General features: G+C 33.7%; 7 protein-coding genes and 1 non-coding gene across 8 annotated transcripts; 4 read left to right on the forward strand and 4 right to left on the reverse strand.

Moving 5' to 3' along the window:
• The first annotated feature begins 5,844 nt into the window (after nucleotides 1–5,844).
• Nucleotides 5,845–7,195, forward strand: LOC130945543 (uncharacterized). The gene is made up of 2 exons (XM_057874250.1): nucleotides 5,845–6,157; nucleotides 6,240–7,195. The coding sequence occupies exons 1-2, from the start codon at nucleotides 5,845–5,847 to the stop codon at nucleotides 7,193–7,195; spliced, it is 1,269 nt and encodes a 422-aa protein (XP_057730233.1).
• A 50-nt stretch (nucleotides 7,196–7,245) lies between these two features.
• On the forward strand, nucleotides 7,246–10,540 carry LOC130945544 (uncharacterized). Its single transcript, XM_057874252.1, has 2 exons — nucleotides 7,246–8,027; nucleotides 10,435–10,540. The coding sequence occupies exons 1-2, from the start codon at nucleotides 7,246–7,248 to the stop codon at nucleotides 10,538–10,540; spliced, it is 888 nt and encodes a 295-aa protein (XP_057730235.1).
• A 2,530-nt stretch (nucleotides 10,541–13,070) lies between these two features.
• On the reverse strand, nucleotides 13,071–14,393 carry LOC130945545 (uncharacterized). Its single transcript, XM_057874253.1, has one exon. The coding sequence runs from the start codon at nucleotides 14,391–14,393 to the stop codon at nucleotides 13,071–13,073; it is 1,323 nt and encodes a 440-aa protein (XP_057730236.1).
• A 6-nt stretch (nucleotides 14,394–14,399) lies between these two features.
• LOC130945546 (uncharacterized) lies at nucleotides 14,400–15,695 on the reverse strand. Its single transcript, XM_057874254.1, has one exon. It carries the CDS (start codon nucleotides 15,693–15,695, stop codon nucleotides 14,400–14,402), a length of 1,296 nt encoding a protein of 431 aa, XP_057730237.1.
• A 19,981-nt stretch (nucleotides 15,696–35,676) lies between these two features.
• On the forward strand, nucleotides 35,677–38,286 carry LOC130945067 (RNA-binding protein 1-like). Its single transcript, XM_057873728.1, has 6 exons — nucleotides 35,677–35,903; nucleotides 35,976–36,094; nucleotides 36,158–36,431; nucleotides 36,638–36,699; nucleotides 37,108–37,189; nucleotides 37,488–38,286. Exons 1-6 carry the CDS (start codon nucleotides 35,867–35,869, stop codon nucleotides 37,580–37,582), a joined length of 669 nt encoding a protein of 222 aa, XP_057729711.1. The 5' UTR covers nucleotides 35,677–35,866; the 3' UTR covers nucleotides 37,583–38,286.
• A 3,283-nt stretch (nucleotides 38,287–41,569) lies between these two features.
• Nucleotides 41,570–43,085, reverse strand: LOC130946505 (protein ALP1-like). Its single transcript, XM_057875269.1, has one exon. It carries the CDS (start codon nucleotides 43,060–43,062, stop codon nucleotides 41,845–41,847), a length of 1,218 nt encoding a protein of 405 aa, XP_057731252.1. The 5' UTR covers nucleotides 43,063–43,085; the 3' UTR covers nucleotides 41,570–41,844.
• A 16,818-nt stretch (nucleotides 43,086–59,903) lies between these two features.
• Nucleotides 59,904–63,637, forward strand: LOC130945547 (U-box domain-containing protein 52-like). The gene is made up of 9 exons (XM_057874255.1): nucleotides 59,904–60,072; nucleotides 60,164–60,255; nucleotides 60,642–60,766; nucleotides 60,858–61,127; nucleotides 61,452–61,644; nucleotides 61,732–61,833; nucleotides 61,914–62,342; nucleotides 62,437–63,130; nucleotides 63,289–63,637. The coding sequence occupies exons 1-8, from the start codon at nucleotides 59,904–59,906 to the stop codon at nucleotides 63,121–63,123; spliced, it is 2,067 nt and encodes a 688-aa protein (XP_057730238.1). The 3' UTR covers nucleotides 63,124–63,130; nucleotides 63,289–63,637.
• Nucleotides 63,638–69,315: 5,678 nt separating this feature from the next.
• LOC130947099 (small nucleolar RNA R71) lies at nucleotides 69,316–69,423 on the reverse strand. The gene has a single exon (XR_009072510.1). It is a non-coding gene; the product is annotated as a small nucleolar RNA R71 (small nucleolar RNA).
• Nucleotides 69,424–72,089: the final 2,666 nt, after the last annotated feature.

Below are 72,089 nucleotides of genomic sequence, written 5' to 3' on the forward strand. Positions count from 1 at the left end.
TTTTTTTTATCTTATTTGTAGTTATTTGTTTTTGTTCTTGATTATTAAATCCTTTGAAACTTTGATTCTTAAATTTTTATGGTTTCTTATGCCTTTGGCTTTTATTTTCTATGATTTGTAGGATGGAACCTTTGTCATTTTAGGTACTTGGTGCGCGAAATTGTGAACAATACTTTTTCACAACTCTCATAATCCCCGGTAATGGCTCCAAAAACTTGGTAGCTCAATACCATGGCATTACACAACTTCGCACAACTAACCAGCAAGTGCACTGGGTCGTCCAAGTAATACCTTACGTGAGTAAGGGTCGATCCCACGGAGATTGTTAGTATTGAAGCAAGCTATGGTCATCTTGTAAATCTTAGTCAGGTAAACTCAGATGTATATGATGATGAACGAAAATAACATAAAAGATAAAGATAGTGATACTTATGTAATTCATTGGTAGGAACTTCAGATAAGCGCATGAAGATGCCTTCCCTTCCGTCTCTCTGCTTTCCTACTGCCTTCATCCAATCCTTCTTACTCCTTTCCATGGCAAGCTTAAGCAAGGGTTTCACCATTGTCAGTGGCTACCTCCCATCCTCTCAGTGAAAGCGATTGCATATGCTCTGTCACAGCATAGCGGAATTCATCTGTCGGTTCTCAATCAGGCCGGAATAGAATCCAGTGATTCTTTTGCGTCTGTCACTAACGCCCCGCCCTCAGGAGTTTGAAGCACGTCACAGTCATTCAGTCATTGAATCCTACTCAGAATACCACAGACAAGGTTAGACCTTCCGGATTCTCTTGAATGCTGCCATCAGTTCTCGCCTACACCACGAAGACTCTGATCTCACGGAATGGTTGGCTCGTTTGTCAGGCGAGCACTCGGTTGTCAGGCGATCAACCATGCATCGTGCAATCAGGAATCCAAGAGATATTCACTAAGCCTCAGATGCTTGTAGAACAAGAATGGTTGTCAGTCACCTTGTTCATAAGTGAGAATGGTGATGGGCGTCAATCATCACCTTCATCAAGTTGAAGAACAAGTGATATCTTGGACAAAGAACAAGCGGATTTGAATAGAAGAACAATAGTAATTGCATTAATACTCGAGGTACAGCAGAGCTCCACACCTTAATCTATGGTGTGTAGAAACTCCACCGTTGAAAATACATAAGCATAAGGTCTAGGCATGGCCGAATGGCCAGCCTCCCAATGATCTAAGATAGCATAAAACGAAGATAGCTACCAAAAGTCCTTAGATACAATAGTAAAAGGTCCTACTTATAGATAACTAGTAGCCTAAGGTGTACAAAGATGAGTAAATGACATAAAAATCCACTTCCGGGCCCACTTGGTGTGTGCTTGGGCTGAGCAATGAAGCATTTTCGTGTAGAGACTCTCCTTGGAGTTAAACGCCAGCTTTAGTGCCAGTTTGGGCGTTTAACTCCCAATTAGGTGCCAGTTCCGGCGTTTAACGCTGGAATTTCTTGAGGTGACTTTGAACGCCGGTTTGGGCCATCAAATCTTGGGCAAAGTATGGACTATCATATATTGCTGGAAAGCCCAGGATGTCTACTTTCCAACGCCGTTGAGAGCGCGCCAATTGGGCTTCTGTAGCTCTAGAAAATCCACTTCGAGTGCAGGGAGGTCAGAATCCAACAGCATCTGCAGTCCTTTTGAGTCTCTGGATCAGATTTTTGCTCGGATCCCTCAATTTCAGCCAGAAAATACCTGAAATCACAGAAAAACACACAAACTCATAGTAAAGTCCAGAAAAGTGAATTTTAATTAAAAACTAATAAAAATATACTAAAAACTAACTAAAAGATACTAAAAACATACTAAAAACAATGCCAAAAAGTGTACAAATTATCCGCTCATCAGTACTATCACTGATGTTGTAGAAGAGGGGTGCTGGTGGTATTCTACCCGTGTTTGTGGGAAGACAGTACATTCTGAATCTGGTGTTTACTTTTGTGATATGTGCATGCATCATGTGACAAATGTGATCCCAAAGTTCTGTCATGTTACATTCTTGTTTTTTTTCATTTACTCTGTGATTTTTATTTATGAGTAATCTGGTCTTTTAATGTGTTGAATAGACCTTTTTCATTTACTGCTATTTTTATGATCGTAGTTCATTCTTTTGTAGGTATAGGCTCAAGGTAGTTGTATCAGATGAAACTGGACAGGGTATATTTGTCCTCTTTGATCGTGAAACAACTTACTTGGTTAAAAAAACATGTGCTGACCTATTTAATGAGGTACAGAAAGATTCAAAGGTGTGTCAGATTTGTTTTTTTCTGTTTCAATGAAAGAAAAATAGAAAGTGGTTTATTGGTTTTGTTCAAAATGGTTTTTTTATTGATGGTAGCATTTATTTCTTTCTTTGTAGGTCCTCTGTGGGGATGACTACCCTATCATTTTTAGAAATTTGGAGGGTAAAAAAGTTTTGCTGAAAGTGGATACTAAGTCTCTTGGTGTTGATATATATTTTGGAACTTTTCATGTGAAGAGGATTTGTGATGATGTTGCAATTATTTCAATGTTTGAACTTGCTCAGACTGAGATAACACCTTTGAAGGTACTTAATTTATTTATAGGTGCCATGTTTCATTTTTTTTGTCGCAGTCCTTTGATATCTATCTTTCCTCTTTTGTGTCTTTTGTCTTATTATTTAAAGGATGCACCTGTTCCTGTGTTTGGCCCTGAGTTGGGTGAAAATTCTAATACAAAATGTGTAGAGAATACTGTCATGTCATCTTTTCTTCAAAAAGAAGCAAATGTTGCTGGACTTGATGATATACACTTAGATATGGAAGGTGTTAAGGAGGTTGATATTCAGGATCATTCTGTTGATAGTGATGAGAATGCAGTGCTGTCGGATGATATTGGCTCACTTATTCGGTCTGATGTTGATGAAACTCAGGTGATACTCGATTTATTGCTTGATTTTTAATAATTCTTATTCATCATTATAATTAGTTTTCTGTGGAGTTTCAATAGGTTTTCATCTAATTGGGTGATCCTCTTTTTTTGGGTGCTTTCCTTTTTTTGTTTTGTTTTCTTATGTAGGATTTGCTCTCACACCTTTTAAATGACTCAAGAAAAGTTAATGTGCCTAATGTTGTTCCCAAAGATGCAGTATTTTTAAAGGTGAAGAGGAATCTTGAGGCTGATTTTGATAAGGAACTTGAGGATACTGTTGCTCATTGCTCTAAAATAATCAAGATTGAAGATAGTTAAGATGGGTGTTTATGGATGAAAGCTAGCTGCTGTCTTAGGTCTATGAAGTTAGATTTATGTAATAGGTTTTATCTTTGTTATGGTGAATTACATATGAAGTTTATTAATCTTCCTCTTTTTTTGAGGTGTGTCCAACTGCTAGGAGAGTCATCTTTGTTCCTCTTTCTTTTTTGGAAGAACTTTTGCATTTTGAAGTTCTACAATGTTCAAGCAGATTAGTGATTCTTTTGTCCTAGGTGTTATATTTATCTTTTTTGTTTCAAAGAGAATATGTGCTACAGTAAAATCTGCTTTGCTAGATATTGGACACAGTGTCATATAGTTGGAGGAGTGTAGATATAAGTCATAGTGTGGATGTATATGTCCACTGTTGTGAATTTCAGTAATGAATGTAGTTCTTATGATATTAATTATAATATGCAGCAGCTTTATTAATTTGCATTGTATGATGATGATTATTTATTTTTAAAATTCAATTTACTGATAATTGACATTAAATATCAAATATGATAATTACTTTAGAGTTCGCCAATGTTTAACTATACAATGATTTTCAATTAAATATTTTTTGCCAAATACAAATAGCAATGTGGCAATTATTTTAAACAATTAATTTTTTTTTAAATAAGATAAAAGGATATGAAATAATATTGTTATTTTCATAGAGAGAGTTATTTTCATTGTTCATGAGTGCTTTTTAAGTAGATTAGATTGCTGCTGCTAAATAGTTATATCATTCTTTGGAACTTACTTTTTTCGTGGAGGTCAGTATTGTATTTTTCCTATTCATCATGCCTACTGATTTTGCTTTGGCAAGGTTGAACAGGATAAATATTTTGAAGAGAAAAAAAGCATTCAAGTTACAACAAAGAAGAGGTGTGTTATTGCAAGTTTTTTCTTTTTGATTTTTTATGTAGTCTTATTAGTAATAAAAATTTTATATTAGTTAATGTTGTGGTTCATAAATTTTTTCATCCAATTTATTGTTGGTTTCTTATACAGTTACTAAGACAAGAGTTGTAACTCAAGCAACTCAATTTAATTATTGTAAGTGTTTGTAATTTGATTAAATATATTGTTTTAAATTTGCATGATCCAACATTTTTTTGTTTTTGTTAATTTATTATAATCTTTTTCAATATTTCTAGCTAGTTGTCTTCCAACAAGTTCATCTATTACTATGTTAGGTAGTATTATAGCAAAATTTAAAAAATTACATATATTATATTTATTTATTTTCATTAAATATAGTAATTTATAATTTTCTTTCTGATTAGGATTTTTTTTAATTGTCATTTTATTAACAGATGTAATTGATCCTTCCATAAGTATTAGACATATAGAAGATGATATTGCTGATCATCCGTTATTTGCACAAAGTGAAATGCAAGGTTATATTAATTCTTTATTTATTTATTAAATTGAAGTTTTAAAATAATTTATTTCATATTTTTTTCTTTTAGAATGTCTTGATATTGGTGATCCTGATTGTGCATGTGTTTGGTGTGGAGCTATTTTTTGGTATTTAGAACGTGTTGAAAAAGATTCAAGACAAAATCAACCTATATTTTCTGTGTGCTGTGCTAAAGGGAAGGTTCAATTACCGTTCTTACAGAGAGCACCAGATTTATTGGTTAATTTAATTAATGGTACCGATTCAAAAAGCCAATATTTTCAAAAGAATATACGATCATACAATAGTATGTTTGCATTCACATCATTTGGAGGTAAAGTTGTTAGTTCTATTAACAATGGTCAGGGTCCACCCCAATTTATTGTTAGTGGACAAAACTATTATAGAATTGGTAGTTTATTACCCTCAGATGGTGAAAGACCTAAGTTTGCACAACTCTACATTTATGACACAGTGCATGAAGTTAATAATCGACAAAGTATTTTTAGGTATGTTTTTGTTTAAATATTAGCGCAATGAATATTATAAGATTGTTATTATTATTATTCATTTATTCTATAAATTTCTATAATTTTGTTTATTTTTTCAACCATGGATCAGATGTGGATACAGAATTGATTGTTAGTCTAATACATATGATTGATGAACATAATGTGGTAGCAAAGTCATTTCGAAGAGTTAAAGGATTCTATGAGGATCATCGATCAGAAATTTTTAGTCTTAGATTGTTCTCTCATAGATATTTTGATCAAAGAACATATAATTCTCCCTCTTGTGATGAGATTGCTGCTTTGATTGTTGGTGATTTTGATAGTTCAGCTCAAGGGCGAGATATTGTTCTTCGATCTATAGATGGCCAATTGAAGCGAATTTATGAAACTCATCCTTTATACTGGCCATTACAATATCCTTTGCTTTTTCCCTATGGTGAAGATGGTTTTGAGAATAATATACCTTATAGAGGTGTTTGAACTATAAATGTGCGTGGAAGAAGAACTAAAGTTTCTTTGCGGGAGTTCATATGTTTTTGGTTACAAATTAGAGAGACAGAAGAAAGCATTATTCATAAAGCTAGAAGATTGTTTCAACAGTTTGTTGTTGATAGTTTTTCGATGGTCGAGTCACAATGACTTTATGAGATACGGAAGAAACAAAGTACTATATGTGGAGAATTTTTGAGTGGAATTGAAGAAGCTATGCAGCATGGAGATACAGAAGCTTCCTCAATTGGTACACGTGTTATTTTACCTTCTTCTTTCACTGGTGGTAGAAGATATATGTTTAACAATTGTCAAGATGCTATGGCAATTTGTAAGCATTTTGGTTATTCGGATCTATTTATGACAATGACGTGCAATCCAAATTGGTCTGAATTTCAAAGATATACGAGTGTTGATGGTATTCCAATTGTTGAGCGTCCAGATATTTCATGTCAAGTTTTTCATGCGAAAGTGAAGTGTTTATTAGAAGATTTGAAAAGTGGTGTTTTCTTTGGGCCACTTAATGCAGGTATGTGCACCTGTCTCATTTTTTCATTGATTCTTTTTTTTTCTAAAACTAATGTTTTTTCTTGTCTAATCTCTTTTTTCAGGAATGTATACAATTGAATTTCAAAAGAGAGGATTGCCGCATGCACATATTTTGCTTTGGCTTGATGGGAGGAGTAGATTGCAATCAAGTGAAATAATAGATGAATTGATATGTGCGGAACTACCTAATCCTGCAAAATATCCTCTGCTTTATGATGTGGTAACAAAATTTATGATTCATGGTCCGTGTGGTCAACTTCGGTTTAATTTTCCTTGCATGCAAGATGGTAGATGTTCTAAGTTTTATCCTAAGCAGTTTGTTAATGAAACTTACTTTGATCAAGAAGGATATCCCATATATAAACGGTGTGATCTTGGTGTGACCTATAAAACATATGGTGTTGAAGTTGATAATAGATTTGTTGTGCCATATAATCCGCTACTTTTGATGAAGTATCGTGCTCATATTAATTTGGAGTTTTGTAACAAATCGAATGTTATTAAATATTTATTCAAATATGTTAATAAAGGTCCTGATCGCATAACAGCAACATTGAGTAATAGTAATATTGGGAATCAACACTCTCACGCAATTGATGAGATTAGAGAATACTTTGATTGTCGGTACTTATCTCCATGTGAGTCTATTTGGAGGCTTTTTGTTTATGATATTCATCATCGGTGGCCATCTGTTCAAAGGTTAAGTTTTCATTTACCGAAAAAGCAACATGTTATTTTTGATGATCGTGACTCAATAAGCTCAGTTTTAGTCAGGAATAGAGATTTGGTTACTATGTTTATTGCTTGGATGTTAGCTAACAGGACCTATTCGGAGGGAAGACATTTAACATATGTTGAGTTCCCACAACATTTTGTTTACATTGTTGACAATAGAGAATGGAGACCACGACAAAGGGGATTTTCAGTAGACAGGTTAAGTTTTGTTCCACCATCAACTGGTGAATTGTTTTATATGCGCCTATTACTAAACGTGCTGAAATTGTCATGGCTTCAATAAATTCTTCTTATCTATGGAAGCATTGTGAAGTGTTTAATTTGAGTAGGAATATGCGATTGGAGAGTGGTATTGAAAATTCAGATGTCGACGAGTTAAAATTATTCTCAGAGTGGATTCTTCAAGTTGGAGAAGCTCAATGTGGTATAATAATTAATGATAGACATTTTGTTCGTATTCCTTCAGATCTATCAATTCCTATTACTGATGATCCAATTCATGATATTGTTTCTGCAATATATCCAAATATCTCAGAGAATTCAGCTGATTCTAGATATTTTCAAGATAGAGCTATTCTTGCTGCGACTATTGAGATTGTTGAGGAAGTCAATGATCATATTGTTAATTTACTACCGGGGGAGGTGACAGAATATCTGAGCTCAGATAGCATATGTGGCAGTGATGCAAATGTTGACATTGACATTGATTGGATCAATGTTGAATTTTTAAATCAGATCAGATGCTCTGGATTACCAAATCATTCTTTGAAGTTGAAAAAAGGTGTTCCTGTTATTTTATTGAGAAATATTGACCCTGCTGGTGGATTATGCAATGGTACCAGACTTATTGTTCACAGCCTTGGAAGAAATGTTATTACTGCAGATATTGTTTCTGGTAGTAATGTTGGGGATAGAGTGTTCATTTCCCGAGTAAATTTGATTCCAAGTGATTCTGGTTTACCTTTCAAATTTCAACGTAGGCAGTTTCCATTGGCATTGTGCTTCGCAATGACAATTAACAAAAGTCAAGGTCAAACCTTATCAACTGTGGGATTATTTTTATGTCGTCCAGTTTTTTCACATGGGCAACTTTATGTGGCTATATCACGTGTGAGGTACAAAAAGGGATTGAAAATTTTATTATGCGATAAGAATAGACCAGAGGACGACTTGACAGAAAATATAGTATTCACAGAAGTTTTCAATAAAATTTTCGGTAAGTTCTTTTATTTTCTCATTTGAATTTAATCATTAGTTTTCTATATTTTATCTTATTTCATTGAATTTGTTGTTAAATCCTACTAAATTGTCAAATGGTATAATTGAATTTATATTTTCATATTGTAATTATAATGTTATTATAAAATAAATAATTGTAAAAAATCTTTAAATAAAGGTTACTATATATTTTATTTTACTTTTGTAACATTACGAGTGTATTTGGTTTAGTGTTTTGAGTTTTAAATTCAACTTTAATTTTGTTGAAAGCTTCTTTTTTTATTTTTAAATACAAACATGCCTTTAGTCTAACTTATGTTTACCTGAAAATAAAAATTCTAAGTTTTGTATTCACTTTTTATTATTAAACTATTAATTAAAGAAATTTATTTTATATTTATCACTTTTCTCATCATGGTTTATACAATGAATTTTGTTGTTTTTTCTTTTTATAACTATGTCTCTAATACTCCCTCATACAGAATTATTATTTTTTTGTTATGTGAGTTTCCTTTCTTTATTGTTCTTTTTATTTATTTTTGTGTGGAGGTCTTTTTTTAAACTTTGTAATGTAATTCTATTAATTTCATTAGACAAACCAAATTAAATAAAATAATTTTTTTAGAAGTAATATTAGAATCATAAGTACTGAAAAATTATAGCTAAAAAAGTACTAAAGAGAATATTAGAAAAAGAATATTAGAATTTATTTAAATATGTAAAATAAAATGATAACATTGTATAAAATAATTATTTAAATTTATGTCTTTTTCAATAATTTTTTTATCTAAAATAACATTTATTTGACCAAGGACACATTCAAAAATTTTTTGAACAGGGAGTCAAAAATTAAATATTTAATAATATTTATATAATTAATATTGTATTATATAATTGATGATATTATTTTTTTATTTTTTAAAAAAATTATTAATAAATGCTATATTGAAATAGAAATTTTTACTTAAAAACTAATTTTTATATTTGATATCATTCATAATAACAAAAATTTTAATTTTTATCCTTTATTATTATAAATAATGTAACATGAATGATATAGATCAGTTATTCTAATATTTTTAGTAGGGCAAAAAACCCTAATAAGCCAATGCAAGTTACAAATTACGTAAATAAGCCAAGATGAAAATCGTTTCAGCAATGAGCCAATGCCTATCTTTATGTAATTCGAACCACACTGGTTCGAAATAGGTTCCTTAATAAATCGAACCGGTTTAGTTCGAATTAGGGTTGGAAAACGTTGCACTTAATTCGAACCAATGGTGTTCGAATTCAATTTCCACATAATTCGAACAAGGCTAGTTCGAATTATGCCTACGCTACCAAACCATGTAATTCGAACCAACCTAGTTCGAATTACCCTTCTCGTGGCTCCTTAATAATTCGAACCTACCTGGTTCAAATTACTAGCTATATAAGGAGTTCGAATCAGCCTCATTCGAACCATTCTTCCTTTCCCCTACCCCACCAAATCCCAGAGAAAATGACCCAGATTCTCTCCGACGAAGACCTGAACGGAATACTCTGCTGATGGGGAACGATCCGGCACATTTATATCGCTTGGACGGAGTTGCTCATATAGCCGGGGTCATCAACGACGAGGTTAGTACAGAAATAACTTCGTGCTAGCGGTATATGTGACTTAGTGGTTTTGCATGCGGTTTTAGTGGCGGTTTATGTTAGCGGTAAATCGAAGTTGTATTGCTGGTGGTTTAGTTTAGAGGTTTTGCATGCGGGTTAGATGGTGGTTTAGTTGGTGGTTTATCTAGGTGGTTTCTGTTGGTGGTTTATGTTAGTGGTTTATGTTAGTGGTTTATGTTAGTGGTTTGTTTTAGTTATTTTATGTTGGTTTTTTATGTTGGTGCTTTATCTTAGTTGTTTTATGTTAGTGGTTTTTGTTAGTTGTTTTATGTTAGTGGTTTGTTTTAGTTGTTTTATGTTAGTGGTTTATGTTGGTTTTTTTATGTTGGTGGTTTATGTTAGTTGTTTTAAGTTAGTGGTTTCTGTTAGTTATTTTATGTTAGTGGTTTGTGTTAGTTGTTTTATGTTAGCTGTTTTATGTTAATGGTTTTAGTTAAGCTGTTTTATGTTAGTGGTTCTACTTAAGCTGTTTTATGTTAGTGGTTTAGTTGTGTGGTCTATGGGTTTGTTTTGCATGTGGTTCTCGTTCATGTATTTTTATGCGGTTTTATTTAGTATGATGTTTTGTAGAAGATTTATCGTGTTGGTTATGTTTATCATTGGTTATTAAGCTGGTTTTAACAATGCGGTGCATTTCATGCGCAGCCTTAGCGATGCATCAGGAGCATGCAGCGGCAGCAAGGCATGTGACTCGATGACAGATACGTTCCGTACTTGCAGATGGCCGGTCTATACCATCTTGCAAGGCTGAACAATAGATGGTTCCGGTTAGACGAGGCCCTTGTCAGTGCATTCGTCGAGCGATGGAGTCCGGAGACGCACACGTTTCACATGCCATTCGGAGAGTGCACGATCACACTTCAGGACGTGGCATACAGTTGGGTTTGCCAGTGGATGGGCATTACGTGAGCGGCTGCCTATCAGAATTCCAGGTTTACATCCAGGGTGGCCGTCCAGCCTGGGTGTGGTTCCAGGAGTTGCTTGGAGTGGTTCCTCCTCCCAGCCAGGTTCAGAAGTATGCAGTGAACTGCAGCTGGTTTCAGGAGACTTTTGGTGAGTGCCCCGAGGGAGCCGATGATGAGACTGTGCGGCGATATGCCCGTGCGTACATCATGATATTGTTGGGTACGCAGCTGTTTGCGGACAAGTCCGGCAACCGCATTCACATCAGATGGCTTTCCTACGTAGCTAGGCTAGAGGAGATGGGCACCTACAGCTAGGGTTCTACAGCACTGGCATGGTTGTACAGGTGCATGTGCCGATTGGCGAACAGACATGTGGTTAAGTTAGCGGGCCCACTTCAGCTATTTCAGTCTTGGATCTTCTGGCGATTTCTTCGGTTTAGGCCTTCTCTATTTCAATTTAATATAAATAACTCCATGTTCATTAATAATGTATTACAAACCCTAAACACAAATTTAAGTAGCCATAAGAAACATGTATGATGCAGGTGGTCAGGATACAACACTTCCGGTAGCGAGAAGGGTCTTAGAGTGCAGATGTGGAGGCTGAGGATAGACCGGTTACAGGACAGAGAGGTGAGTACGCTACTTAATAAGTTTCTTTATTTAACCACACTTTATGAGTTGGGTCCATGAGTTGCCCTGACAATTGATGTTGATCTCCGTGCAGTTTATCTAGATGCCGTACAGCAGTCCCGACATACTTCAGGTTGTGCATCCAGAGGTTTTGGAGCCTCGGCATATGGCGTTGTGGCGGTCTGTGACGTCGCTGATCTACTTTGCCGTCATAGAGTGGCATCAGATAGATAGGGTTCTTCCGCAGTTTGGAGGGGTGCAGTCGCGTCCGAATCTCGCCCTGAACATCGACTTTCTGATGTCGAAGGACGGCAGAGGCGGCGATCGATGGTTCCCATACCATTTGCAGAAGTGGCATCTCTATTGGGACTGCTGTGCGGAGACCGTGCTGAGGTTCGATGTTGTTGCCGACCTTGGACCGTCGCATGAGTTCCTCGAGTGGTGGAGTCAGCATGGAAAGAGGTTCTTGTCTCCGGAGATGCACCTGGGGGATCCGAGAGCCGTTCCTATTCCAGTTGAGGCCTCACAGCGGGGTGCTGGGCGAGTTCCTGACATGGATCGTCCTGAGGACATGCCGGACATGCGGTGGCTTGAAAGGAGAGCTCGTGTGGGGACACAACAAAGCCAGCGTGAGTGGAGGTGGCTTGATGCGGCTATAGACGATGATGACGATGCCGGTCCCGCTAGAGGCGGACGGCGAGGCCAGGGAGGGAGACGGAGAGGGCGTGGTGCGGCGGACCACCGTGGTCATGACCATGACAACGATGACGACGATCAGCATGGTCCCGTGGGCGGGGATGGTGCAGGGGCTGTTGTAGTCGGTGGTGTTAGTACCCACGATGGCGGACATGGAGGTGAGTGGTATGGGTCAGGTATGGGTGACGGGGCTGACCATGGTGACGCTGGACTTGGGTCGGGGCCTCTTGGAGATTACTTCGTTGGTGTACCCGCCCATGACCAGCCTCAGCAGGAGGGTACCCCATGGGTTATTTCGGGATCACAGTGGTCAGACTTCCTTGCCTCAGATACGCTTGATGCGGACTTCGGGGGTGCACAGTTTCTAGAGGACATTACCGCCATCATGCAGGAGGACGTGCCGGCCCGGAGGCGTGGTCAGACCTCTGGCACGCAGGCACCTTTAGACGTTGATCTGAACGAGCCTCCTACGGCATCTGTTGGTGACCATTTTGGTTTGGGAGGTACCCCACCATCCGCCTACGCTGCGGCATTAGAGTCTGTTGCCGGGCCGTCTGCGGTACCCGTCCATTTTACGCCACCTGCACAGCCTGGCCCGGATGAGGACGCGAATGAGATCGAGGATGAGGAGCTGTTTATCCGCAGAGGTCAGAGGGCACGGGTACCCCGTCGTTGCTTTACGGGCTCGCATCTGTTTAGATGAGTCATGTTTCATGTATTTTGTTCCTTAGGGTTCATTCATGTATCACAGCCATGTGTACTTTTGTTGTTATTTTAGAGTTGTTTTCCTTTGTTGTTTGTTCATCGAATTGTACTTTGAAAACGGGTGTTTACCGGATTTATCAGTGACTATTTATAATCATTGCATCATATAATAGTCTAATATGTACATTTATTTATTAAATTTTGCATTTAGGATACTTGTAGCAAGACTCAAAGTGAAACATAACATATTCATTACTTAACGCAGCATGCTGAATACATGAAAGTAAAAAAATCAACAATAAAACTTAACTAAAATAAGTACTAACGCTAAGAACATGGCTACTAATGGCCCCCACTGTGAGACGATCCACCCAGTTGTGGGCAACTCCGACGTGTGTGTCCGGGTTGGAGACATAGGCCACATCTCTTTGGATGGTTTAGATCTGCCTCGTCCATATTTGTTCGTATCCTGGTGGACCTCGGACAACCCTCTCTCGCACGCCTCTTGTCAGGGTCCGGTATCACAGTGGGCCCGTCGTATGGTGGCCAGAAACCCTCTGGAATCGGAGGGGTGAATCCCATCCGATACACACTGAATACCGAACTAATCCGATACACGCTGTGAGCATAAGTGGTCCAGTTTACCCGTGAGTAGGCACAACATGCAAGTGCGTGCTGACACGGGAAATGAAGTGCCTGGAAGTACCTGCAGTAACATGTCCGAGAGGCAAGCGATACTCTGTAGCTACCCAATGAGAAGGAACCAGTCGGAGTGGTTTCTGCTACGGTGAACTCGGAATTATCCCTGTCATACAAAGTCACCGTGAAGCACCTCGCCGTCTTCAAGTTGGCCTCAATACACTTGGCCAAGTGCTGAGTAAATTGTTGTCCAGTACCCATTTGGGCCTCAGCCTCTCTCCCCTTGCGAACAAAAAGTTCCGCAAGCCTTCCATATGTTGCCTTCACCAGCGAGGATACAGGTAGGTTTCTGACACCCTTGAGGATTGAGTTCACACACTCGGAGATATTCGTCGTCATGTGACCGAATCTCCGCCCTTCGTCACGATGCTGAGTCCACAAGGAATAATCAATCCGGTTCGCCCACTCACACATCACCGGATCTTCAGACCGCAGAATATCAAACCAGTAATCAAACTCAACCTCGGTCTTGGCATACGCCGCATTCACAAAAAGCCTTCGTGCGTCTTTGCCCTTGAAGGTAAGGGCAAAATTAGCAGCTACGTGTCGAATGCAGAATGCACGGTATGCAAATGGAGGTAACCAACCTCCGTCAGGAGCCTCAAGCGCAGCCTTGATGCCGTTATGCCTGTCCGATATAACCAGCAGACCCGGCTGCAGCGTCACGTGCTGACGAAGGTGGGAGAGAAAGAATGTCCAAGACTCAGCATTCTCACCCTCGACTAGTGCGAATGCAATAGGTAGAATGTTGGAGTTCCCGTCCTGTGCAATTGCGATGAGCAACGTTCCCCCGTACTTGCCATACAGATGGGTGCCGTCAATGCTGACTAACAGCTTGCAATGACGGAATGCCTCGATGCACGGTGGAAACGTCCAGAAAAGTCTGTGAAAATAAGCTTGAGACTTATCTACCTGTCCTCCAACTCGAACGGGGCTAGTCCTTAGGACTGCAACAGTACCAGGCATCGTCAACTAGACTCCCAACACCCACCTGGGCAGCTCGTTGTATGACTCATCCCAGTTACCGTAGATGAGGGCAACAGCCTTCTGCTTCGCCATCCAGACCCTCCTGTAAGTCGGTCTAAACCCAAAGTGTGTTGCCGTGGCATTCAGAAGCACCTTGATGCTGATGGATGCATCAGCCCTAACCATCGGCATAATAAACGCCGATATCACATGATAATCCAAACTCTTGTGGTCACTCGAGATGGAGGTGGCAAGACAAGTGTGAGGTCCATTGTATCGTTTGACCTCCCAAATGCCCTTGCACTGCTGGAGACTCAGTCGAATCAACCATGTGCACCCATTCCCAAACTCAGAACACTTGCCCACATACCGGCGATATTCAGACTCGACTACCTTGTACTGTACCCCTCGTCGGATGCTGTAAGTCTTCACACTTAACAAGGCCTCATCTTTATCCTGAAATTGCTGACCAACCTGGAACTCTGTTAGACCAGCAGTCCCTTCCACATCTCTAGCTCCGAATCCAACAGAGTGCCCAGAAATTCCCTCTTGCCTCATGGCATCCAAGTCCAAAGAGGAAAAATGTGGTGGATACTGCTGTGTGCCAGAGCTAGAACCACCTACCGCCAATGTAGGCTCACTCGCTCCAATATCATCGCTGCTGTCATCGTCAATCATATCCGGCTCGACGTCATCCTCCTCTGCATCACCCAACAATCCGTCTCCAACGCCAAGCGGTGCAACGCCTAGTAAAGCGTTTGGCAGATTTTCCCTTGAACCTACCTCGTCGCCTACGCTGCCATTAAGATCAACAGCAAAAGACGGGGAGGCGACAGCTTGGACCACTGGCTCGTACACAGGGACAGAGGAAGCACCAATGGCAGGCCTGGAACTAGAACCGGCTGCCGTGGCTAAAGTGGTGGTATTCCGGTTCGAACCCCCTGAGCTGGATACCACATCAACCAGCTTTGCCAACAATTCTGGTGTCCTCACCTCGGGAAACTGCCGCCGACAAAGAAACATGACTTGCAAGTCCTCATCACTACCAATCGTGAAACAATCATACTTCACGGTATCCTGGAGGACCGTGATTGGAATGCGATAGAAAAACTTCTTAACCCGCTTCGCACCTTCCAGACCAAGTTTCATCAGTACAGATCTAACAAGGTCATCATAGCTCGTCGTAGGAGTCATGACAATACAGAGAGGATCCTTATTTGTGAACTTCACGCCGGAACGAGTTTTTCTCTTAATGGATCCTCTATGGTGAACCAAAACAACAAAACTCTCCTCACTAGCCATCTTACACCCTCTAATGAGAGCAACTCACGTTTACAATCATATATATACAGCTCCGTCTCCCACTAATTTGAACCATCCTAGTTCGAACTAGGCTTTGTGTAATTCGAACCAGCCTGGTTCGAATTACTTTAATCAGCGTCTCTCTCTATAATTCGAACTGCCTCGGTTCGATTTACTTGCTTTTCAAGTTCGATCCATGTTGGTTCGATTTATTAACTTCTCTCTACTAGTAATTCGAACTGCCTTGGTTCGAATTACTTGCTTATGCAGTTCGAACCACTCTGGTTCAATTTATATTAATATAGACTTTGGCTCATTCCTGAAACCACTTTGAGTTTGGCTGATATCCGTAATTTCGAGTGAGGCTTGGCTTATTATGGTTTTTTGCCCTTAAATTTAAATGTATCATCATATAATATATAGAAGTTTTAAAATTTTTTGACGGCCATGACCCATGACCCCACTAGCCCCTTCTAAATCGGAGTCTGTATTTGACTGCTATCTATTTTATACTAAAATTGCTAAACATAAACCAAATTATGAAATTAACACTAACTCACTCTTAATAAAAAATAATTTTGTAAAGTCTATTTTATGCAACCTCTTATTTACAAATTTCAATCGAAATACACACTATATTTTTGTCTACAATTATCATAAAAGCTTATTATTTATAAAAGAAAATATTAATTATTTAAAAAAATTAAACATCCTTTTATGTATGTGTTCACGAGAAGATGTATGTAATTAATTTATTTCTTTTTTAATAGATCAATAGAAATGGTACTATCTAACCAATTTGTTCTTTCCCAATATTTGATGGAGTGCCTCAGATGGCAGAGAAGGTATGTGTAGTGATATTAACTGTTACAGTGGCTAAACCAATGTGAGTTGGTGTAAACGTGTAGAGAAGGTTTTTTAGAAGAGCTGTTGATATATCAAATCAAAAAAATTGAACTCAAGTGTTTGACTAAATTAAATTTATTTATTTATTTATATGGACTCAGATTTCAAAGATTGGAGACAAAAACTATTAGGAAAAACTTCGTTCTTTGTTTCTCTTGCAAAGAGTCTTTCATAGTTCATACCTTTACAATCAAAATGCAACTTCAGAACAATATGGAAGACAAGGTTGATTCGATCAAGTGTATTACAGCATGGAAGAAATCGTGGAGGTTAAGAGTGAAAATTATTAGGCTGTGGTTTTATACAGATCCATTAGCAGAAGATAATGAAAAATTGCTTCATATGATACTAATGGATCAAAATGTGAGTAGTTTTATTTTCATTTATATTCATATTGATATCAAAATCTTTTGTTTTCATGTTTTTTGTAATATGAAATAATAACTTTTTCTTTCTTTCTTTTTTCTTGAGTTTAGCTGGATAAAATACAGGCTACCGTCAAAGAACCTTACATATCAATGTTTGTTGATGATTTATATGTTGGTGGTGCTTTTTGTATGACAAGTTTCTCTGTTGTGCCCAATATTGGGATCATGAAGATGACTCATCATCGTTTTAAGCTACTTTTTCAAAAAGAAACCGCTGTTACACCAGAACCAAGTCTCCAAATTCGTGATTCTGGGTTCAGTTTTTGTTCAATGTTCGAAATACTTGAAAAAAAATCGGATTACCATTATCTAATAGGTATGTTATTATAATACTACTAATTTTATTTGTAAATTTTTTATTTTAATCATGTCGATATAAATGAGTATGGTATATGTTCCATCTTTTATTTATCTAATTTAAAGTTATACTATTATTTTTTTTTACTATTCAGATTTTATAGGAGTTATCACTTCGGTTCGTCACCAAACGGAAGTTGACTACTATGGAAAGAAACTTAAGCTAATGATTTTGGAAATCTATGCTGATGGGTATTATATTTTGGAAAAATCATATTCAAATTTAATTATTTTTTCTATTATATACCTTTTAGTTTGATGTTTCTGAATCCAAATTTTATAGGAAAAAGGTCCAATGCAACGTGTTCGGAAAATGCTGTGATTCTTTGGATAATTCCATTCTGATGAAATTCGAAAGACTGCCTGTTATTGTGCTCCAATCTTTTAAAATCAAAGTATATGGAGGTTTGTGTTATAATTAACAAATGATTTCTCGAATAATTTTGTCTTAGGATGTCTAATCTTTGAATTATTCTGTAAAAGAAGTTATTGTACTTATATCTTTATTTTATCTTTGGGTTTCTTATTCAGATGAAGTATGTCTATAAAATGTGTTGAATGTCTCCGATATTCTTATTAATCCAGATTTAAAAGAAACTGTTAGATTTTTTGAGAGGTTAGTTATTTGATTTAAATTTTTTCTCTGTTTTAATTCTATCTTTGAAGTTTTTTCTATTAGTACTATAAATTAATGATTTATTGTTGTTATCTGTAGGCTTGATGTTGCTTCTTATCATTTCTTTAACTTTAAGAAGAATATTCATGGTTCATTAGTTTCCTATATTAACCATGATTCATTCGATTGGAGGCGCATCCGTACAATTCAACTAATTCAACAAAAGATGGAGGTAATTTTTCGCTTGTGTGGTTCATACCATCGTATTTTTAACTTGAATTTATTTTTTAAACCAGTCTTGTTTGCCAAACTTTTATAATTTCATTTTATGTGCTCAATTCTTTCCATAATGGATTCTTCTTTGTTGCGGGTAAAATTAAACAAGTTGTTGGTGATGGTCATTGGTGGTCTTTCTCGTGTGTTTGTGGACACAACATTCAGAAGCATTCACATGACAATTTCTATTGTCAAGTTTGTGACAAAAATATTGATAATGTCATTGCTAGGTATTTGTTTTAAATATGTATAATATAACTCTGCATTGGCAAAATCTGTTCTTGCTTTTAGCTTTTTTTTTATACGTTTAAAATATAATACATAACTATTTTTTATGCATTTCTTTAGCTATAGAGTAAAAATAATTGTGGAAGATAGTACTTCAAGTGGAATCTTTGTTCTCCTTAATGCTGCTGCAACTAAATTATTTGGAAAATCTTGCTCTGTCGCTTTGGATCAGTTTCAGAAAGAGTTGAATGTGAGTTATGTTTATTTTTTAAAACAAACATCTATTTGTCAGTTTCAAGTCTTTATATTTAGTTCATTATGTGGTTTATATCTTCTTATTTGTGTATGTCAGGATTTTAATCATCCATTGCATCCTGCTTTTTTGAGCTTGTTGTTGGAAAAGAATTAATTCTCAAAATTGAGTTCACAGAGTTGATTAAGGAAGAATTTGGTGGAATGTTCAAACTTATTACAATACTGGATGACAGACAGACAAGTTTAGGGTTGAGTGTTGATTCACATATACTTTTATATAATGCTTCCTTAGCTTCATAAATATAAATTTGTCAATTTTTGTTTGCAATGTATTTTTTATTTATTTTTTATGTAAATGTACTCATTTGGTATTTTTTCTTTATACTGTAGGATACTTTTCAAGCACCTGCGTACACTCCAATATGTGAAGCTGATTTTCATTATTCTGAAATAGAAAAATATACAAGTAGAATTCCATTTGATGCTTCTATTGATGCTAACAATATTGATGAGATGTTGCTGGATTCTATTTCAACTGGTTTCAATTGTGCAACCCCCGATCCAGTATATTCTAATATTTATTACGTGAATTTTTTTATTTATTAAAGAATTAATAATGTTAATTGTTTTTTATTGCTGCCATAAAAAATGAAATATTCTTTGCAAAAATTATCTATTGAGCAATTTTGTCATATTTATTGTTATTAATCATATGTTTATTTTTTCTAAAAATGGCCTCTGCATAGGATGTATATGGTTTGTTGTTTGGATCTATAGTCTCTGTCATAAAGGAACAAAAATGGTGGTACTCATCTTGTCTTTGTCGTGGAGTTACTCGTGCTGTTAAAGGATCATTTTTTTGTGACATGTGTGAACTTGAATGTGTTGATGTTATACCCAGGTTTGCACAAAGAGTTGATTTTATCCGTTTTTTTTTTAATTCCAATGATTTTTCAAAATCAAGTAATTCCTTATTTTGTTCACTTACATACTTTTTAGATAAATGTTAAGCCATAAAAATGATCTTTATATATTTCTTTTGTGTTATTATTATACAGTTACCGAATTAAGGTGATTATTTCTCATGCAAATGGTAGCAATGTATTTCTGCTTCATAATCGTGAGATTACTCAAATAATTAAGAAAAGATGCTCTGCTTTGCTAAATGAAAATTCTCATTTGAAACAGGTTCATTTATGTTTCTTATGATTTTTTTCTGATTTTTTAAATTTTTAACGTAGGCTGATATTGATTATAGAATATTTTTTCTCATTAGACTCATTGTAATTCCATTCCTTCTTATGATTTGTTTCATTTCTTATTTAATTTTTTTTAATTTAGACTAATACTGAACGTAAAGTTCCTCCCAAACTGGGTAACTATTTGATTCAAAGGAAGATGGTTTTCATGATTGAGCCTCGACCTCTGGGATATCAGTATAACACAAGTGTGTATATGGTTCATCGGATTTGTGATGATATGTCATTGGTTAATCTTTTTGAAGCTGCTGCTTCCATGCATGATACAAAGGTGATCGATGTAATATTTTCGAATCTAAATCTTTGTATTATGTATGCTTTAGTTATGTTACTATTTTTATTTATATTTAATTTGGTTAAATATTTGGTTTATTTTAAAATTTTAAAATTTTCAAATGTGTCCATTTTCAGAGAGGTTTGATTCAGTATAAGTTCCCTGATAGTATTACTAAAAATGAAAAAGCTGAGAGCTCATCCTCACGTTTGCTGACAATGAATGATTTTCAAAAATTATATCAAGTGGTGGATACCAAAGTATGATAAGTTTAAATTATTGATTCCTTTTAGAAGTTAATTTTTTTTATTACTTTCATCTTCTAATTAGTAATTATAAGTTTCAAAATTCTTTATTTTATGGTTGTAGGAATACTTTATGGATATTGGCTGTCTATTAGAAGCAACTGTTAACATGGAAAAAAAGTGTCTTAATTGTAATTCTTTTCTTACGATGTACAACTATTTTCCATAATTTTATTTTAAGAATTGGGATTGGATTTTAAAAAATGATTACTATTAGTTTAACTTTATTATATATTTGTACTTATTAGCATTTGATATTTATTTTTGTATAGATGGATGATTCTTTGTTGGATGAGAAAGTAGATTGTGCTAGCAGCATGGCTTTACCAGATTCGTCTTCTTATGGTGTAGCTGAACATGAACTTTAAAATACATTTAAAATATGCATGCAGCATCAATCTGATCCAACCTCAATGCGTTAAAATGGAAATATGTTCCTAGTTGTATTTTGTTCTTTTTGGATTTTGTCTTGATTTTGTGAATTTAGAGCAAAATTTTCCAAGAATGAATTAATATGTATTTTCGTTATCTCTCATGTAATCGAGACTATTATACTTGTATTAAGATGTCGGTGAACTTTGTACGAAATATTTTGTTGATTAATATGTATTTTAGTTGATTATATTTTAAACAAGTTATTATATAAATATATTTAGAAATTGATTGTGTTAATACCAAAATTTTAAACTAAATTGTTGAATGTATTTAAAATTTTAATGTTATTATCTCTGTAATTTAAATATTTTCATTACACTAAATTAAATGTTTTTATATATTTTATATACATAATCATTTAGAGTTATACATATATAATTAAATTTAATAAAAAAATTATATTTAAGACCGTGCGAATGCACGGGTATACTACTAGTACTTTAATATAATAGGTACTTTTATTTGTTATTGGAGACTCTTGTCATGACCACTACCAGCTCCAAAAAAGAGATAAAATCGTCTACGGAGATGCTCTTGCCGAAGGCATTACGTATGAAATCTGGTTGTGAGAAAAAAATCCATACAACAAAAAATACAGAAAAGTATTTATTTGTATCAATTGACATCCTTGCCAAAGGAACAGAGACCGACATCTACATTCCCCTGGTGAGTGCCTTAGACATTTAGCAATATATACAAATGAATTATATGTTGTTATTTCGGTCAAGATTGTATTATTAAACATTTAGTTACAATTTTTTATTTTAACCTCTTGTAAATGCAGGGGCTACCTATTTTGTTTAGACCCCTCCATGGATGACATTAACACATACAGAAACACTAGTTGCAACATATGTTTACGGCATAGCCAATGATACCAAAATTCATAGGTTTGTATAAATTTATCTCTATTTTTCACACTTAAAATTTTTGTTTAAATTGGTGTTAACATTTATTTGAGCAGAGATGAAATATTAGCAAAATCAAGTCAATTTAGTACCAAAATATCATCATTTAAGACTCTGTGTCCAGGAAATCGTATAGATGAAAATGTAAGGTCTCCTATCATTTATAAACCATGTGTACACTCTACCATATTAAGTAAAAACTAAAATTTATAATTTACTAAACAGGTACTTAATGTGTTGGTTTCAATGTTGACATATGATGAAAGATTAGTGTCAGAATTACATATGAATTGGTACATGCCATCAACCTTCGCAGTGAGTATATAAAAATATTTTAAGAAAATAATTTTTAAATATAGGTCATTCTTAAATTATTATTTTACTTGTCCTCTACAACAATACATACTAGATGAAGAGGTATCGTCAAAGAATATGCGAAGAAAATATCAAGAAGATTTTATGGGAAATGTAGATTACCTTAGAAAGGTAATTGAATTATTTACAATTTAATTTTTATAAAAATTTATTTAATTGTGTATTTTTCATTTTTTGTTTACTCACAGTTAAAAAATTATTAGATGTTTGTTAGTGTTAAGGAAGACAACAATCATTGGTACTTAGTGGTATTTGATTTTCGAAAGCAAGAAGTTATTTTATTAGATCCAACACCTTATCTATCTAAAGAGGACTCAAAGGATTTGACCATTAAAAGACTGGTAATTGTACTTGTTTGATAATCTTAGTTGTCTAATTTCTATTATATTTGTAAATAATGTTAAATGGTTAAAATGGATGCAGGCTTTGTATACCGAAATTATGTTACAGGATCCCACATTTTATGACTCCAAACGTACTGTAATGCCAAAAGCTGTCGTCATGTCGGATAAAATCGGAAGATGTGAAAAGTATTTGTTTTATTTATAGTTTACTCAAAAGATTATATTACAATCCAACTGAACATTTTTATTGACTATAACTTACTTTATAGAAATGATGGAGGTGTTTGGTGGCTCAATGAATGAGAGAATGTGGTAGATCAATATTCTTCTATTGATGTAAGTAGTTATAGCATAACATAAAAAATTAAGTATTTATTTCAAATTGCATGAATATCTTTTTTTTTTTTACAAGTTCACGATGAAATTCGAATGAGACTTGCTTTGGATCTTATATTGCATCAGTGCAATGTGAAAAGGGATGTTGTCATCAAAGCTGCCGAAAAAAATTACAAGAAAATTGAAGCCAAATATAGGACTTTAGTTAAAAAGTAGGATGCATTAGTATTAGATCTCCAAATTATTTATTTGTCTACTATTAGTATGATGTTTTTTCTTTATTATTTCTGCTCATATTATTCATCTTTTTTAATTGTTATTTTATTTTATTTAAAATTTATTAATCTTTATGTAATTTGATATATGTTAAATATATAATTTATGATCGTATATGTTGCTGATTATTAGAGTTGGATATTTAAAAGTATATTTTAATATAAAATAGTTTATATCTATCCTATTATATAAAAATCGGATGTCTGCACTTAATGATGGAGCTGACGTGGCATGCTCTGGAGAGTGTTTTCCGATTTAATTATTTTAACTCATTCAATATAATTTATTACTATGACTTAATTATATCAGCTAATATATTTGATTAGATATTTAAATATTAATATAATTTATTATAATATATATTACTTAATTAATTTTACTACATTAATTGTAATTTATTATATTAGTTAATTAATTTATTCATTTATAAAGTCTGAAATAAAATAAATAATTTGTTGTTTATTCTAATTGAATTTATTAAATTTAATTATACATTATATACGAATTTATAATAATTTATAAATTATTTTAATTTATAATATTCAATAAAATAATTTGTAAATCACTTTATGTTATATATCTTTTAATGTGTTAATTAAATATTATATAGGTACAGAAAAATAAATACAAAGATGATTTATATATTATTAATAATATTATATTAGCACGGTATTTTTTTTTTTGTTTTGATATCATATAATATTGATAATGATAATATTATTATATATTATTATATAAACTTTCTAATATTAGTATAAAAAATTGACAAATTATTCCTTATGGCAATCATTCTTAGTGGAATAGTGTGTCCCTTATATAGTATTGATAATTATTGCTTAATTTAAAGTAATTATATGTTGGTATCTTAAATTTATTTTTCAATAATGACCTAAATAGATAAATATAATTGAATTGAATGATTATATAAAATATTTTATATTATTAATATACTAAAATTAAAATCATTTTTCGGTACAGAATTTTATAGGTAAATTTTATACAAAATTTAGTTATTTTTTATTTTTTTATTTATTTTATCTGTATTACTTTATTTAATTTTAAATATCGTCATATTTATAATTACCGCCAGTATGATATTTTATAAAATATAAAAATCAATTTTTTTATAATTTAAATATCAATGTTTGAGTTAATTTTAATTTAACTTTTTTAAATTAATGTTATCTTTCATTTAGATCTTAATTAATTTAAAATACAAAAATACTAATGTATTTACTGTCTCTTTAAATAATAATAACTTTAATTTATTTACTGTCTTTTTTTTATATTTTGTTTAACAAAGATAATATATGGATTAGAATGGAGTTAAAAAATTACTCTATGTGATGCATGTTTGGCACTGATAAATTCATATGAAATAGAAAAGAAGAAAACAGAAAGCTAAAGAACACTGAGTTGAATGGTGTAAACATATTCATTGAAGCCAAGTGTCTGTGAGTTCTCATGTCTCATCTCATTTTTCAAAGTTCAAACACATTTTAAATGTATGAATTTTAATTATATTTGTTTTTTCCCTCTTCAATAAATACTACAATCTCTTCCTATTTTTGCTATAGGCTTGTCTTTTATTTGAAAAAACACACAAAAAATATAAAAAGAAAAATAAAAGAAATTAAAACTGTTATTATATTTTAAAAAATTAAATGTTCTTTTAATTAAATATCTATGTAATTCTTATCTAGATATATAAATTGTATTTTAATATATTGAGTGGTAAATATAAAAAAATATATAAAAATTGAATTCTTGCACTTAATGATAAAGTTGACATGACATGTTTCTTATAATGTTTTCTGATTTATTTCTTTTAACTCATTAAATATAATTCATTATGGTGGATTAATTATATCAACTAATTGAAATATTTAAGTATCACACAATTTAATATTATGTATATCAATTAATTGAATGTATTTGTTAGAGTATAATTAGGATCAATTAGATCAATTAGTATTATTTAACATATCTAAATATTTATTATAGGATATTACGTATTTATTATTTCAATTCTCTTAGCACCTATAAATACCCTTCTATATTCTATTATTTTACACAACTTGAATACACACAAATATTTTCTCTACTGCTCTCTCTTACCCTTTTTAATAATAATAAGTACAATTTAATTTAGTTAGAAGTTTATTATTTTATAGTCTTCTATAAAATAATCTTTTTATCACTTTGGATATTTTAACTCTTTTTTCTTTTTTTTTTCTTTACATGTAATTTTGTTGTGCATTAACTTTGTTTATTTAATGATGAAATATACTCATGTTAATTCTATCATATAATAGTTTATTTTTCTCCTATATATTTTGAGTTGTATAGTTACTATTGATCTTACTATTTTTTATCTTGCTGCTTTTGTTTTCTTGAATTGTTCTTTATTTTTTATGACTTGATAATTAAAAAAAAAGGCAAAGAACAGAAAAAAAGATGTCCAAAGACGAAGGTTAGAAACCTAAAACAGCAACATCATTCCTCAACATTATTATTAATATGAACTTTATTATTTCTTTTCTAACATTCTTTAATACAAGCTTCGTTTCTTTTTCTTAATTATTATTAATACTTTTATTCTTTTCTTCTCTAATTATAAATCTCCTTATAATAATTTTTTGATCGGATTATTTTTTGGTCTAATAAATTTTTTTCTCTATTTTTTGTCAAAAATAAATTATATTAGAAAAAAAGATAAAAGTAAATTTTTAAGATTCAAATTTAAATAAGATGTACAAAGAATAACTATTGAATTCATTTGGTCGATTTAAACACTTTGTAATATCGTCATTGAAAATTTCAAATACTATTATAAATTAAAATTCTAAATCTTTTTATTTTATTGTTCTTAAATTATATATTATACCGTATATTTGAAGAGTTTTATCTTTTTAAAAATAAAGTATGACATTATATACTTTTTTAGATACAATAAATGAATAATATGGTTAAAGTGAGTAACAAAATTGATTATATAATAAGATACAGATTTTTAGAATTTCTAACACAATTAACAAATTTTTAGTTTCAAAATAAATGTTTACTCTATTTTTTATCTTTGATTTGATTTTTTTATATATTTTTTATTTTTTTAATTTATTATGATTGTAATAACTCATCATAAATTTGTGTTTTGTAAAAAATATTTATCAATCATAAAACACAGAAGATTTAACCAAAAAATTTAAAAAATATTTATTAATCACAAAATAAAAAATTATGAATTGTGCTTTAATTATGTTGTAAAATACAAATATAGGATTATTTAAAATTAGTTTTTTACCATTAATGTTAACTTCAATCATAATAAGGTAAAAAATAAAAATTGTATATAATAATTTATTTTATTATTTATACTACTAAAATTATTCTTTAATATATTATATCCTATTTATTTTTATTCATTGATAATCTTTAGTTCTCTATTCTTAATAAAAAATTGAATTAATTAAATAGATTATTTTTTAATTAGTAATATAATTATTATGATATTTACTTTATTGAGTAATATTTTTTTAATTTATTTAATTTGATTAATCATCTCTTTTTTATTTTATGCTAATTTAACTAATTAAAGTTAATAAATTTCAGTTATTTTAATTCTTGCAACTTTTTATTATAATAATGTATTTCTATTAATGTATTAATATAATTTTAATATGTATATGTCATTAATAATAATAATCTCATTTTAAAGTGATGTTTTATTCCCTATATATATATATATATATATATATATATATATATATATATATATATATATATATATGTCTAATTGTAAAAAATTTACTATTTTTATATGATTATATTAGACATATTTATATTCAATTTATTTTATTATTTAATTAAAATTAATTATATTAAAAGATTATATTAAGATTATGGTAGATTAATTATATTATTATTCATTAATTATATTAAAAGATTAAGATTATGATAGATTATCATTATTTATTATTTTTATTTTTTGATATTAATTTAGATGTTTAGCTTCTTTTTATTATCATTTTTTATTCTCTTATTCTATCTTCTTTAAATAAAGTACTGTATAAATATTATTAAATTATTTCTCTTCTATCTAATAATTTTGTTTCTCTTCTATTTATATTCTTTCCTTCAATATTTATTGGTTCTTATTTTTCTAAATTTTATTTTAATTTATGTATTTGTTCTTACTATACCTAATTTTTTTATTTATGTGTAATATACATTCTTATATATGTTATAGAAATATGATTTGATTCCATTAACTTGCCAAATTTTTTTGAAAAATCTAAAGCTAAAGTACAAAAATATATTTATACATATTTTACTTTAATTTTTTAATAACTAAAAAATATAATATTTTTTGTCATATTTGTTGGAATTCTAAGTTAAATATGAATATTAATTTTTGAAATAGAATAAATATATTTTAAATTTTTTGCATCTAAAAATAATATTCTATCAATATTAGAATTATTTAGATCGATAAGTAAGAGTGAATATAAAATTATTTAGGATGGATAGAACTAAGTACATCTTTTTATTGAAAATATGAATTTAAAAATATTATATTCAATTCTCAATAGTCAACCTCTTATTAAGCCATTGTATTTTCAAAAGATTTTTGAAAAAATAAAATAGTTTTAGGTGTATAATTTTTATAAAAATTTAATTAATTTAAGATATTTATTATCATTGATTAAAAAAGTAAATTGAAATGACAATTTAATATTTTTATACTCTTAAAATATTATTTATTTATTTTTCTAGCATTCTTTATCATCTAATGATCACATTAATATAATTTAATTCAATAAAATTATTTATTATCATTTGATTGAATAAAATTTTTATTTTAACTAAAAATTTTAGGATTTCTCGGTGTCAAGATCATCCATGTTAAATCATTAAAAAATATAACTAAGAGCGCAGAAGCGTTTATTCATTCGAGAGTATGATTGAGATCAGAGAGCTTGGCTCTTGTGGTTCTTTGATCTTCGTCAACCAAAATCTTCTGTATTTTTTATAGGGCTGAATCACAATTTTACTGTGGGAAAAGAATTACAAATGCGAGTTTGATGTGTTGGAGACCAAAATTCTAAAGTCATTATTTATATTTGAGTGTGACACTTATTAAACCCTAAAACTCAAATAAAATAGTATCTATGATTTTAATCTCATTTATCCAAATCAAAAGTAATAATGACTTATTTAATTTAACATTTGTGACAATAAATGACATCACCGTCATATAAGTCATTTAATGTAAAATTACTTAATTTATGATTATAATTAATATACGTATTATCCATAAATATATTAAGAAATAATAATTTCCTAACAATCTTCTACTTGGGTTATAAATATATATTTTCCTGAGATAACCTCTTATAAATTTTATGCGTAAATCTGAATGTTATTTCTCTTATTACTTTAATAATTTGGTCTATTTCATATATTAGTTATGAAATTACCGAAACTTTTATCACATTAGTGTCACAACAAAACTACGATGATCCCATACTAAAATATTCAACCACATAGATCAAATTTGGATGAGAAAATTTAGAAATTACATACAAAAATGATCTCATGCATGTCTATTTTTAACTTGAATAAAAATTCTATTTTATTCGATGACAGACTCAGATGAAACTGCAACGGCAACGTCCGGGCTCATAGCGAAGGCGACTAAGTGATGCGTCTGTGAAAGAAGAATAGAAGAACTTAACAGACTCACTAGGAGAGAGAGAAAGAGAGAGAGAGAGAGAGAGAGAGAGGAAAATTTATTTAGAGAAAAGAAACTCGGCAGGAGAATGGTGGCGACGGGCTCAACAACGACGGTAATGGGAAGTAACGATGATGACATAAGGTGTGAACAATGACGGACCCAGAAAAATTTAGTAATGGAGATAAAAATATAATAAAATTTAGGTATAGATATTTTTTTGCTTCCCACAATATTCAACAAGTTAAGGACTAATCCGTCGTAAATTTGAATTCCATTTAAGAATCTACAATTGGTCAGCAACGAGTTGCTATACATACGAGACAGAATTTGAACCCTCAATACTTACTTAAGCGGACGACTAAGTTGATCACTTGATCAATCTAAATTGGTTTAGATACATTCAAAATTTAAAATTAGAACTATCTAATACATATTGATAAGAACTAGAAATATACACACAATCAGTATTATAATATTTAAAATAATAAAATATAATTTTATACACATAGTATAATATTTAAAATAATAAAAAAAATATTTATAAGGACTTTTTTATTTTTAACATGATTAAATATTATTTTTTATATATATTTTTAAACAATTATTTTACTTAATTGTCAAATCTACTTATTATAATTTTTATAGTATAAATAAATTTTTTAACCAAAATAATTATAGTATATTAATACATAGTTAATATATTTTTTATCTTAAATAATTTTTAAAAAATCACTAATAATTTAAATTGTATTTAATTAGAAAACTAAGTTTTAATTTAATTATTAATTAATTAACTAATATAATATAATTAATTATCACTAATTTTTTAGTATATTTATTTATTTTTCATACTAAATCAAATTTAACAATATAATTATTATTATATGTTAAGTTTAACAAAATATTTTTTAACATAAAATACAAAAGAACTATTTATATTTTATTTTGAGACAAATATAATATAATAAGTGGTATATATGTATATAAGTATTATTTTTTTAAAAAAAATTTGTGGGGGCAAATGCCCCCTCTATATTAAACATGGGTCTGTCTCTGGCTGTGAAGGAAGATGGGAGTTATGAATAGGTAAGCGGCGATGGACTCAGTAACAACATGACGAGAGCTATGCGATTTTTTTGTGAAGAAGTCGAGAAGAAGAAGATTTTAGGTGAGGGTGACTGAGTTTATCTTGCATGGCTATAGAGTATAGACTGAAGCTATGAATCATGTGTGATGTGAGGCAAATCCTAATTCCTAAAAAGTGTTTATATGTATATATTTGGGGCGGGTACACCCTAAACCCGACCATACCATGTCTTGAACAAAATCTGCCCCGACTTGGGTCAAGTTATTACCCTTTTCATCCGGGTATGGACAGGTCGGGTATCCGCGTATTCGAAAACTCCTGCCAAGTCTAACCATGTATTGATACTCCATTTATTAAGGGCTTATCGCTAGCCAATGAATTGCTATATACACAAGGCGAGATTCTAACTCCTAATAGTTGTTTAAGCGGACGAGTGAGATAATCACTTAACAAACTCAAATTGATTAAGACAAATACTAATTATTTTTAATATTTTAATATTAAAATTTTGAGAGTTAAATTTTAATTATAACTTTATAAAATATTTATAATAATTATTATATATTATTTAATTATTTAATATAATTTTTAATATAATTTTATGTATTATCCCGTACAAGGTACGAGAATATACACTAATTTAAATAGAAAATGATCTATACTCAAATGAAAAATGATCTATACTCAAAAGTTCCTAAAATACATTTTTTTTATTTAACATAACTATACAATGAATAATAATAATAATAATAATAATAATAATAATAATAATAATAATAATAATAATAATAATAATAATAATAATAAGGATAAGTTTAGATAGATACATAACATTCTTAGAATTTATTCTTTTAAATTATGATTATTATAAGATAGCTGTCAAAATAATTTTTTAATACTTATAGTATAGGTAATTTTTTATCATTTGTTAACTCTTCTTAATATTTACTTTTGAACTTCTTAAAGTACTTAACTTTAGGTTTCTACCTTTTGCTTACCTTTAGCTTCTTCATTCATAATTATAGTATTACTTTAGAATAAACAAAGGTGGAAATATATTAATATTGACAAAGATGATATTAAACAAAAATATTATATTTTGCAATTAAAAGTACATAGCTAGAGTACAAAATTAGAGTATAAGAATAGAATTACTCATAAAAATTAAGTGATTACACGCTTAACAATAAAAAAAAGTTAAATATAGTAGTATAATAAGAAAGATAATAAATTTGATGACTATGACCTCTGAGAAAAATCTATACAAATAAGTTTTTATTAAACTTTTGTTAAGCGACTATTTTTAAGATTTTTTGCTTATTGTCCTTAATAATGAAAAATATACTATTTCATTGATAAAAAATTAAAAATATGTACAATATATTAGCTCATACATAACATCGACATCAAGATAAAAATTATTTAAATTAATGAAACACGTATATCTTTATAAAAAAACATACTTAACCTATTGAAAAATTGAAAAAACAAAAAATTAATAATTTCTTATAATGTTGGAACAATACAACATAACCACTTATACATTTTTTACAACGACATTTATAGGTTGTTTCCTATTTTTTTTTCAATAATAAATGGCTTATATTAATCTCTATTTAGACCTAGAAGATATGAGTATATTGAGGGATAAGTTTTTTTTTATAAATTCAGCAAACTTGCTTACATTTTAATATAATTTAAATTGTATTGGTATATTTTTATTTTTCAATTAATTTAATTTTATTTAAATAATTTTAATTTTAAATTGTAAAATTCATATTATTTAAAATTTAAATAGATATAATTTAAATTAATAATTAAATTTAAATTTATAAAATTATATGTATTTGTATTATTGTACTCATATAATTAATTATATTTTTTAATTTAAAAAAAATAACAATTTGAAACCATTAATTCTTAACTAAAAAATAAATACACTTGTATTATTTTTAAATTAAAATTTATTAAATAAATGTAATTTTATTATTTTAATATTTTATTTAAATAAACATATTGGTATTATTTTAAATAAAATTTAAATAAACATACTCATAGTATTTTAAATCATTTTAAAATTAATACCACTAGATTGATACAAAATTTTAGAATTTTAAATAAATATATTTTTATTATTTTAAATAAATATATTCTTTTAATTTAAAAATAATATGAATGTATTTAAATAAATGTAGGCATGTTTTTTTAATCGTGTGTTAGGATAGTGTGGGATAGGTTGTTGCACGTTAATCGTACTAGAGAGTGTGGGATAGCTCGTTGCACCTTGCACGTAAATCGTGCTATCCCATAGTGGTTTAGGTGAAAAAAAAACTATCTTAGGATGAATTATATATATAATTTGGGATGTTTGGTGTCGTGTAACGATTTATGAGCATTTTTTGAAGAGTTTGATGTATAAATAATCTTAGATTGTAGTGTTTAATATAATATTTAATACACATTATTCTAGCACGATTGATGTATTAATAGATTTAGAAGATTCACGTTTTTTAATTTAATCTAAGAGAATCAAATAAAATTAATCCTTTTTTATTTTATTTAAATAAAAAAGTCTAAAAGATATGTGTAGAATGTATTTATCTTTTTTTATTTTTTTAAAGAAATAATTGTACTAGCAAATGGAATACGTAGAAAATATTAGTTTTGAAATTTGGTGTCAATGATTTTGTAGGAATCGTGTTTAACATAGTTGGTTAATATGAAGACAAAAAAATAAAAATAGAGATTCTTTACAAGTCTAAGGAAGATATCATAAAAGCCAAGATAATTCATGACAATTTCATATGATGGAAGACAAAAATATAATTATAGTATAATGTAGACTAGTTGATAGCATGAGCATAGTTAAAATTTTGGCATGATCTCTTTCATATTTGTTACATGTCTCTTTAGTTGGTGATGTTATAGTTTATTGTGATGATATGATGGTAGTTTAATTGTATGAGTTAGGTCCTTTTTATTTGGTTGGATTTTTTCTATGGCTATCCTATTTTTGATGGCAATGCCAAAATAAATATTTTTATTAGTTGTTCTTTTTTTTTTCTTTATTTTTGGGTCAATTTTATTTTGAAAAATTTTATTAAAGATTTTTGTTGTAGACAAAATTAATAATATTATGTTCAATTATTTAAGGTGACCAAATTAATATTTTGATTAGATACTTTTGTTTTATTGAAAATAAATTCTAATTTCATTAAAAAATAAATTCTAATTGGTAAGTAAAAATACAAAAACGTACATGACACTGAAATCATAATTTCTAAACAAGTAAATTATCATCTTATTATCTTAAAAAAATAATTTATTTATAGAATAATATTAAAAAATCAACAATAATTTGCATGAAAATAGTTTATTAGTAAAATAAAAGTTAATTGATTGATTACCTTAAAATTTAATTTAACGGTAAATTTGCAATTGAACATATTTTTAAAGCTTAATTTAAAATCTGTTTATAGCTTAATTTAAAAGCAACTAAAAATGTAAGTTATGAAAACAAAACAAAACTCATCAAAAAGATAAAAACAGAGACACAAAAAAAAAAGGACAAATGATACTATTTATGCCATTCTTATAAAAAAACGTGAATTTTGTTTATTTTTCAGAATACTAAATTTTACTTTTTCAAACAATTTGTATACATATATTTGACAAAAATTAAATAAATAAAAATTTAAGATAAATTTAAAGAAAAATTGGTCAATATAAATGAAGAAGAAGAACGTACCAAATTCATCTGTTAGAAATTTAGGAATAACACGCAAAAAGAATTAAAATTATTTTAAAAGTAGTTATTTGATCTATTCAAACTAGTTTTTTTAAATAAACCATTTATATAAAATAAATTAATTTTTTTTAAACCATATAATAACACGTGTTAACGATCTAAAAGTAACTTCACCTGCAGTCAATTGCAGGTAAATTTTCACCTGCATATAAATCTAAAAAAGATTCACATTAGATATGTTTAAAATTTGGTTCAACCTAAAATTCCTCTCAACCTGAGCTCACAACATATTTCGTCGGGTTGGGTTAAGGATGGCTTTGGGCTAGCAGCCTAGCACAGGGCAAGTATTTTAATACCAACCTATCCTGTTATCCGCGAGTATTTTATTTATCATCTCAAAGACTCAAATTCATTTTTGTCTAGAAGAGTATAAAGCAAGTTAAACTATATGTCTTTTAATATATTATATTCGAATTTAAATTTTGGTGAGTGGATTAAGTATTGAATATAAATTCTTAAATATTTTATGAATAAGTATATAATATAAATGTGTTGTAATATCTAAAATTGAGATTGTCCAATCTACTTAATAAAAAAAATGGGTACAAAGCAGGTATGAGCGAGGTGACTATTATCTATATCCACTCCTACCCAAACAATTATTATTAGGTATTATTCTTAATCTAAAACCAGTTAGCGATAGAAAAATTCATCCCATTTAAAATGGACGTATTAAGTCAGGTCAAATAGTCTTAAATTGTCGTTAAGTTGACTTCTTCACTTGACGCAATTTTGGTGATTAGGTTCCGTTAATATTTTGGATAGATCTAACTTAATTAGAATCATATTTTATAATAAAAAATATATATTACTATAAAATTAATAACAAAATGTTATATATTTATATTTTAGTTAAAATTTTTATATTATATAGTGTTGTTTTCAATTTTAAAATATTTTTTGGATATAAATATTATATAAAATTATATATACTAATTATATATTAAGTCGTTCTAAATTAATTCGATTAATTTAGTACTAATTTTAAATTTTTAAAGTAGATTTAATAAAATATTTGAGTTAAATTCAAGATTTTAATCCACATAATATTCTAATTTATATTTTTTTATTTTAAATTTTTGTTTAAACAGACTAATAAACTAATAATTAGTCTTCCTTTACACGTTCACAATTTACTTAGCCGGTAGTGTGATCTTTTGAGTAGGGGTGAATATAGGTAGCGGGTTACTCGTCTAAATCCGAACCAAACTAATTAAATTGGTTCTGAAACCAATGAGTAATTGGGTTCAATCCGAACTAAATCGATAACTTTTGTTAGTGATTGGTTCAGGTATTAATTTTGGTGCGGAATTCGAACCAACCCGCAAATCCGATCATATATTAATTAAATAAAAAATAAAAAAATATATATGGTTTTTTCATTAGACAATGATTATTATTAATATGTTTGAATTTTAATGAGTTTAGATTTTAATGTATTTAGTGTTTAACATATTTGGATTATTTCTATTGATGTTACATATTTATTGTACTTGTTGAATTTTGAAGATAAAAATTTGTTTTTTTTTATGAATTTCAAAGTCATCGGGTATCCAATTATTCGAATCGAACCAATCCGTTCTTAATCGGTTTAATTTGGTTTGAATATATGTACAAAAAATATAAATTCGAACCAAATCAAACTAATTATATTTTAATCAATTCGATTTTAATTTTACCATAAATCCAAACCAAACGGACCGTGCTAACCCCTACTTTTAAGAGGCACAAGTGGCCTTAGTACAAGCTTCCAGCTACAACTGCTACATAACCTAACTGGGTTTGATTAACATAAAGTGGGGCGAGCCCTTATGCGGTTAGGCCCGATTCATTGTTGAAACCAACATGGCATTACCCGCACCGATTTGGGCCACATCATCAACACCGTAACCAATATAGACTTTCTTTCTATTCACTGTTAACTCTTTAGTCTTTAGCATAGCAGAGTGCAGAGTGCATCTATGGCGGATCCCTATTACCCTTACGTTCCTGACGGAGGTAGCAATTATATCAATTCTTTTATGCACCTTCTAAACCCTAATCCGCTACTTAATTTTATTCTCTCCGCAGGAATCTCAAGAACTACCTTTCCTGGTTACATTCCAGCCGAGCCACCCGCTTTGGCTTCCCCTCTTCTCTCCAATTCCACCGCCTTGCGTGCTGCTGCATCTGATTACATGCAGAGCGATGTAAATATCTTAATTTATTTATAATATTCGTTTATCGAGTTAATTAATTTGTTGCCATTTCAGGTAAGTTTTTTGCGTATGAGTGCATACGGTGTTGATGATGCTCTGCTGGCTTCTGCGGTTCGTTCCGAATCTGTTTCAATGGCTCCAACAGGGCTTGACATGAAGGCAGCTTATTCAGCTCTTGAAGACCCTACTGATCTTGGCAAAACTCGTGATGCTTCGTTACCTGTTAATCCGGTTGTAAGTAACGACGCTCTCTCGAATTCGCTGCCTGAATCTAATGTTCTGTTTGTTGGTGGACTCCCAAAAGACTGCACCAGAAGGGAAGTTGGTCGTATCCTTTTCGTTGCTTGCATCAATTCATGTGATTAATCAATGTTAATCTGTAGGAAGAGTGTGTGAAATTATATTATTATTATTCAATGTAACATCGTTTTTAGAGTTTATGGAATTGGAAATCTAATTGAAGTGCATGAAATCGCATTCACTATGTTAAAAACAATGCTCCATTGATGTAAATGCCTTGACATATATCTTAAGATCTTTTCCGTCCCTTTATTGGCTATAAGGATATTAGAGTTGTTCACAAGGAGCCTAGACGGGTAAGTTTCTTAATTTAGAGTGATATGTTGATAGTTTAGGTGTGCATTGCTTTAATTTCGGAAGGAGGAATGCTAGAGGGCCATTAGAATTTATTGTTTTTGTCCATCGGTTAGACATCAATGTTTAAAAGTGGAATAAAGTATGTTGTTGGATTACTAGACTAAAGAAATTGAGTTGATGGCTAAATGATGGCCAAAAACATTCTGATGGCCCTCTAACATTTTTCTTTCTGAAGTCCTTTGCAGTAAGGACTAAGGCAAAATGTTACATTTTGACATGTATTTATTTTAAAAATGAGGAAAAGAAAAGTTTAAATCCATTAAACAATAGATAATGTTCTAATGTATTTATTTTTGTCTGTTTTTTTTTTATATTTAGTAGTTTTTAAATGATTGAGTATGCTGCAGAGTGGAGACAAGGCTTTGACATTGTGTTTTGTGGAATTTGTTGATTCCAAATGTGCTCTCACTGCAATGGAAGCTCTGCAAGGTATTCATTTTGTTTTGGCTGCATAAATTTGAGTCTAATGTCTATTCATAGTGCAGAGAAAAATAATATGTATGATTGGTGATGACATTATAGTGATTAGGAAGAAGAGAAAATAAAGACCTTGGAATAATGAATCTGAATATGTATGATATACGTGTGTCAAGATACAGGAAACAAACACAACCCTAAACTCTCTGTAATCTTATCAATTTGGAATTCACTTTCATAGATGCTTTATCATCGTATCATAAATGTGTTGGTAATATATCATACACTCTAAGTCTAGTATTTTATGCAGGCTACAAGTTTGATGATAAAAAACCCGAGTCACCAACCTTAAAAATTCAATTTGCACACTTTCCTTTCAGTCTGCCACATGATCATGGTGAGTAGGCAGCACTCAGCAGCATATTAGTCTAACATTCACTGGAACTGCTTCTTTGACCATGAGAATCTGCTTGATGCCAGTTAAGATGAACTGTATGTGGTGGATAAATTTGCTATTAGGTTCCATAGTTGAGATCACTTACCTGTTGTGAATATGGGAATAAAGAATCAATTCCCGTCAGCAAGCCCATTTTTCATCTTGGATTTTGTTTAGGATTTTCATTATTATTTTTTGGCCTCTATCAAAAGATCAAAACCTTTCTACTCAAAGGGGATAAGGCTGTGTACATTAGATGTATTATTTGCACCTCGGCTTTTATTTTAGTTTGGTCAAGCAGGGAGTTGTAGTAGTAAGAACCTGGAGCCTTTCAACTTGTACTCTGGCATCACTTTGTGCATGATATCATCGTAATGTATAAACCATGATATTCCATATATATCACTTTGGTTTACTATCTCCTTCGATCCAAGGGGAACCGAGGGATTCTTGTGGTGTTGTTCTGAACTTCTGATTAATTTTCTGAATGAGATTGAAAGGGTTTTCCACCAATTTAATCAAATGTGCCTTCTTATGCCTATGTTAAATCACTTAAATGCATAGAGCAAGATTTTTACTTGATTCATGGCGAGATACCGACATACGTGCTTGTACCTTTTTTTATTTGGGCATTAACATTCACACACTCATTCGCTCACACTTTTTTTTTTAGTCATTATACTACTCACACACCCACACTTATGAGGTTTTCTTAAACCTTATCCCAGTCTCAGCTGGCAGCTTGATTATTGATTAAGAGGTAATATGATTGACACTTGGTCTAGGCCTCTGCAGCATTCGCTCACACACTTTGAATGTGGCTATTATGATTTATGAGGCAAACATGTTTTTTTTTCTTTTGGTCTGGATGAGGCAAACATGTTGGCTGGTACAATGCCTCTGCCACGTGCTTCTACCTTTTTTCTTCTTTTGTACTAGATGCTTGTACCTTTGCACTCTTCTGGTGGCCCATATGACTGTGGAGACAGGCCTAATGGATGGTTATAGTTAGATTTATCCTTGGCCAATGAGAATGAAACTGAATTTTCTCAATTTTTTTTTCTTTCAAATGTTTTATCAAGTGTGAGAGGATTCATTCTCGATCCGCAATTATCTACGGGGACTACTATATTTGTTTGTATGTTTGTTTGGGTCAAATTGTAAAATTTTCTTTTGGACTTGAAATTGTGATTCTTATCTTACCAAATCTCCCTGCAACCAATTGAAAGTTCATGAGCCCGTTTTTGGTAACGGGTAAATTACCCTTTGATCCACTAAATTGATTTGGACTGAATCCTTGAGCCTACCGGGTCTCTATACAATTGGATATGTGTGTACTTTTGAAATTGTCAAGTGTAGTCCAAGTTGGTCCCAAAAATCTGAAAGTGGCGGCCAAGTGAAAAAAAGAATTTGTCTAGCGAAACTAGTGTTGCAGCTGAGGTTTGGCACGAGTAAAAGATTTACAGGCTTCTCATAAAGTTGTACCAGAATTCAAATTTCAGGAGTGGAAAATAAAACTCTTTTTAGTGTCTGTATGTGCGGTGAGTGTGTGTAATATAAGACCAAAAAAAAAACCCAAAACTGGTTAAAAAGATTAAAAAAATTAATCCTTTAGACTTCATAAGATAATTAATAACAAAAAAAAAAAGAAAAAGAAAATTAGATGATTATTATATTTTCTCCAAGTTACTATTTTATTAGCAAAAGCTAAAACTATGGTTTAGTCATAGCAAAAAAGTCTCATCTAGATATTAATAGGGGACAATGATGGTTAGAAAAGCAAAGGTGCTATTTTTAGTTAAATCAATGTATTTTGTGATTTTGTAGTCTCTCTTCATTTACTATATATAGTGTAAATATAGAAAAAGGTTGGCGCATAAATTTTTTCCTAAAATGTTTTTTTATTATATATATATCTATTATATATAATAAAAATATGAGAAGGAATTGGTATACAATTCTTTTTCTAAGTTGTCCATCATATATAATTTACAAATAAATATTTTATTAACTTCAAGAGTTGAATATATATATATGTTTGAATTTAATTTTGATGACTATCGTATAAAACAATTTTACATATGCATTCAATTAAGTAATGCTACATCATTAAAAATAATTTTTATTTTTATTGATCACGTAAATAATCATTTAAAAAAACTGATATAATTGCACGATTGTATAAACTATTTTAGACTGTTAGTGCTAAACTCTATTTTTTTTAGTTTTAGCTATATTTACACAAAAACTAATTTTGTTATCCATATCTAATTTATAACAAAAATATTAGTAGATAATAGAAAATTAATCTAAAACTATTTTATTTTATATTTTTAATTATTTTTTATCTTATTTTATATTCTTTAATTAATAATATTAAATATAATAAGTATATAATTATAAACGTTAAACAAAATAAAGTAACTTTGATTTATAAAAAGGTAGATTAAGAGATACATTAGTGTCTATATATCAATATTACGATAATTATTATATGCCAAAATGATCCTTCCCTTTGAAAGCGCCGTTTTTTGGAAGCACTCATTTTTTCTGAAAGTTGGGATGTTTTGCAAAATGGATTTTCTTGTAAATTAGTAGCTGAGTAGAAACTGTAGCAATGTGATGTGAGAATGAAAGTGACTTTTTTGGTTTATGTACACAAGGATCCAAACCCCATCATTTCACCTTTCCATTTAAATATACAAACCATGAAACCAAACGTGTATTCCATGCGCTTATTTTACCCCAATTCTAGGGCTGCACACGGATCGGATCGAATTGGATATAGTCTAAAATTTTATTTAATTTGTATTGCATTCATCAGATCGATACAATATTTGCATTTTTTTAGGTCAGATCGGATCGGATATAATTAAAAATTATTTTAAAATTTTGTTGGACTGTTTTTACAAAAAAAATATCTAAAAAATTCATTTTTTATCTGTTTAAACCTATTTACTCCTAGAATGTTATCAATAATAGTTCTTTTGAATAACAAAAATAAAATAATAACACAAAATTTAAGTTTAATTATTCTAAGTTGAAGTACAACATAAAAAATTAAAAACAAAATATCATAAAATTCATAAAATAACACACTAAAATTCATATCACATTAGAGTTTACTGTCTTAAACTATACTATTTATATGTGATGAGCGGATATGCGGATTTGCAGATCGAATCCGCGGATATCACTGCTGAATCCGCAATCCGATTCGACCATAGTGCGGATCGGATCCGATTCGATCCGATAGCTCTGCGGATCGGATAATATCCGCAAAATTCGGATCGGATGCGAATAATTACCGCGGATATGCAGATATTATCCGATTCATGTGCAACCCTACCCAATTCATCCATACAAGTTTGTTTTGTTTTGATTTTTTTTTTTCATTCACGGCTTCCCGTCGTGAAATGTGCTTGTTCAAGTTGTACTAATGAACTTCACTCTTAACTTAAAAAGGTTTAAGGTAAGTGATGATAACATGAACACGTTTTTCTCGTTGTCTGGTACCACCTAGATAGTGATTTTAGTTTCAGCTTAGTAGCATTAACAACGTGTATCGCTTGCTATGGGAGAAATAAAATAGATCTTGCTCTTCCAAAAATTGCATTTCATACTAGTTTAATCAAGGGATTCTAAAAATACACAAAAGAATATTCCGATTCTGATTTGATTAACTAGTGTTCGATATGGCAATGAAATTAAGATACTGACACTTACAAAAGAATGATATGATATGATCTTATTAAGTAATCTATCTTACACAACTAAAATAAGCTACTAAATTACAACTTGCAAGTCTAGAATATATATATATGGTAACTACTTTTGTAAAGATGTCAAAAACATCTTCGCATGATGATCTTTATTTAAAAAGTGTAACTTATTTATTTAATAACACTTTAAATAAAAGTAACATTTTTACTTCAAATAAAAATTAAGTCCTATAAACTATCATCCAATAATCAAAATAAAATATCTTTACATGATAATAATCATAAAATCTTCATTGGAATAGCCACCTATATATGTATATAAATAAAAAAGCCTTAGACCTATGAAGACTATAACAATATATATTTGTTGGAGGGGGCAACTATATCTTTTACAAAGACTTTATAATGAAACAATGATGGAGAATTCTATCATCATCACCATAAATAGAAAGACACAAGAAAAAGAACTAGTTGAATACTACTTTCCCAAATATTCAGTTTTTCACTGTTCAATTGAAGAAAGAAATCCCTGCTAGTCCATGGTGCAAAAGATTATGAGCAATTGCATCCCTTGCCTTCATGGAAGTCATGGATCTAAGAGCTACCTGAGGCACCATTTCATCATCCACAAGATGAAACTTGAGATCAGGATCCATCTCCTCATCCCTCAGCTCACAAATATTATGCAAAACACAACAAGCCCCAAGAAGAACAGGCAAATCCTGAAGCTTGACCTCAGTCCTCTTCTGCAAGCAGCACCACCTACTCTTCAACCTCTCAAAAGCATCCTTAGCAATCTTCTGAACCTCTCCAATCTTGTCATTGAAAGCATGCTGTGTCCAAGTCAAATTATGCTGACTATAAGGCACCAAAACCCAATCCATCAAAGGGTACCCTGAACCTCCAACAATCCAAACACCCTTAGGTAAACCCCCATTATTAGCTCTCTGAAAAAGTGCAGACTTTTCCAAAACCTGATCATCATTCATTGAACCAGGCCAACCAATGCAAACATCAGTGAAAACCCCTTTGGGATCAACAACACCCTGAACAGTGATAGAGTAACTAGTCTTCTGGTTCCTCTCAGTGTGCTTCTTGTTGAAATAAGCAGCAACACTGATCTTTGGGGCAATAATGGGAACATGTGATGTGTACATAGATCCCACAACATTGGGAATCCCTGAAACAGATTCAAACTCATTCTTCAGCTTCCTCAAAGATTCCTCATTGGGCCACTGCAAATACTTTGGCATAAGAACCGTTTTGATGGCGCTGCAAACCTCAAGAACAAGCTTATGGCAAGTTGAGATTCCCAAACCGAACCTTTTCGAAACGATTCTCAGAGGGTCACCGGTGGCCAGCCTCCACAGGCAAACCGCCACACGCTGCCGTACCGGAATCGCGTTCCTCAAGGTGGTGTCTTCTTTGGCGATCACCGAATTGAGCTCGTCGCAGATCGAATCGAACGTTGCTCTTCCCATTCTGAACGCTTTTCTGAACTCTTGTTCGGGGAATTCGGGGCTGTTGCATTCGTCCCACCACGCTCCGGAACGGTCCTTCACCCACAGCCGCCCTGGCGTGGCACGTGGCTTTTTTCTCCTGGTTGGGTGGGATTGTTCTTCGATGTCGGAGTAGTAATTGTGGCGGTTCTTGGTCTTCTTCTTATTCTTATTCTTGTTCTTCATTTGAAGGAGTGTGGAATGGAGGAAGGTTGTTTGGATTTTCATAGAATGCAATAAAACACAAGTGTCAAAAGTGATGGAACAGAAATATAGCTTAGAGATTATGACTCTTATTATTCGTGTCAAAAGTCAAAACTCAAGAGTATCATTGTGTGAACGCTATCATTCATATCACTAATACAGTAACACGAATGTACAATGATAAAAGTGTGGATAATAGAATGAAAAAGTACGGGCAACCAATAAAATATTTGTATAATGTGTACAATAGAGGTTTAGGGAGTATTAGAAATATAATTATTAGTGTTACCTCTTTTTATTAGCTGAAGTTTATGGAATGAGTGGTATCATGATATGGTATTAGAGCGCTAAATTTGAAAGGTCAGAATTCGATCTTTGATAAATCCCAAAATCAGTTTAAACTTTTGGAAAGATACATTGTATAAATAGTCTATTGTCTCCCTAACAAAATCCTAATAGAATTTATAGTTTTTAATCGCTAATTTTATATCGATATTTAAAGGTGTGGATTAAAAATATATTATTAAATTATTAAATTAAAAAAATTAAATTTATTGTTAAAAATAATGATAAAAAAATAATTAATTTCAATAGTCTTAAATATTTCTCTTATGATACCCATTGTGATTATAATAAAGCGGGTACTCCTAACTAAATTTTTCAGCTTTTTTTTAAAAAAAAATTATATTTGTGTTTAGAAATGACATTATTATTTAAATATGTGAGTAAAGATAATAATATGTCAAATTAAATCGGGTTTTGTTTTTAATGAATTTACTTTATATTATAAATAAATGGTCTAAATTTAAGTATATTGTTTTTTATAGGGTCTTTTTTTTAGGTTTGAGTCAAGTCTGTTTAAAGTTGAACATGTCACGAGCTTATTTAAAAAAACTTATTTTTTGAATTATAACTCAAAACAATAAATTTAAAATATCTAAATTGATACTAAATGTATTCTACAATTTATAATTCATAATTTGTAAAACATAATTCGTTTATACATTCATCATGAGTCACATATCAAAATTATATTTACAATTTATACATTTTTTTAAATAAAAAATTTACAATCTTTACTAGTCTTAACTATTGATTTTTTTTATTTTGTGTTTACCATAAATGAATAATTAAAAGTCTAAACTAAAAATAATTTATTTTTACAAAAAAATATTTTGACGAGTCGGCCGAACGAGTCTTTAAGACTTTTTTAAGTCTATGTCCTGACCTTTTTTAACTAATAGGTTTTTCAAAAAAATCCAAGTCAGACATAATTAATAAAATGAGACAAACTGAGTTTAAAACGAGCCGAATCACGGTTTATCGTCGAATAGCCCGATCCACTTTCATTCCTATCTGTTCGGGATAAGTTTTTAGCAGGACAGGTCCTTCAGCGGAATGGGACGAAGTCGGATTTAGGTAATACCCGATTCTACCCATCTTAGTATATATATAATATATATAAAATAATTAGTAAATTGATTAATAATATTGTATTATTTTTAAGTGTTTACTTTAATTTATGTTATATATGTGATGATGGTTATATAAATTTTAAAATTTAATTTTATTTATTAAATTTTAATAATTATAAGAGCGTGGTGGATATCTGCGAAAATGAGTGGTTAGGATTCAACTTTTATTACTTATAAGTAAGAGCGAAACAGATTCTATACGAATTATTATAAAACAGGACAGAATCAAAGTTAGATATAAGATATAAATTCGTCCATACTCGTCTTATTATCACTCCTATTTGTATGTATGAATTTTAAATAATTTAGTTAAATTTTATGATATAATAATATATAATTAATTATTGATTTCATGCTTGGTTTATAATATCATTCTAAAAATATTATTAAAAAAAACTCTTATCTGTACCAATTTGGAAAAAAGAAAATGGTAGGTAATTTGCATTGATAATGATAACAAAGCTGGGTTAGGGGAGGGAGCAAGTGTGAACAGGATTTAGGGATGAGCATTATTTTCTTCAGAATGGAGTGCCATTGCCATTTGGATTCGGCGCTGTTAGGTACAGGATGATTGGAGATTTAGATATTTTTTTCCAACCTTTTATAAAATTTTTATTTATTTATTTCAAAATTCCCATAAACAGGGGCAGAGGTTAGTGTTAGAAAAGTGGGGTAATAACCCTCCAAATTAAAAATTTTAATATATAAAAATTACTAATTTTTATATTAATCTCCATTTAATTTTAATTTTTCTTTTTTTAGAATTATATTTTTATATGAACCCTCTTAAAAATGATTCTAATTCTGTCAAAGAATTGTTCTAATTCCCTCCATGTCTGTGAGTAAAATATATTAGTAGAACTCACCAAATAGTATTTTGTATAAGTCTTTTTTCTGAGTGAATATCTCACTCGATCATTGATAATTATTTTAAAAGGATTACAAAATTTAAAAAAAAAATTAATCTAATTTTTTATTTTTTTTATTGATTAATTTTTGTGCCAAAAATAATATTCAAAGACTAATCAATTTCATAAAAATAAAATTCATAGACTAAATTAAATATTTTTTTGATAAAAAATTTCGATATATTTCGAAATAATTGTGAAAATTATTTAGTTTTTTCTTTTTTTAAGCTAAGTAATGGCACAGGAGACAATACGAGGTGGGGCCTCATGGGTCCTACATTGATACCCTAAAGTCAACAATATAAACTACTTTTGACCATTTGTCTTTCCAAACATCTAGAGTGGCTAACAAGCAATAACCTACACTTAATTATGGTTGGATTAATGATGCCATGCCATGCCATGCATGCATTGGCTTCAAGAAAAAACCAAAACAAATAAAGAGAATAACCAAGGAAGGGAACTACATACAATATGCATTTAATTTCCTCTACACATTATTCATTGAACTGTTTTACGGATCTGATGAATTGCTTGTCACTCAAACTTGGGTCTTTATACAATTAATTAGGGATGGAGTAAAAACAATATAATAATCATAGAGTATACAGTTGACACCAGTGGCGGAGCTTAGTTCAGACAAGGGGTGGCCATGGCCCCCCCAAACTTTTATTAAAAAAATTAGTAATACTTTTTCAAAAAATAAAAAATAGTTCAGTTGGTTCAAATATTTTATTATGACTTAAAATACCAAAGTTCAATTTTCATCTCATATTGAATTTGGACTGAATTGAGTTTATTCGCATTTCACAACTCTCTATTCAATAAGCAATACTCCCTCTACCTTTGAGTTTAAATATAAAAAATTATGTATTTTTTATTTATATAATTTAATATTATTTTATATTTTACTGTTTATTTAATTTAATTTTTTATATGATAAAAAATATTAGAATATTCAATAAATATTGATATTATTGTATTTCTATAAATTGATAAAAAAAATTCAATAAATATTATTGTTCATACCCTGGCCCAATGATAAGGGCCCAGGTCCAATTTAAAGGCCTAATCCAATAAATTAAGCCTTACTAAACGCCGGCCTTCATATACGAAGTCGGTGCCAACCACGACTTGGTCTGAAGAGGTCGGATGTGAGATTAGCTGGCAGATAAACACTCATTCAAATGAGTAACCGCCCCTAAAATCTCTCTAACCGCCTCATAAAGCCATATCTTAACCTCCCCAAGATAATAGGGACGGTTACCACCCTAAAGATACGGCACTACACCAACGGTGGTTATTGGCTCACCATTATAAATACACTGACACCCCTCAGGTATCTCTAAGTCCAATACTCTCTAAGACCTGCTTACACTCTTGCTAACTTAGGCATCGGAGTGTCTTTGCAGGTACCACCCCCCATTCACACGCGAGCACAAGTCGGACGGAGCCTCCCGAGTTGCGGACCTACCCGGAGTTCTCCTCTATCACACACTTGGGCCGCCAAACGCCATCTGTCGTATTAATCTCCGGTTACCTACCGTAACATTGGCGCCGTTGCCGGGGACCCGCGAGATCATCCCACGATGGCAGATAGATCCCATGAAGAAGGCCATGTCGAAACAGATTCTGAATAAGAGAATCTAGACATGGGAAATGGCAATGAAGACAACGACCAGCACAGAGAAGGTACCTCCGGAGTAAAGAATCCGAAGGTAAATTCCTCAGATGGGCGTGAATCAGAAAAGGACGGACCATCCCACGTAGCTGAACTAATAGGATTGGTCCATAGCCGCCTGGAGCAATTGGAGCAAGAGCGGGAGAAACAAAAGGAAACCGAAAGGTACCTTAAAGAGGAGATGGAACGGCGAAAAGAGTTAGAAAGAAAACTCTTACAGCTAGAATCCTCCCTCAAGAACTCCCGCGACGAAGGCGAAGATCAACTCCCGGGCGGAGAAGATCCCTTCAGCGAGGACATAATGAGGGCAAAAGTTCCAAGGAACTTCAAAAGCCCTGATATGGACCTCTATGATGGAACCACGGATCCAAAGCATCATCTAAGCAATTTTAAAAGTCGGATGTATCTAGCCGATGCCTCCGACGCTACGAGATGCAAGGCATTCCCGACCACTTTATCGAAAGCAGCGATGAAGTGGTTCGATAGCCTCCCCCCAAGATCCATCACTAGTTTTGAAGACCTCTCAAGAAAATTCTTGATGAGGTTCTCAATCCAAAAAGATAAAGTAAAACATGCACCAAGCCTCCTGGGAATAAAACAGGAGGTCGGAGAGTCTTTACGAGCCTATATGGAAAGGTTCAATAAGGCATGTTTAGAGATCGAAGACCTGCCCACGGAGGCAGTAATAATGGGGTTAGTCAATGGACTTAGAGAAGGTCCCTTCTCACAGTCCATATCTAAAAGACACCCCGTTTCTCTAAGCGATGTACAAGAAAGGGTCGAAAAGTACATCAACATGGAAGAGAATGCCAAACTAAGAGACCTGAGTTCGCGACCTGGACCCACTTCCTCCTCTAGGGAGAGAGAAAGGGAAGTCAAAAAGAAGGAAGAGCTCGGTCTCGAGAGGCCCAGGAAGTATCACTCTTATACTCCTCTAAAGACTTCTATAGTGGACGTATACAGAGAAATTTGCAACACTGAAAGGCTGCCACCCCCAAGACCTATTAAAAATAAAAAAGGGGGAAGTCGCAGCGAGTATTGCGAGTACCATAAAATATATGGTCACTCCACCAACGACTGTTACGACCTCAAAAATGTGATAGAAAAGCTGGCTAGAGAAGGTCGGCTTGACAGATATCTCATGGAGAGGTCGGACACCCATGGAAAGAGAAAGCGAGATGATATGGACAGGAGAGATCCTCCACCACAGACCCCTGAGAGACACATCCACATGATCTCAGGAGGATTTGCGGGAGGTGGAATCACCAAATCTTCTCGCAAAAGACATCTCAAAAGAGTCTATCAGGTCGGGGATGAGGCACCCGACCTCCCACTATATCATTCACGAAAGAAGATGGGCAAGGGATAATCCCCGGGCATGATGATCCCGTGGTGATAACTATGATCCTAGCCAACGCCCATCTCCACAGAACCCTAGTAGACCAAGGAAGCTCGGCGGACATCCTTTTCAAGCCCGCCTTCGACAAGCTAGGGTTAGATGAAAAAGAGTTGAGAGCCTACCCCGACACCCTCTACGGACTAGGGGATACGCCAATAAAACCACTAGGATTTTTACCCCTTCACACCACCTTTGGAAAAGGGGAAAAATCAATGACTCTAAGCATAGACTTCATAGTCATCGATGAAGGGTCAGCCTACAATGCCTTAATCGGCAGAACTACCCTTAATCGTCTTGGAGCAGTGGTATCAACTCCCCACCTTTGCATGAAATTCCCGACTCCAGGAGGAATAGCAACGGTAAGGGGAGATCAAAAATTGGCAAGGAAGTGCTATAACGAAAGCCTAAATCTGAGAGGGAAGGGCAAAGAAGTCCACACCATAGAGTTAGGTGGCGCAAGAACCAGAGAAGAGCTACGACCCCAGCCGGGAGGAAAAACCGAGGAGATACAAGTCGGAGGAGAGGAAGGAAAAAACACTTACATAGGAGCCAACCTAGGGGAAACCCTGAAACAAAGATTGGGCAAACTTCTAAGAGCTAATTCCGACCTCTTCGCCTGGAAGGCTTCCGACATTCCCGGGATTGATCCCGAGCTCATGTCCCATAGGCTCTCGGTTTACCCGGGGTCCCGACCTATACAGCAAAGAAGACGCAAGCTCGGCCCAGAGCGAGCCTCAATAGTAGAGGAGCAAGTACAGGCGCTTCTGGAAGCCGGCTTTATTAGAGAGGTCAAATACCCAACATGGCTAGCCAATGTAGTGCTAGTCAAAAAACAGAATGGTAAATGGAGAATGTGCGTCGACTATACCGACTTGAATAAGGCATGCCCTAAGGACCCTTATCCCCTACCGAGTATTGATACCCTGGTGGACTCCAGCTCTGGGTACCAATACCTATCGTTTATGGACGCCTACTCGGGATATAACCAAATCCCGATGCATGAACCCGACCAGGAGAAAACATCGTTCATCACACCAAGAGCCAACTATTGCTACGTGGTCATGCCATTCGGACTAAAGAATGCAGGAGCCACGTATCAAAGGCTGATGAACAAAGTGTTTTCCCCCCACCTAGGGAGCCTAATGGAGGTATACGTCGACGACATGTTAGTAAAAACCAAGCAAGAAGTCGACCTCTTAACCGACCTCTCACAAGTCTTCAACACTATAAGGTTGCATGGGATGAGACTAAATCCCGCAAAATGCGCCTTCGCAGTAGAAGCAGGGAAATTTCTAGGCTTCATGCTAACACAAAGAAGGATTGAGGCCAATCCCGACAAATGCAGAGCCATCCTAGAAATGAAGAGCCCGACTTGTTTAAGAGAGGTTCAACAGCTCAATGGCCGACTTGCAGCCCTCTCCAGATTTTTGGCAGGATCGGCACTAAAATCCCTTCCATTATTCTCCTTATTAAGGAAGGGATGCCAATTTGAATGGACTCCGGAATGTGAGGAGGCGTTCCAAGAGTTCAAAAAATTCTTAAGCCAACCTCCTATCTTAACCCGACCAGTACCGGGAAAAGACCTTGTCCTATACCTATCCGTGGCAAACAGGGCTGTCTCATCAGCCCTGATCAGAGAAGACGAGGTCGGTCAACACCCGGTCTACTTTACCAGTAAGGTTCTACAAGGTCCTGAGCTAAGGTACCACAAACTATAGAAGTTTGCCTACTCCTTAGTGATAGCCTCACGAAGGCTACGACCTTACTTCCAGGCCCATACAATAAGAGTCCGTACAAACCAACCCATGAAGCAAATCCTCCAAAAGACGGATGTTGCAGGGAGAATGGTTCAATGGGCGATAGAGCTCTCCGAGTTCGATCTGAGATATGAAACTCGGACAGCAATCAAAGCCCAATGCCTCGCCGACTTCATTGCAGAATATGCAGGAGAACAAGAGGAAAAACCGACTACATGGGAACTCTATGTAGACGGATCCTCCAACAAAACAGGGAGCGGCGCAGGTATAATATTGGTAGATGAAAAAGGAACCCAGATAGAGGTCTCCTTAAAATTTGAATTTCCGGCTTCAAACAATCAGGCAGAATATGAAGCCTTGATTGCCGGATTAAAGTTAGCAGAAGAAGTTGGCGCTACAAAGGTGATGATCTACAGCGACTCACAAGTGGTGACCTCCCAAATAAGTGGAGAATATCAGGCGAAGGACCCCAATATGAAGAAATACTTGGAAAAAACCTTGGAACACCTTGGGCACTTTGCGGAAATCGAGGTTAAGCACATAACTCGGGATCTAAATAGCAGAGCTGACGCCCTGTCCAAGTTAGCAAGTACCAAACCCGGAGGGAACAACAGAAGCCTGATTCAAGAAACTCTCCAAGAGCCCTCAGTATCAAAAACAGAAGATGAACAAGAGGTACTTGAGGTAGTCGGCCTAAACCTCGGATGGATGAATCCCTTAGTCGAATACTTGAAATTCGACATCCTCCCCAAAGAGGAAAAAGAAGCTAAAAAGATCCGAAGGGAAGCACAACATTATACTTTGGTGAGAAATATCCTTTACAGAAGAGGGATATCAACACCATTGTTGAAGTGCGTACCGACCTCAAGAACCACCGAGGTGTTGGAGGAAGTACATAGTGGAATCTGCGGAAACCATCTTGGAGCAAGGTCGCTGGCCAGGAAAGTAATCCGAGCAGGATTCTATTGGCCAACCTTGCAGAAAGATGCCACAGACTTTGTGAAAAAATGCCAGCCATGTCAGATGCATGCAAATTTCCACGTGGCTCCACCAGAAGAGCTCATCAGTATAACTTCCCCCTGGCCTTTCGCAAAATGGGGAATGGATTTGTTAGGTCCTTTTCCCCAAGCACCGGGGCAAGTCAAATACTTGATCGTGGGAATAGATTACTTCACAAAGTGGATAGAAGCAGAACCGTTAGCCACTATCACCGCCCAAAGAAGTCGCAGGTTCCTCTACAAAAACATTATCACAAGGTATGGAATACCTTATTCCATCACCACAGATAATGGAACCCAATTCACCGACGCCACCTTTAGAAGTTTGGTAGCCAGTATGAAAATCAAACATCAATTCACCTCGGTAGAACACCCACAAGCCAATGGGCAAGCCGAGGCAGCTAACAAAGTCATACTGGCAGGACTGAAGAAGAGGTTACAGGAAGCAAAGGGAGCTTGGGCTGACGAGCTCCCCCAAGTGCTATGGGCTTATAGGACGACCCCCCAATCCGCCACAGGAGAAACACCCTTCCGACTAGTCTACGGCGTAGAAGCCATGATTCCTATAGAAATCAGTGAGCAAAGCCCAAGGGTAATTCTCCATGATGAGGTCGGAAACGTACAAGGGCACAAAGAGGAGCTCGACTTGCTCCCCGAAGTCCGAGAAAATGCCCAGATAAGAGAAGCGGCATTAAAGCAAAGGATGACTACCAGATACAACAAGAAAGTCATTCGAAGAACATTTGCCTTAGATGACTTGGTCCTAATCAGAAACGACATTGGAGTCAACAAATCAGGAGATGGAAAGCTCGCCGCAAATTGGAAAGGGCCATACAAAATCAAGGAAGTGTTAGGGAAAAGTTATTATAAAGTAACCGACCTGGATGGCACTGAACTACCAAGGTCGTGGCATGCTTGTAATATGAAAAGGTACTACAGTTAGAAGCGAACTCTACTCCCTGATGTATTCTTTTCCCAGCTTCATGATTTTCTCCCAAAAAAAGAAAAGGGTTTTTTCTGGAGAGGGGTTTTTAACGAGGCATCATAGTAGAGGCTAAGGGAAAACATGCTGTCAAGACCCTTAGTAGCAAAAAGGTACCTTCCCAATTAATAAAGATATTTTTTACAATATCTCTCTTAAAATCCTCCTTTATTTTTATAAGTCTTTCTACGAAACGCACCGACTTAAGCTCGACAAAACGTGAAAATCCCATGAACCGACCTAACATGGTCGTCAGGATAAAACGACGAGGTACAAGTCGGCGTAAAGAGGTTATATGAGCTGATCGTATTAAACTCGGGAACAGTCCGACTCATAAGTCGAAGACAAAAACCCGAGTAGAAAAACTCGGATATATTCCGAGTAAATGAAAAACGCATCGCAAAAATAACCTAAGTCATAAAAACTCACTAAAGTAAAGTCGAGTATAAAGGATAACAAAAGAGATAGGAAAACCCGAAAAAGCTTAAAGGTTGCATACAAGCCTTTGCACGAAAAAGGCTCGAGAAAACAATACAAGCTAATAAAGGTTTTTTCCGAAAAGATCAAACATATTCAAAACAGAAAAGCATGTACACGCGCAAAGCAACTTAAACCCTTATCCAAAAAAAGGGGGGGCACCTACTTCGTTTAAAAAACCCTTATCCAAAAAAGGGCATTTATTTTGTTTAAAACCCTTATCCAAAAAGGGCACCGAACAGAATATTTTGTTTACGGCCTTAAAAGGCCAGAAGAAAATTGTTCACAACTACCAACAAATAAATAGAAGTTTAAAAAAGGGGGGACCCACAGGCCGGGCCCCCATATAGCCACAAAATAAAAGTCATTTTTTCATCGGAGTAGAGGAATCACCACCACCAGGAGAAGCGCCACCAGGACCGGGAGGAGGAGCCAAAGAGGAAGTCGGGGCAAGGGTTGAAGAACTCGGTGCATCTTTGGAATGAGGAGGAGACTCAATAATCCTCTGCCCCCGAGTCTTTAGGTCTGACTCGGAAACGACCTCGGGGGCAGGAGGATCAACAATAGCGCCATCGATAACTACCTTATCAGGATGTAATGGAGAAAGGTCCAAGTCGGGGGCTATAACCCTGACCTGCTCCAAGAAAATTCTCCAAGACTCCTCGGCGCCCTCGGCGATAGAGTCCTCCAACTCAGTATAAGCATTCCGAGAGTTCATCAAATCCTTCTTCACCTCCACCATATCTTTAAATAAGCTCTGATAACTCTCCTGGGCTGCCTTCCTCAGATTCACCTCCATAGTGCATTGGGCTCGCAGCTGGCTCTCCTTCTCCCGGAGGTCATCTCTCTCCTTCCTCAACTTATCCCTCTCCTCCTTCAACTCCCCTTGATGTTTTTCAAACAAAAGAAGCCTCTCCTCCAATTCCTCAACCTTCGAGGAAGTCCCCAAGGAGCTGAGGGGAGTCTTCTCGAATATATCCAAAAGTTTGCCACAAACTCCCGCTGCCCTAAAACTTTCCTCGGCCAGAGCGGTAAGGTGGTTCCGAACAGAAACATCATCCATACTAATAAGAGGATAAATGTTCTTTCGGACGAATGCAAGAGCATCCGCCTTAACCCCACCTTCCCAAGAAGGGCCAGACTCAGAAGTCTTGCGCTTCTTCTTCTCCGACTCGGAAAGTAGTTGGGCAGAAGGGAGTGGTCGAGCCAAACTTGAGGAGGAGGAAATAATAATAGGTTGAGAGGGAGTACCTACATTTCTAGGAGGAGGAGGAGGAGGAGGAGGAGGAGAGATGACCGCCTTGGCACCCCCGGACCTAGCCCGGGATTTCGCTTTGGCTTCCTGGACCCTCTGGTAGGACTCTTGAGCATTCTTTTTTGCCATATCTACAAAAGAAACAACCAAGTTACAAGTCGGTAAAATGCAAGCCGCGCAAAACAACTCGGAAATAAGAAATGCATGCACTACCTAGTTGAGATTGAACAAAAGTTGGCGTCCCCTGAAGGATTTTCCTCGTATCTAAGTATGGGGCCCTCCCCCATGCTTCTCGGAAAAATCCCACAATGGCCGCCTCCACCTCGTCTAGGTCATCTAGACCAATCTTTTCGCAAGGGGTGGCCGGCAGCCAGTAAAGGGGAAAGCGAGGGGAAGAGTGCTCGTCCAGAAAAAAGGGGTGGTGACCCTCTATGGCTTGAACTTTAAAAAAGAAGTTTTTGAAGTCGTGGAAAGATTCGTCAAAAAGGGTGAAAATCCTCCGACCTTGAATGGCTCGGAAGGATACCCATTGCTGTTTGTTGTTTAGCCCACTAAAGGGCTTAGTCATATGAAAAAGATAAAAGAAAATCCTCAAAGAGGTCGGGAAGTCCAGAGCATGGCTTATAAACTGATAAATCTTCAAAAAACCCCAAGAATTGGGATGAAGCTGAGTAGGGGCAACTTTACAGTGGTGCAAGACGGATATCTCGAAATCGGAGAAAGGAAGAAAAACACCCAAACGGGTGAGCATACACTCATACATAAAGAAAAAATGAGGGGCCGCCTCATTTTCTCTCCCAAAACAGACCCGGTCTTCAGGACCCGGGGTTATCAGTTCATATTTGGGCTCGTCCTCCTCCGAAGTACAGAGCCTATGATGAGTACGGAGGTGAGTGATGAACTCAGCGTCGACCAACGGTTCCTCCCCAAGGACCGTAACGTCAACCCACTGAGAAAGAACGTCTACAGAAGCCATTTTTTATGAAAAGAAAAGTGGCAGAAACCTACAAAAGGGAAAAAGAAAAAGAAAAATCAAAAAACACGGCCCCTAAAGAAGAGAGATTCGAAACTAGAATCTACAGGCCAACCTATCTACTCGCAAAACAAAACATGCAAACATAAAAGCATGACACGGAAAAAGCAAAACTAACCTTTATCCGAAAATGAAGGTTGGAGAAGAGCAGGAGTCTTCGAACGCAAGAATGCCGCACGAACAAGATAAGAAGAAGTTTGAAAGATTGCAGAAACGAAAAAACGAAAGAGAGGGAAAGTATTTATAAATAGGCTGAGGGGCATAATGGTAAAAACGAGGCAGTCATTAATGAGACTGCACCGTTACCAAAGCCCTCAATCCCTAAATGATCCCTCAACGGACACGACGCTTGAATTGACATAACTGTCAGAAACAAAAGGTCGCGAAAATCACGTCGGTTTCAAAACCCGTGAAAGTCGGCTGCGAACCCGAGTTGAATACTTGAACCCAAACCTTAACAGGATCTTGGGCTCAAGTAGGGGCACTGTTCATACCCTGCCCCAATGATAAGGGCCCAGGTCCAATTTAAAGGCCTAATCCAATAAATTAAGCCTTACTAAACGCCGGCCTTCATATACGAAGTCGGTGCCAACCACGACTTGGTCTGAAGAGGTCGGATGTGAGATTAGCTGGCAGATAAACACTCATTCAAATGAGTAACCGCCCCTAAAATCTCTCTAACCGCCTCATAAAACCATATCTTAACCTCCCCAAGATAATAGGGACGGTTACCACCCTAAAGATACGGCACTACACCAACGGTGGTTATTGGCTCACCATTATAAATACACTGACACCCCTCAGGTATCTCTAAGTCCAATACTCTCTAAGACCTGCTTACACTCTTGCTAACTTAGGCATCGGAGTGTCTTTGCAGGTACCACCCCCCATTCACACGCGAGCACAAGTCGGACGGAGCCTCCCGAGTTGCGGACCTACCCGGAGTTCTCCTCTATCACACACTTGGGCCGCCAAACGCCATCTGTCGTATTAATCTCCGGTTACCTACCGTAACAATTATAAATTTTAATATTTGTCCTCCTAATTTCTTTTTTACATATTTTACCGAATATATATTCAAATTTTTATATAAAATAATCATAAAAAATCAAATAGTTGATGATACATTTTTGAAGAGGAAGGCTAATATTCAAAAGGAAAAACATATAACTTTTACAATATCAACACCTGTAAATAGTTCTTCTATTTTAATGAACACGAAGAAAGTAAGATACAACCTTCAAAAGTTTAAAGAGTTGCATCTGATGAGTTTGACCTTAATTCTTTATAACGATACCCTGAAAAATGGTTTCAAATTTGACAATATTACTCAAATCAGAAAGATGAGGTTAGACAAGCTTATTTTAAATGGGATCCATATAAAAAGCATCTTAACAATTATCTTTTATATGGCCCCCCAAAATTTTGTTTCAAGCTCCGCCACTGGTTGACACATTCAAGCGTTGACATTAACATTATTATTGTATAGTATTATTGTTCACCACTTGAGTCAATAAAATTAAATATCAGGTTTGTTATAATTTTCCTGAGCTTTGTGTTAGATTCACAATTTCACACTTGTACCGGTTTGTTCAATTAGACATCCAGTTCAGCTAATTTTCTTTTTATAGATCCCAGATATGATTACCTACTTGTTAATTACGTAGGGAACTTGGCATATTTAATTGAAAAAGACAAGGGTTTGAAAACAGAAATGAAGGACCCAGCAATCAACACACACTCAAAACAACAAATCATCACGGGTGCAGTTAATTTTACGTAAAATTAATAATTAAAAATTATTATATAATTTAAATAATTTAATTAAATGTTTATTTAATAATTTTTAATTATTAATTTCACATAAAATTAACTACACCTAAATTTCTACCTCTACATAAGTTGATAAAATAATTTTGTTCCCGTGGAATAATAAAAGCCAATTAATTACTTGATATTTAATGCTTATATTATTGATACTAAGTCAACAATTTTATGGATTTCTGTGTGAATGTTGATCCTAATAAAGTGTTAATTATGTATTTATTTTGATATGCTGAGTAATTTATACGTATGGGCATGATAAAAAAATAAATAAATAAATTTTTTTATATGAATTATACCTTTTTAGTCATCATTCATTATTTATTTTTTTTAGAAAATATTATATCAACATAAATATCAAAATATCTTTATAAATAATTTTAAATAAATATATATATATATATTTATGATTATTTTGTTAAAAGACTAAATAATTTTTTTCTATTGTTATGACTAAAATATTTTTCTGTAATAAAAAAAATTTAAAATTAAATCTTAATTTAATAATCTCAAAAAATAAAACTAAATTTTCAAAAAACAAATTGAAAATCCAGCATCACCATTATCATCATTCATAATAATGAAATTAACCCTATTTTAATCGTTTTTTATGGCAATCCAACAACAAAGCAAAAGTCAAAGTCAAACCCCACCCCCCAATTACAGCACCCCAAATAACCCCACCTTCAAAAAATCCAATTTTTCATACATGTGAAAGAGTAATAATGGTTACAATGGTGTTTGGGATTATGTTAAGAGGGAGATAAGTGACTAAGTGAAAAAAGAATTTGGTGCATTTTATTATGTTTCATACATGTGAAAGATATGCGAAGAGAAGATCAACAAGTTTATAATTTATTTTTGAAAAATTGGTTTTATTTTTCATTTTTATCTTTTAAAATTATTAGATTAAGATCTGATTTTAATTTTTTTTAATTTTAAAAGAATATTCCGATCATATCAATAAAAAGAGTTATTTGGTCTTTAATAAAAATAACCATAACAATATATATGATTATTTAAAATTATTTATAAAGATATTTTAGTATATATATTAATATAATAATTTTAAAAAATAAATAATAACTAAAAAACTATAATTCATCTGACAATTTTTTACTCGTTTATTTTTTTTTATTATATCATTGTAGCGAAACAAACACTTTTTTTTGTTTAGATAATGTGACCATAAAAATTATCAATAAATTTTTATAAAAAATATATAACTTTTTTTTGTCAGGATTGATATGCTTGACCGGTTTTTTAAGGACTTTAACTAGTCTTTATTATTTTTTTTCTATATCTCTCTTATATATCTTGTTTAAAAATGCAATTTATATATTAAAATTAGCTATTAAAATCAACCATAAATATATTTGTGTATAAATATATATGTAGTTTAATTTATTTTTAATATGAAAAAGTATATAGAATAGTTACCAGCAAAAAACTAAACAAAACCATATTAATTTATATTAACAATTAATTAATTTTAAATTTTTTAAATTCAAAATTTAAAATCGATTAAGTAAACCTAATTAAAATTTATAAAAACCTTTCTCTTCTCTCTCACATTAACCTACTCACCTCCAATAATCACACATATAGACCTCTTTCTCTCATCGTCAGGCCCTTTCATGAACCAGATGTGACGATGAACATCTCTTGCGTCGAGAAGCAGAGGCGTAGAACTGGGTCGAATCAGTGCTGATTTCATCCTTCCTCGTAAAGATTCGGATTAATTTAATAAAAAAATCTGGGTTCGGATAGCCTTCTTCTTCTTCTTCAAAGGAGATTAATCGATACAGGAAAAAGCATAGGCACCGTTAAATAACACACTGATATGGGGGAGCTTTTTCTTTTATAAATTTATAATTTTATATTTTAACCTGTAATTTATATTGATCAGTGGAGATTGATTTTGATTTCACGTAACTTCATTCTTTAAAAGTTAGATTTTTATTGAGAGAGTGTGTGTATGTTACTGTGTGTGCGTGTGTGAAAGTTTTATAATTTGATTCGTTGGATGATAATTTTGATTTTTTGGAAAAAGATGTTGACAGTTGATTGGTGAAATGGTGAATAGTCACATAGTAGTAGCATCATTACGATGTTGTTCTCTGTGTTTTGGGATATTGGGTGTCATTTTGATGATTAAAGAAAATGTAAACTACACACTTGATCTTAGTTAAGAGGATTTTTTGAATAATTACAGAAATATAAAAAAACATCCTAATACTTAACAAAAAAAATATCCAGTTATATCTTAGCAAAAATAATTAAATATCTATAAAATTTAAAAAAAATTATAAAATTCTTAAAAAAATAGAGACATTCATATTTGTAATACAAAAAAATTTGAAAAATATATAAAAGAGCATTCATTTAGTATGAAAAAGAAACATTGTGATACTTAGCAGAAGAAATATCCATATATATTAATTTGTAGAAATTTTGCATTCATCTAAAAGTATTAGGCTGATTTTTTGCTAATACTTTTTTGGTTTCCTAACATTGTTCTTTCAATATATATTTATATTCTATAATATATTTTATATTGGTGGCTGATTTTAGTATATACGAAATATAGTCCTATCTTGTTTTATAGTATAAAATGTATAATGTCACCTGATAAGAGTATAATGTCACCTGATAAGGTTACTCATTCACCAACGGCTTACGGCAGTTGGCAGTTAGGCTTAACTACCTTAGGCCAGCTAATACAGGTGTACATATGTAATTAAATAAACGGTTTGTAATCTAGTTGGCAGTATAAAATTCATGAAATATAACATAACTTAAAACATCCATATTTTGGAACAAACAAGAAAATATTAGTAAAATTTAGAGCAAAATCTAGTTGCTTATATTCTATTCATTACATGTAAACCCTAAAATTAGACAAAAACAAAGGGTGAAGGATAGATCAAACATTGAAGACATTGTAATGCATTTGATTGAAGTTCCTCTAACCTAATCCTCTCCTTCTTCTCTTCTCTGTCGTCGTCGTCACAGGTGCCACCGGTGGCGGTAGCGGCAAGAGGAGTTGTCCCTAGACATCATCGTTAATAAAAGAATGTCTTCCACGTTCTATGATGGTAAAACACCCTTAGCACCAAACACGACGTTGGTGGCCGTGGACAAAGATAAGAACAGTTCCTACGCATTTCGTTGGGCGGTTAATCATCTCGACAACCCTCTCGTCCTTGCCGTCCATGTCAAACACAAAGACAACATTTGTAGCCGTAGGTACCCTCTTATATTTCTCATCATTATTATTACTTAATACCATAATCATAAACCATTAACGTTCTTCCATTTAATTTCATCATGCAGTTCGTAACGATCTCGTTACTGTTTATGAACCCGATGAAGACGATGTAGCCAATGTGTTCGGCAACTTACGTGGACTTTGTAATCGAAAAGCTGTATGTAATTAATGCAGACACAACATTTTTGTTGCTTTTATTTGTTTTGATAGAACAAAATTTATATTAAATTACTCTTTTACCTTAGTTCATGATAACATTAAAGAAGTCTTACGGTTATAAATTTAGTCTAACAGAATACATAAATTCAATTATAATTTTAATCTTTATTATTATTTTATTTTTATTTACTACTTTTATTTTTCATAGGTCAATGTTCGATATATATTTAATTTTATTTTTATAATTTACAATTTCAATTAATCAATAATTAATAAAATTTTTTTATTTTTTCTTTTTTTATTCTTTCACAATTTTATTATTCTTGTATACTCTTTATGTACTCTTTCGGTTTTAGTAACTTGGATTCTTGTTGTAATTATTAGGTGCAAGTAAAAGAAGCCGTAATCCATGAAAGCGATGTTGTGAGAGGAATTGTGGAATTTGCAAGCAAGAATTTCATACACACTATTGTGGTTGGTGCACCAGCCAACAAGGGTGCTTTCTCAAGGTTTATTTACTTGTTTATTTAATTTTCGTGTTCTTTTTTAGTTTCTTAGATTTAGGTAATTACTAGTACTTTAATTTGATTTGACGCACAGAATATTGAGGGGGCACCAAACTGATGTGCCAACAGCATTGCTTAAATCAGCTCCAGATTTCAGTTCTGTATACGTGATTTCCAAATGGAAAATTGTTTCGGTTCGATCTGCAACACGTGCCATCCAACATACCCTTGCCCCACCCAGAACTCCACCGCGGCTATGGCAATCACCACCCTCTACTCCTACTCCTTCCAGACAACCGCAATCAAAATCACACCCTGTTATGCACCACTATCCACATAGTGAACCAGACATGGGAGGAACAAGGTAATACTAAGAATAAATGATCATTTCTACCTATAAAAGAAGAAAACACTGACATATATACCCACACTAAATCAAAATTAAACTTGTATCCATGTAAGATCCCTCCATGTGACAAAAAGTATCTTATTTTTGGAGGGTTGAAGTGCAACGTAAGGTACTTTTGTCACACAGAAAACATCTTGCATGGATATAAATTTACATTGGATTTAATATGAGTACATATGTCAGTGTTTTTATCTTAGACATGATTATCAAATTTTTGCATGCTAACTTGGTTTTTATTATTTATGGATTGGGTAAAAAAAACTACAAACAATGAAACAGAGGAATCTCGTTCCGTGATAAGCCAATGAGTGCAGGAAATTCTCCATTAATGGGTAATATCTTTGAAGACACACCTCCTCATCTAAGACATTTCTCAATGGATGACTGTAGAGAAATATCAATGGATCACAACCAAACTACTAACTTCAGCTTCTCATCAGAATTCTCATCAACCTCAATCTCTTCTTCTACTGTTAAGTCTCAAAACAACAACATTATTGTTATATCACCAGATTACTCTGTTTTATTTGTTTATCTAACACTTGAGTCTTCAATACAGAGAGATATTGATGCAGAAATTAGAAGATTGAAGCAGGAACTGCAGCAAACTATAGACTTGTACAGCACAGCTTGCAAACAAGCCATCTCAGCCAAGAAAGAGGTTATGCTACTTTTGCAATATCAAGAAAACGATGACATAAATTTCAAACTGTTGCTAACTTGGACATGATTGTAAAACAGGCTGAAATGATGCGGCATTTGAAAATGGAAGGGGAGAGAAGAGTTGAGGCGATTAGGATGTCTCAAGAGGCAGCTCTTGCCATTGCAGAAAGGGAGAAGGCAAGGGCCACGGCAGCCTGGGAGATGGCGGAGGATGCGAAGAAGAGGGCCGAACTGGAAGCACAGAGAAGAAGGGATGCAGAGTTGAAGGCGGCGAAAGAGGCAGAGGAGAAGGAGATGGCACTAACTGCTTTGGCTCACACCGATATGCGATGCAGGAGATACACCATGGAGGAGATTGAAGCAGCTACAGAGAATTTCAACCCTTCAAGAAAAATTGGAGAAGGTGGATATGGTTCTGTCTATAAAGGTGATCTTGAAAATACCCCTGTTGCAATTAAGGTCTTAAATCCGGAAGCTGCTCAAGGAAGGAAACAGTTCCAACAAGAGGTAATGGATTTATTTCAATAATCTTAGTTATCTATTCTTTTTTTGTTTTCTATAGTTTGTAACATGTTTTGTTTATGCTGTGAAAATTGAAAAGGTTGAGGTACTAAGCTGCATTAGACATCCTAATATGGTTCTGCTCCTTGGTGCTTGTCCTGAATCTGGTTGCTTGGTGTATGAATACATGGACAATGGTACCTTAGAAGATAGATTGTTCCGGAAAGATAATTCACCACCTATGCCATGGAGGCTGCGGTTTAATATAGCTGCTGACATTGCAACTGCTCTCCTTTTCTTACACCAGGCGAAGCCAGAGCCGATTGTTCATCGTGATCTCAAACCAGCTAACATTCTTTTGGACAGGAATTATGTCACCAAAATCGCAGACATCGGTCTGGCAAGATTGGTTCCTCAATCTGTAGTGGACAATGTCACACAATATTACATGACCTCGGCTGCTGGAACATTCTGTTACATTGATCCTGAGTACCAACAAACTGGAATTTTGACCCCAAAATCAGATGTATATTCTTTGGGAGTAGTACTATTGCAAATAATCACAGCCAAACCTGCTATGGGACTTTCTCACCATGTTAGGAGGGCAATTGCAAAGGAAAAATTTGAAGATATGCTTGATCCTGTGGTGTTTGATTGGCCAGTTGAGAAGGCTCTAGAATTTGCCAACTTAGCATTGGCCTGTTGTGAGCTCAGAAAGAAGGACAGGCCGAATCTCGCAACCGTTGTGTTGCCGGAACTTAATCGGTTAAGAGAATTTGGAAGATAGGAGCTAGGTTAGTACATTATGATCTAAATTCCTTTTAGACAAGAAAAGAATACATGCAGAGATATTTGTGTATTTGTATCTGTTAGGACTTAGGAGCTAGACATTGTGTTTGTATCATAAGCTTATTTTTTTTTTATAATGAACTTAAATCTGATATTCTTGCAGCACAGTGATGGTTTGCTTAGCTTCACATTTATACTTTGGTGTATATTACACTCAAGTGAAAAAGGAGGCACAGAATTTCCACTTGCAAAGAAAAGCATAATTAAATAAGCATAAAGTGCATAATACCATGAGGAAAGACTTCACAAACACAAAGATGAATTATATGTTTGGAGATAGATATGAGAAAAGAAAAGGGGAATTGCTAAAGAAGTGTTCCTTTGGATTTTCTTCTCAAGAAATTGCAAAAGGTGCAAAATTTACAATGTCTGAACTCCATTGATATAATGAAAGTTGTAAATAGTAATGGCTTCTTTTCTTTCTTTCTTTCTTTTTTTCTATTTATTTATCTAGGGATGCCTTAATTTTCTCAATATATTCATCATGATGTAAATATAACAAGATCCAATAAAGGACAAATTATGAATTCACATACTAATAGTTTAATATATAGAAGATTACTATTGATTATGAATACTAATATATAAGTTGTTACTTTCAGAAGGGCACTAGACCCCTGATGAAGCAAAGAAGCATCTAAGATTCTGAACTAAAGCTTTTCCAAAAGGACAGAATTAAAAACCAGAATAGTCCTGATAAAAAGTTGAACTAAATTCACAAAATTCACTAGGACCAAAAAACTATAAGCATGCCTTCAAGGTATATCTTAGCTCCACCAACTTCAACTCAAATGGATCACAGCAAGAAAATCCTGTTCCCTTATTGGATCTCAAAGGTGTTGCTGATGATTCTGGCTTTGTTTGTTAGAGTGGAAGAAGCTGCTTCTACAAATGATCGTTTCTGCATCAGTGACTGTGACACATGTCCATTGATATGTTCACCTCCTCCTCCTACTCCTCTGATATCAATTTCTGCATCATATCCTCCACCATCATCACCACATTCGCCGCCGTCGCCATTGCCGCCTTTGAAGCCTAATTACAAGCCGCCTCTTTCAGGTTCAACAACTGAAGCACAGCCAACAGTAATATCAGGGCCACATGACTATTACTATCCCTATTACTACTTTTACTCATCATGTTCTTCTTCTCTTTCAAATCATCATGCACCCTTTTTCATTTTGTTATTGTTCCTAGTAGGATACTTTTCTTTAGTTGGTAGGTAAAATTTAATGTTTGTGTTACCATAGTTTTATTCAAAGCTGAAGTAATATGTAATAATTAGCATTAGGATATATATATTTGTTTGTATGTCATATATACTCTTTTTTGTCTCCTCTGGTTTTTGAAATAATCAGTGTGTTTATTTCCAGTAACTATGAAATAAACGGGGTTTTATATATATACTGAGTATGCTCACCGTGATGTAATTTTATTTGGATTATTGGTAAAAGAAATTGCATGTTTAACATATTGACTACTTCTTAATCACCACTTCTTGAATCTTGCTGAGGAAGTGTTCTTGAACCATAATGTTCCTTCAACCGTGGAGCGCTACATAAATATGGCTAAACTACTTCTATGCTTTATTATGAATCAAAAACTAAAATAGTCAATGTAAATAGATTTTAAGGAATTAAAGTAACATTAGACGAGCCTTCTCCTTTTTTTTTTTTTTTATTTCTTGCTTCGTTTCATTTTTTTCCCTTGTTTTTTTTCTTGCTTTGTTTCGTAAATCTAATTGTTTGAAAAGTACTTCTAGATTTTGAAAACAACACAGATGTCTTTTTTTACTTTATATTTCAAAAGATGAAACTGAGCAATTATATGCTGCATTTATCCGCTGAAAACTTAGTAGAATTTTTAGGTGAATGTATAATAATTTTAAGATCTGTGTAGTTATAAAACACATTGAATAAGAATCTTTTAACCAAGATTTTAGATATCTAATGTCTTGTTGATTATTTCAGCCCTTATAACTTAATACTTGACTGATCTTTTTTGAATAAGTTTGATGCTATAATATCTAAAATTCATCTGTGTGTCAAGTTTTATGTACAAGACGATTTTATATGAGAATCGTAAAACTCAGCAATATGAAAATGTCTGCTTTTAATCGAGCTATAGGTGCATAGATCAATATTATTCACAATTTGGTTAATCTTTTATCATTAGCCGAGTTGGATCCACAAACCGAGTCCCAAGACCAACCTACCCAATGAAAAAATTGCAAAAGATTTTTTTGACTAATGATCCAAACAAGTTCACCTATGTAGGTTGATGAGCGGATAATTTGTATGCTTTTTGGCATTGTTTTTAGTATGTTTTTAGTATCTTTTAGTTAGTTTTTAGTATATTTTTATTAGTTTTTAATTAAAATTCACTTTTCTGGACTTTACTATGAGTTTGTGTGTTTTTCTGTGATTTCAGGTATTTTCTGGCTGAAATTGAGGGATCTGAGCAAAAATCTGATCCAGAGACTCAAAAGAACTGCAGATGCTGTTGGATTCTGACCTCCCTGCACTTGAAGTGGATTTTCTGGAGCTACAGAAGCCCAATTGGCGCGCTCTTAACGGCGTTGGAAAGTAGACATCCTGGGCTTTCCAGCAATATATAATAGTCCATACTTTGCCCAAGATTTGATGGCCCAAACCGGCGTTCAAAGTCACCTCAAGAAATTCCAGCGTTAAACGCCGGAACTGGCACCTAATTGGGAGTTAAACGCCCAAACTGGCACTAAAGCTGGCGTTTAACTCCAAGGAGAGTCTCTACACGAAAAAAGCTTCATTGCTCAGCCCAAGCACACACCAAGTGGGCCCGGAAGTGGATTTTTATGTCATTTACTCATCTATGTACTAGTTTTCTATAAGTAGGACCTTTTACTATTGTATTTAAGAGACTTTTGGTAGCTATCTTTGTTTTATGCTATCTTAGGCCTTTGGGAGGCTGGCCATTCGGTCATGCCTAGACCTTGTTCTTATGTATTTTCAACGGTGGAGTTTCTACACACCATAGATTAAGGTGTGGAGCTCTGCTGTACCTCGAGTATTAATGCAATTACTATTGTTCTTCCATTCAATTCCACTTGTTCTTTATCCAAGATATCACTTGTTCTTCAACATGATGAAGGTGATGATTGACGCCCATCGCCATTCTCACTCATGAACAAGGTGACTGACAACCATTCTTGTTCTACAAGCATCTGAGGCTTAGTGAATATCTCTTGGATTCTTTAATCGGAATCTTCGTGGTATAGGCAAGAACTGATGGCGGCATTTAAGAGAATCCGGAAGGTCTAACCTTGTCTGTGGTATTCTGAGTAGGATTCAATGATTGAATGACTGTGACGTGCTTCAAACCTGTAACCTACTGGGCGTTAGTGACAGACGCAAAAGAGGGATTCTATTCCGGTAGGGGAGGGAACCAAACCAGTGATTGGCAGTACTGTGACAGAGTGCGTGCATTAGCTTTCACTGCGCGGATGGGAGGTAGCTGCTGACAATAGTGAAACCCTACACGAGCTTGCCATGGAAAGGAGTAAGAAGGATTGGATGAAGGCAGTAGGAAAGCAGAGAGACGGAAGGGAAGGCATCTTCATACACTTGTCTGAAGCTCTTACACCAATGATATGCATAAGTATCACTATCTTTATCTTTTATATTATTTTCGTTCATCATCATATATATTTGAGTTTGCCTGACTAAGATTTACAAGATGACCATAGCTTGCTTCAATGCTAACAATCTCCGTGGGATCGACCCTTACTCACGTAAGGTATTACTTGGACGACCCAGTGCACTTGCTGGTTAGTTGTGCGAAGTTGTGTAATGCCATGGTATTGAGCTACCACGTTTTGGAGCCATTACCGGGGATTATGAGAGTTGTGAAAAAGTATTGTTCACAATTCGCGCACCAAGTTTTTGGCGCCGTTGCCGGGGATTGTTCAAGTTTTGAGCAAGCTTTTGGTAACAATGCCTGGGATTGTTCTAGTTTGGACAACTGACGGTTCATCTTGTTGCTTAGATTAGGTATTTATTTTTTTTTTCGAAATTCTTGAAGATGAATTCTAGAGTTTCATGATGATTTGTTGAAATCTGGCTGGCTGAGAAGCCATGTCTAATCTGATTGGACCGAGGTTTCAACTTATCACCACAAGAGCTTGTTGATTTTCATCAATTTTGCTTTTGGAGCAGTGATCTGCTAAGGCTTGGCTGACCTTTGGTCATGTCTAGTGTTTTGGACCGAAGCTTTCTTTGAAAGCTTGGCTGGCTGTGAAGCCATGTCTAATTCCTGGACCGGAGTCTTAGACTAGCATTGCACTGATTCCTGGAATTCTCATTAAGAATTTTGATACCTTTTTCCACTGAATTTTCGAAAAAAACACAAAAAAAAAAATTACAAAATCATAAAAACCAAAAAAATATTTGCTGTTTCTTGCTTAAGTCTAGTGTCTTATCTTAAGTTTGGTGTCAATTACATGCATTCATTCATGTGTCTTAAGGGTCTTCAAGTAATTCTTGATGATTTCTTACTCTGATCTTTGAATTCTTTTGGCTTGGGTGTTTATGTGTCTCATATAGTGTTAGTGGTATACAAACTGCTAAGTTTGGTGTCTTGCATGCATTGTTATTTGATTCTTGTTGCATTTTGATGATTAAAAATCCAAAAATATTTTTAATTTGTGTCTTTTCAAGTCAATAATACAGAGAATTGAAGATTCAGAACATACTGCAGAGGAATTATACAGAAAAAGCTGAGCATTCAAAAATGCCCAGTGAAAAAGGCAGACTGGCGTTTAAACGCCAGCCAGGGTACCTGGTTGGGCGTTTAACGCCCAAAGAGGTAGCATTTTGGGCGTTAAACGCCAGAATGTATACCATTCTGGGCGTTTAACGCCAGGATGGTGCTAGGGGGAAGATTTTGTTTTCAAATCAATTTTTTTTCAAGTTTTCAAAGTTTTTCAAAATCAAATCTTTTTCAAATCATATCTTTTCAATCAAATGTTTTCAAAATCAATTTCTTTCCTTTTTCAAAGATACTTACTAACAATTAATGATTTGATTGAACATTTTTTGCCTTTTCTATTAAGGAAGGTTTTATGTTTGAATCATATCTTTTCTTGTTAGGCAAGTCATCAAATTTTTTTAAATCACATCCTTTCAAATTGTTTTCAAATCATATCTTCTCAATCACATCTCTTTAAAACCATAACTTTTCAATCAAATCTTTTTAACCTCATTTTTTTTATATAGTTTTCAATCAAATCTTTTTAATTTCTAATTTCAAAATCTTTTTCAAAAAACACTTGATTTCTTTTTCACTTTTGATTTTCGAAAATTACCAATCAAATTTTCAAAATGTTTTCAAAATCTTTTAATTGAATTTTCGAAAATTCTCTTCCCTCCTTCCCACATCCTTCTATTTATGGAGTACTACTCCTTCTTAATGCACAATTCGAACTCTAACTAATAAAGTTCGAATTCTTCTTCTCCTTCTTCTTACTATTTCTCTTTTCCTCTGACACTTCAAGGAATCTCTATACTGTGACATAGAGAATTCCACATTTTCTTTTTCTCTTCTCTTTCATATGAGCAGGAGCAGAGACAAAGGCATTCTTGTTGAAGCTGATCCTGAACCTGAAAGGACCTTGAAGAGAAAGCTAAGAGAAGCTAAAGCACAACTCTCTTTAGAGGACCTGACCGAATTCTTCAAGGAAGAAGAACACATGGCAGCCGAAAACAACAACAATGCCAACAATGCAAGGAAGGTGCTGGGTGACTTCACTGCACCTACTCCTGATTTTTATGGGAGAAGCATCTCTATCCCTGCCATTGGAGCAAACAACTTTGAGCTTAAGCCTCAATTAGTTTCTCTAATGCAACAGAATTGCAAGTTCCATGGACTTCCAATGGAAGATCCTCATCAGTTCTTAGCTGAATTCTTGCAAATCTGTGACACAGTCAAGACTAATGGGGTTAACCCTGAGGTCTACAGACTGATGCTATTCCCTTTTGCTGTAAGAGACAGAGCTAGAATATGGTTGGATTCTCAACCTAAAGAAAGCCTGGACTCTTGGGAAAAGCTAGTCAATGCCTTCTTGGCAAAGTTCTTTCCACCACAAAGATGGAGTAAGCTTAGAGTGGAAGTCCAAACCTTCAGACAGAAGGATGGAGAATCCCTCTATGAAGCTTGGGAAAGATACAAACAATTAATCAGAAGATGTCCCTCAGACATGCTTTCTGAATGGAGCATCATAGGAATTTTCTATGATGGTCTCTCTGAACTATCCAAGATGTCTTTAGATAGCTCTGCTGGAGGATCTCTTCATCTGAAGAAGACGCCTGCAGAAGCTCAAGAATTGATTGAAATGGTTGTAAATAACCAATTCATGTACACTTCTGAAAGGAATCCTGTGAACAATGGGACTAGTCAGAAGAAAGGAGTTCTTGAGATTGACACTCTGAATGCCATATTGGCTCAGAACAAGATATTGACTCAACAAGTCAATTTGATTTCTCAAAGTCTGTCTGGAATGCAAAATGCACCAAACAGTACTAAGGATGCTTCATCTGAGGAAGAAGCTTATGATCCTGAGAACCCTTCAATGGAAGAGGTGAATTACCTAGGAGAACCCTATGGAAACACCTACAATTCTTCATGGAGAAATCACCCAAATTTCTCATGGAAGAATCAAGAGAGACCTCAACAAGGTTTCAATAACAATAATGGTGGAAGAAACAGGTTTAGCAATAGCAAGCCTTTTCCATCATCTTCTCAGCAACAGACAGAGAGTTCTAAGCAGAATACCTCTGACTTAGCAACAATGGTCTCTGATCTAATCAAAACCACTCAAAGTTTCATGAATGAAACAAGGTCCTCCATCAGAAATTTGGAAGGACAAGTGGGATAGCTGAGCAAGAAAATTACTGAACTCCCTCCTAGTACTCTCCCAAGTAATACAGAAGAAAATCCAAAAGGAGAGTGCAAAGCCATAACCATGGCCGAATATGGAGAGGAAAGAGAGGAGGTGGACGCCACTGAGGAAGACCTCAGTGGGCGTGTACCAATCTCCTCTGGGTTCCTCAATGAGGAACCATGGGAATCTGAGGCTCAAATTGAGACCATAGAGATTCCATTGGACTTACTTCTGCCATTCATGAGCTCTGATGAGTATTCTTCCTCTGAAGAGGATGAGTATGTCACTGAAGAGCAAGTTGCTAAATACCTTGGAGCAATCATGAAGCTAAATGACAAGTTATTTGGAAATGAGACTTGGGAGGAAGAACCACCTTTGCTTACCAAAGAACTGGATGACTTGTCTAGGCAGAAACTGCCTCTAAAGAGGCAAGATCCTGGGAAGTTTTCTATACCTTGTACCATAGGCACCATGACCTTCAAAAAGGCCTTGTGTGACTTAGGGTCAAGTGTAAACCTCATGCCCCTCTCTGTAATGGAGAAATTAGGGATCTTTGAGGTGCAAGCTGCAAGAATCTCATTAGAGATGGCAGACAATTCAAGAAAACTAGCTCATGGACTTGTAGAGAACGTTTTGGTGAAGATTGAAGACCATTACATCCCTACTGATTTCATAGTCCTAGAGACTGGGAAGTGCATGGATGAATCCATCATCCTTGGCAGACCCTTCCTAGCCACAGCAAAGGCTGTGATTGATGTTGATAGAGGAGAGTTGATCATTCAAGTGAATGAAGAATCCTTGGTGTTTAAGGCCCAAGGACATCCCTCTATCATCATGGAGAGGAAGCATGAAGAGCTTCTCTCAAAACAGAGCCAAGCAGAGCCCCCACAGTCAAACTCTAAGTTTGGTGTTGGGAGGCCACAACCAAACTCTAAGTTTGGTGTTGAACCCCCACATTCAAACTCTAAGTTTGGTGTTGGGAGGTTCCAACACGGTTCTGAGTATTTCTGAGGCTCCATGAGAGTCCTCTGTCAAGCTAATGACATTAAAGAAGCGCTTGTTGGGAGGCAACCCAATGTTTTATAGCTAACTACTTTCTTTTGTTATTTTATCTTTTTTGTAGGTTGATGATCATAAGAAGTCACAAAAACAATGAAAAAAGCAAAACAGAATGAAAACAGGAAGAAAAATAGCACACCCTGGAGGAGAAGAAGCTGGCGTTCAAACGCCAGTAATGCTAGCTGTTGGGCGTTTAACGCCCAGTCTGGCACCATTCTGGGCGTTTAACGCCAGAAAGGGGCACCAGACTGGCGTTAAACGCCAGTAAAGGGCAACAACCTGGCGTTAAACGCCAGGAATGGGCACCAGCCCGGCGTTTAACGCCAGAAATAGCTCAAAACGTGATTTTGAGCAACATTTGGTGCAGGGATGACTTTTCCTTGACACCACAGGATCTGTGGACCCCACAGGACCCCACCATCACTCTCTCTCTTCTTCCCCCATTCACCACTCACCTCAATACCTCTTCCCCAAAAACCCTTCACCTATCAAATCCCATCTTTCTCTTCACCACTCACATCCATCCTTCATAAATCCCCACCAACCTCACCCTTCAAATTCAAACCACTTTCCCTCCCAAACCCACCCATAATGGCCGAACCATTACCCCCCCTCTTTCCTATATATACCCTTCTTCAACCCTTCATTTCCACACAACCTAAACACCCCTTCTTTCCATTCTTGGCCGAACACACCACCATCCCCCTCTTCCTCATTTCTTCTTCTTCTACTCTCTTCTTTCTTCTTTTGCTCGAGGACGAGCAAACATTTTAAGTTTGGTGTGGTAAAAGCGTTGCTTTTTCGTTTTTCCATAACCATTTATGACATCCAAGGCCGGAGAAACCTCTAGAAAGAGGAAAGGGAAGGCAAAAGCTTCCACCTCCGAGTCATGGGAGATGGATAGATTCATCTCAAGGGTGCATCAAGAC

Source organism: Arachis stenosperma, chromosome 8, assembly GCF_014773155.1.
Source record: "Arachis stenosperma cultivar V10309 chromosome 8, arast.V10309.gnm1.PFL2, whole genome shotgun sequence".
NCBI lineage: Eukaryota > Viridiplantae > Streptophyta > Magnoliopsida > Fabales > Fabaceae > Arachis > Arachis stenosperma.

What these genes read in the sequence shown, in the direction of transcription:
- LOC130945543 (XM_057874250.1), top strand. Translation starts at nt 5,845, where the DNA reads ATGCAGCATGGAGATACAGAAGCTTCCTCAATTGGTACACGTGTTATT. An exon ending in CTTTGGGCCACTTAATGCAG is followed by an intron (nt 6,158 to 6,239) that starts GTATGTGCACCT and finishes CTCTTTTTTCAG; the next exon opens with GAATGTATACAATTGAATTT.
- LOC130945544 (XM_057874252.1), top strand. Translation starts at nt 7,246, where the DNA reads ATGCGATTGGAGAGTGGTATTGAAAATTCAGATGTCGACGAGTTAAAA. An exon ending in GTGGCTATATCACGTGTGAG is followed by an intron (nt 8,028 to 10,434) that starts GTACAAAAAGGG and finishes TTTCATGCGCAG; the next exon opens with CCTTAGCGATGCATCAGGAG.
- LOC130945545 (XM_057874253.1), bottom strand. Translation starts at nt 14,393, where the DNA reads ATGCCTGGTACTGTTGCAGTCCTAAGGACTAGCCCCGTTCGAGTTGGA.
- LOC130945067 (XM_057873728.1), top strand. Translation starts at nt 35,867, where the DNA reads ATGGCGGATCCCTATTACCCTTACGTTCCTGACGGAG. An exon ending in CCCTTACGTTCCTGACGGAG is followed by an intron (nt 35,904 to 35,975) that starts GTAGCAATTATA and finishes TTCTCTCCGCAG; the next exon opens with GAATCTCAAGAACTACCTTT. An exon ending in TGCAATGGAAGCTCTGCAAG is followed by an intron (nt 37,190 to 37,487) that starts GTATTCATTTTG and finishes TATTTTATGCAG; the next exon opens with GCTACAAGTTTGATGATAAA.
- LOC130946505 (XM_057875269.1), bottom strand. Translation starts at nt 43,062, where the DNA reads ATGAAAATCCAAACAACCTTCCTCCATTCCACACTCCTTCAAATGAAG.
- LOC130945547 (XM_057874255.1), top strand. Translation starts at nt 59,904, where the DNA reads ATGTCTTCCACGTTCTATGATGGTAAAACACCCTTAGCACCAAACACG. An exon ending in CAAAGACAACATTTGTAGCC is followed by an intron (nt 60,073 to 60,163) that starts GTAGGTACCCTC and finishes TTCATCATGCAG; the next exon opens with TTCGTAACGATCTCGTTACT. An exon ending in GGAAACAGTTCCAACAAGAG is followed by an intron (nt 62,343 to 62,436) that starts GTAATGGATTTA and finishes AAAATTGAAAAG; the next exon opens with GTTGAGGTACTAAGCTGCAT.
- LOC130945546 (XM_057874254.1), bottom strand. Translation starts at nt 15,695, where the DNA reads ATGGCTAGTGAGGAGAGTTTTGTTGTTTTGGTTCACCATAGAGGATCC.